We start from the raw sequence: 72,089 nt of genomic DNA on the forward strand, positions 1-72,089 counted from the left end.
TGAATGGATGGTCGATGATAAGGCACAAATTTTTCATGTATTTGCCTTTCATTCCCATTACCATTCTGTTTGCACTTACATCGGCTTTGTTCTCTTAATCCCCCTTCGTCATCACTATATTCCCTTTTCTTGGGATTCTTATCGGTATCTCTTCGCTCAGGAAACGATCTTTTCTGATCGTTTTCCCAGTTCAGCACATTTATCTCCTCCTGGTTATTTGTATTTCTATTTATTTTTGGCGCTGTATGACTAGATGTCATATCGAGTTGCCTCAATATATTCTCCATCTCCACTGCTGATTTTACATTTGCCGCCGCCAGCAATCTTTGAGTTTCCGGAGGGAATTGTTTTTGAATAGTTCTTATCGCTTCCAACTCACTGGGCGCTGAATCTAGGTCTTGGAACCTATGGAATTGGTACGAAAAATAATCGCTGTACCTAGTCTGCCCTATTGATGAATATTTTCTAGAATACAATTCCAGCCTAAGGTTTTGTTGGATTTCTGGGTTCCAAAATCTTTTTAAGAAAGCAATCTTAAATTCCTCATAATCGTGAAATGTATATTTAAATGCTTGATACCATACGTTCGGATTGGCATCCAGATGTTTCTCAATTACTCTGAGCTTCTTCTCGTCGGGAATTCTATTCTCCCGGAAGTAATCTTCCATTTCTCTTAAAAATCTCTTCGGAGACATTGCTGCAGAGTTATTGAAATGCTTAGGTCTGTCATCGTAAGTTTTGATGATATTGATTATCGCTGGGCTTCCATTCCCATTATTTCCAATCATCATGTCCTTGCTACTTCGTTCTGTTTCTCCACTTATCGTGGGTGTCCCTTCTCTTTCGTTGATCCGTATATCCACCATCCTTTGCTCGTTTAATTGTTTTGATACCTCTGCTTTCGTTATCTGTATTTCCACTCTGATATTCTGAATCTCTTTCTTCATTTCGTCTATTCCTTGCTCTGTTCTAAGCATTCTCTCTTCTGCTTCGTTTTTATTCTTTCTCATTTCATCATTTATCATCTCCATTTTGCTTCCAATCTGGTCACGTGCTAGAGTGAATTTATCCTCCACAGTTTTGTTTGTCGACATTACATTTTCATTTATCTTCTTTAACTCCTCATTATATTGACTCCATTTTTCCTGTGAATCTATACCTATCGATTCCATATTCTCGGTCAATTTCTTGATCTCGTCTTCTTTCAATCCTTGGATACAATTCTTACTTTCCGTTAGTTCGCTTCTAATTTTATTTATTTCACCGTAGATCTCTCTGTTCTTGTCTTCCATTTTCTCCATCATTTCTGTTTGCAGATCATCTAACCTGGCTTTCATCTTGGAAACTTCTTCAATTTTTCCAATTCCTGTCTTTATCATTTCCTCTTGTCTCTTCTCCATATTTCTCATCTCTTCCATCTGGTTTCGATGCCTTTCTTCTTGCTTTTGCTGATATTCTTCTTGCTTCTGCTGATATTCTTCTTGCTTCTGCTGATGTCTTCCTAATATCTCTTCTAACTGCTTCTTCTGTCTTTCTTCTTGTCTCTCCTCTTGTTTCATCATCATTTCTCGTAGCATTTCTATCATTCCTTTTTGTTCTTCTTTCGTCTTCTCTAGATCCTCGGTTATCTTATTTATCTTCTCCTCCTTTTCTTTCAATCTCTCCTTCTGTTCTTCTTTAGCCTTTTCAAACTCCTCGATTATTCTGTTTATCTCCTCATCCTTTTCCTTTTGGTATTCCTCAACTTGTGACCTCAATTGATTAATAGTCGCCATTTTATGTCTATTATTGCTCAACCTCGCTAAAGACACTATTATAGCTTACAACCAATAAAATATATCAGTATTTCAATTCAGTATGAGATCAACAATCCGGTCCTCCCCACATAACCAACCATTCCATCGCCCCAGTTATTTATGAAACTTGAGAAAACAAAGAAATCATTCTTGATATTTCGGAACTTATTAACTTATTTGCTCTCTCTACCTTAATAGAAAACAAAAATCATACAGCGATCTAACTTAACATTATTAACTATCTTAACTAACTATTCATCTGAAATATTCCTGCTACATATTCATTATCAATATCATCCACTTCTTCTTCAACTCCCATTCTCGATCATATGACTCTTTGCCTAGTTCTCCATTCCTTCTTCTCTAGGTTTCCTTCATAATTATCGACTCCCAATCATTTGCTTCCTATCAGTTCTGCTTCATATCTGGGTAAATCTTTCTCACCTCCAACATTTTCTATCTAACTCTTCATGTTACATCTCCTCAGTTTTACTTCGTTTCAGGGTGTCAATTATTGCAATTATTCTTTTCTAACGACGAGCGTTAATTAAAATCGCAGCTATTTTCCAGAAACTGCTCCGCATTGTCAAATAATGTGCTAACAGTTATCTAATAATTTGGTTTAGCATCCACAGCCTTGCTTTAACAATGAGAGCAAATTAATGCTCATTATTCATCTTATCATCGGACTGGGTGTCCTCACTTTACTTCCATGTTAATGTTAATGCTGTGCCCCTGGGTATCCTCAGTTTCTGCTCCACGAATGGGCGCCAATTTATGCACCGTGCGGGGTACATTATTCGTATTGTGCCTTTTCCCTCACTGCCTCAAATACTCCGGCTAATAATCTAATATAAAATGTTGGATGGACAAATAAATATAATCATCTCCTAAAAATTTAGGACGACACGCAGGTAAGAATAAAATAATTACATCAGCTTAGGTCTGCGACCAAATCATATTACCATCATCTGTATCTGCAAAAAAATATCATTTGTATCTTCCATCCCATCCAACATGTGCATTCATTTATCTACACCGATATTGGCTTATCTCGGTGAATAACACATGAGAACCATATTTTTTATCAAATCATATATTCGTTCGCTGCACAATACCTTTCAGGGATACACATTTCAATTAACCGTGGACTCAACTGAGAAATGCACAGCCTTTTCCCCAAATCCATCCGCAAAACCAATTCCAATTAACTGTAGTCAACAATAAAATAGATCTTTGACTTTATCTATTGATTATTTATAAGTACTCCATCTAATACCTCTTCCAATGATGAATTGAATAAATAATAAGAATTCCAGTTGAAATCCTTATCTCCTATTTTATTGAAAGTTCGTTGTACTTGGAGTGAAGTATAATTACAATTACATATTCTGTTACACACTTAGGAATTCCAATTCCAAATTGAAATTCAATTCAATATTTTCTTATCATATAAAAAAATCGTTGACATTAACATTACAATCTCGTTTCAATAATTTTGAAATATTAATAATTCATCGAAATATTATTGAAACCTTATAAAGTATCCCCTAAACATCGTCGAGATGTCGTTGGAATGGTTGAAATACCTTGGAATATCGGTGAAAATCATGTTTAGATATTCCTTAAAAATTATTGAAAAGTCACTGAACTGACTCAAGCACCATGAAATATCGGCGAAATAATGTTTCAATATTGCCAAAAAAATTATCGAAAAGTCACTGAAGTGACTGAAGCACCATGAAATATCGGCGAAATAATGATTAAATATTGCCAAAAAATTATTGAAAAGTCACTGAAGTGACTGAAGCACCATGAAATATCGGCGAAATAATGTTTAAATATTGCCTAAAAATTATTGAAAAGTCACTGACGTGACTGAAGCACCATTAAATATCGGCGAAATAATGTTTAAATATTGCCAAAAAAATTATTGAAAAGTCACTGAAGTGACTGAAGCACCATGAAATATCGGCGAAATAATGTTTAAATATTGCCAAAAATTATTGAAAAGTCACTGAAGTGACTGAAACACCATGAAATATCGGCGAAATAATGTTTAAATATTGCTTAAAATTATTGAAAAGTCACTGAAGTGACTGAAACACCATGAAATATCGGCGAAATAATGTTTAAATATTGCTTAAAATTATTGAAAAGTCACTGAAGTGACTGAAGCACCATGAAATATCGGCGAAATAATGTTTAAATTGTTACCGTATTTTTGTGGTAGTTAGGCGTGAAAGAAGGTGCGGGTGTGAACGTGTCCCAAGCTACAAAAGGAAAATTAATTTAAAATTGAACAAGGTTATATTTTCTTTTCAAGATAAGTAATAACACATAGAACAGGTACTTGGTAGCCGAAACACAATTTGAAATGTACAATTACAGAGATTACAGGATTTGGGCTCCGAGAGCCAAACACACTATTCTCGAGCTAGAAGCCCAACCTTACGATATACAAAATTCAACAAAGGGGCAGAAGGCCCCAATCAGGCCCTGGAGCACTAGCTCCTCTTTACACAGAAAAGCCTCCTCGAGCATACAAAAGGCAAATTCCAAAAGAGCAATCGGCTCTCAAAGTTTAGGCCAATTACGGGCCACACCAAACTCCACCTTCAAGTTGTCCTCACTGGACATAGACACAGGGGTAAAATACCCAACCTACAGAGGTCTATTAAATGAAAAGAAGGTTGATTACATGACCTCTAAAATAACAATTTGAGAGGAGGCGAACTTGCACTCCTGATGCACTTTGTTTAATACCTACTTGGCACTAGGCCGTTAATACAAGGGCTAATCCCATACTAAAGAGGTGACTTAACAAGAAACAATTTACATTACGTCAAGGAAGAACAGGTTGTGAAAACTAAGTTCACCTCAAAACAATATGAGTGGGAGCTCGAGAGGGTTAGCACTCTCTATCCCAATATGCAGCTTTAAAAGAGAATAGATGAAAAGATTGGTTACATTTTAGGAAAAGGTTACTTAGTGGACACGCTTCGAACCCGCCCCGAGAGTTAAACTGCCGACCTAGCAAGAAAAGAAGTTATTAAGAGGCCATTACCTGGTGTTGAACAGCTGGAGAAGAAAGAGGCGCTTCCCGCCCCCTGCTATGTACTTTACACACTGAAAGGTGGAACAGAAGTGGCACGGAGACCCAAAAATCAGCAGTTTATATCCTCTCGCGGAAGGTTCGAGGCGTTAGGGGAATGAAAACACCCTCCCACAAACTCTTTCTTGGGTAGGATACAGCAACATATTCAAGTTAGGGGAAAATACATCAGATTGGGCAGAAAATTAATTAAAGAAATTCGGGATTGGCTAAATACAAAACAAGGGGAAAGAGAGGGGTATACAGCCAACTTAAACGATAACCGAAAGAAATTTAACCAGAAACAAACTTTTGAAATAAAATTTTCTCCAAAAAAATAGTTCTTTCACTCCGCACTAGGGTGTACTATTGTTGATCTGCAGTAGTGTCCTCTAGAAGAGAAAGTTCACACTTCTTACTACAAGCAAAACAAAAATACGTCGAAAATGACACAGTTCAAAAACTCTAAAATTTCCAGGTAGTGACATCTTCTGAGAAACTTGAAAATTAATACCGCCAATAAAGTTCAGACTTCCTCCAGCAGAGGAGTTTCAACTGGCGCACATTTTAAATTAGCGGCGTGGAGGTGTACCGCCTGGTACATAAATATTGCCAAAAAATTATTGAAAAGTCACTGAAGTGACTGAAGCACCATGAAATATCGGCGAAATAATGTTTAAATATTGCCAAAAAATTATTGAAAAGTCACTGAAGTGACTGAAGCACCATGAAATATCGGCGAAATAATGTTTAAATATTGCCAAAAAATTATTGAAAAGTCACTGAAGTGAATGAAGCACCATGAAATATCGGCGAAATAATGTTTAAATATTGCCAAAAAATTATTGAAAAGTCACTGAAGTGACTGAAGCACCATGAAATATCGGCGAAATAATGTTTAAATATTGCCAAAAAAATTATTGAAAAGTCACTGAAGTGACTGAAGCACCATGAAATATCGGCGAAATAATGTTTAAATATTGCCAAAAATTATTGAAAAGTCACTGAAGTGACTGAAGCACCATGAAATATCGGCGAAATAATGTGGAAATATCAAGAATATTAACTGAGTACCACTCAAATAACAACTAGACATCATTAAAATAACATTAGAGTTTCATTGTATATCCTAAAAAAAATTCATATATTTATGATCTTTGCTTTCTTTGTTTTCTCAAGTCTTCATTGTGTAATAACGAAAACAACATAAGTAAGTTCCATAAATATGGTTCAAGAATCACCATACAGCTATATATCGACTCAAAATAAAACCGAAAATAAAATATTCTTTATACTAGGTAAGCAAATTTGGTCATAAAACCATCTGAAAAATAAATAAATAGGAGTAGCCTATCATAACATACGTGTGCAAACAAGCTAATCAAACATCTAGGAATGCAATACTTCCATTCGTAAATAAACATCTTTCTGCGATATTAAAACAGAAAATGGTATCGGAAATTTACCTGTCCTCAAGCAGTAGTCATTTTAGTCATGAAGACGTTTCCTCCCTCCAAACCTGCGTTCGACAGAACTTCAACTTAGGCTTAGCTTATTATGTGAGATTCAACTGAAAAAATAAATATATGTTGACTTCCAATCGCGAATGCCTTGTTTTAGGATATATTTTTGATGACCGTATACCATAAGTAGCCTGTAAGTTCATTAACCTCTTACAATCGTATGCATGTGCCACATAACCCGACTTCGTATACTGCTACGTAATTCACACGACGAAAACATCAACTATAACGTAACATTAGCATTATGTCGCTTAAATATTACCAACTGCTCCAATCTATTCGTATTTCACAAAATACGCATTCTGCCAATAACAATTCCTCATTACTTATACACTTCCCTATCTCCATTCTTTTAGCTTATAATCTCTAAAGATTATCGATCATAACAACGATTCCACCTAACAAAATCATTCGTTGCTCTAACTGTAGTGCAGTATACGTATAATCCATTCACATATTCTCATCATCTATCATGGGTTTACGGCATTCCGTAACACAAGCAATCACATATTCTCAGCAAAACAATGCGAGTGTTAATATTTCAGGTTCTACTTACTTACTTTTGGTGTCAAGTTATCGTCAAGTGAAATTCTATTAATCTAGAAGACGGTCTAATACCATTCTGCATTGGACTGGAGTTGAATTACCCAGTGAAAGGCATAAGTCTTCAGAATTACATCGATAACGTCGGTTTTCAAAGCTTCACATAAAATAAACAAGCACTCCTACTCGTTGATTATAGATTTGAAACGTCAAAGACTACCTAACTCCGTATCTTAAATAAGCTATAAGGATTCCTTTTTAATGACCCTACTCATAGAATTTTATCTTGAAGAATTAAACATTAACCATATTGCAATCATATATTAAATTAAATATTTACTATCGTTCATTCAAATATACGTAATTTTAACTACGAAAAATTTAAATATAAGGAACTCGACTTATCTTGCTTTCGTTATTCGACTGGGATGGTCTTCATTCTGGATCTCCCTTGGCTCCCGACTCGACTTGCGGTTCACGTCATCGTTGGTTACTGGTGACTGGCCTCGGGTGTGGGTGATGACGGCTGGCAAGGGCTCCCACCGGATTGTGATCCCATTCTTCTGGTTTAGCTAGCCATCGTATCTCCGTCGATTACGTGCGGTAAAAACATAATGAAAGATAGCATTAGGGAATAAATAATTTTGAATATATATTTTAGCTATCTAGTAAGTTATTCGTGAAGATGCAATATTTAGCCCAAATACTTTAGGTATTTCTTGTTTGTCGCTAGCTTAAAGAATAAGCTGCCGATCTCTAAATCTTCTTTAAGATTTCGGCTATGAGTTCGTGTTGGCAAATCTTATGGGCGATTCACTTCTTTCACGCCCGATGCTTTTACTTCGTACTTTATGGCTTATTTACCGCCGTAATTATACTATTAGCAGATTTCTTCTGTAAATTCAATCTCTTCTTTTCTTGAATATCAATTCTTGCTCACAATCTCGTTCCGATGATCAATACGATCTTTTTTAAAGTGTGTCGTCTTTTTTTACTCGGGACAAAAATCTGATTCTTTTAACACGGCCATTTGGATTGCTAAGGTCCGATCGTCGCAATATCAACTCACGGCCTACTTGATTAGTTATATCTGCATTTTCTCTTTCATTATGTAACCTCCGTCATTTTTATCGCGATGCATGGCAAGTATTAGGGATGCAACTCCCGATCATGACGCAAATCGGGCAATGAAATGGTACATTTTACTTCCCCGTCAAAAGGTAAATAAATGTACTGCTCGCAGTATATTTATTTCGTTTCTACTTCTGTATAAAAATGGAGCTTTCGTTGACCCCTTTGTTTCAGATCGTCCCACATAAACTTAATAACGCGTTTTCCTTAAAATATACATTCTATTCCTGATCTTCTTCATAATACAATTTTAGACTAGATGCGTTATATACATTTCTGTAGGTTCCATTTAAGTTCTCGACTACATATGCGTTGTTGCCTAACGCTTTCCTTATTACGTATGGACCATCATACAAATGAACAAATCTAGCGAATATTCGTTCTGACACATTGAAATTAGGTGCTTTTCGAATCAATACTTTATCATTAGTCTTAAAGGGTAGATGTAACTTTTTATTCTGGACTCTTTTTAACCGTTTATTTGCTTGCTCTACGAGTTTGGCTGTAACCATCTGGTTAATCTCGACGCTACTGGGGTTGGGTTCATCATTTTCCCCTATAACTTTATCCCAAGGTCTTTGTGGTTGTTCATTCAAGTGTATCATACGGGGTATGTGATTAGTTGATTCATGGATAGTATTATTCATGCATTCCTCGATTATATTTATAACGTTGATCCATTTCCAATGGCTTTCTGAACAATATATTCTACAATATTTTGCTATCTCCCGCATATATCGCTCTACGGGGTTCGCTGACGGGTGTCTAACCGAACAGAGTACATGTTTAATTTCCAGGTTCTGCATCATCTCTTCAAACTCTACTGACGTAAATTGGGTTCCCCTGTCAGTTAATATTTTTTTCGGCTTTCCCATTCGAGGTATTATGTTTCTACTTATTGCTTTAAGCACCTGCTTAGATGTTGCTCTTTGGATTGGTTGTAATACTATGAATTTTGAGAATACGTCCATGGTAACGATTATATATTTATGTCCTCTAACAGCTGTTGGCAACTTTCCAAATATGTCCATTGCAAAAATTTCTCTCGGTGCTGTTGGTATTATAGCTATCGGTTGATGCTTGGTTAGGAACGAATTGTATTTTGTTCTTTGACACATATCACATGTTTTAATCACGTCCTTGATGGTTTTCGTGATTCCTTTCCATGTGAACCTCTCCAGTATTGTTTTCGTTACCTTTTCTATTCCCCCATGTCCGATTATTCAGTGAGTATGCCAAATTAGTCCTTTTTGTAATGATGCTGGTACTACTATTCTCAATTTATTGAAATCCTTGTTAATACGTTTCATTAGCATTCCGTTTTTTAATACAAATGGATTGCTTTCATCTTGTAAATTCCCGTTTTCTGAGTTATCGTGCTCAATTCTCCTGATTTCCAATATTAAGTTTTCGTCTGCTCTTTGCAATAGTGCGATATCCCCTAGTTTTCCCAGAAATTCTTCATCCTGTTGTACCAATTCAATATGCTGAACAAGTTGTTCTTTCTCTACCGGGTTTCTACTAAGTGCATCCGCAAGAATGTTGTCTTTTCCACTACAATGTTCGATTTTAATGTTAAACTGTTGCGTAAACAACATCCATCGTGTGATTCTTTCACTCGACATGGCTGCTTTTAACCCAAACTGCAAGGCTTTGTGATCTGTTCGGATCTTTACTGGGAAACCGTATACTATCTTCTTCCACTGCTGTAGGGCATATATAATAGCTAGTAATTCCTGTTCAGTCGTCGTGTAATTGATTTCATGGTTACGTAATTTTCTACTGGCAAATGCTAAATAGGTTCGACTCTTTGGGTCCTCTGTCATTTCCTGATATAAGTGTACCGGGCAGTACACCCCTACTCTGTTTATTTAAAAGTTGCGCCAGTTGAAACTCCTCTTCTGGAGGAAGTCTGAACTTCATCTACACTATTAATCTACTAATTTCTCAGAAGATGTCACTACCTGGAAATTTTTGAGTTTGTGAACTGTGTCATTTTTGATGTGTTTTTGTTTCGCTTGAAGTAAGAAGTGTGAACTTTCTCTTATAGAGGACACTACTGAAGATCAACAATAGTGCGACCTAGTGCGGAGTCAAAGAACTATTTTGTTGGAGAAATTTTTATTTCAAGAATTTGTTCTTTGTTATATTTCCTTCTGTCATTGTTTAAGTTGGCTGTATACCCCTCTTTTTCCCCTTATTTTGGATCTAGCCAATCCCGAATTTCTTTAATTAATTTTCCACCAATAATGTGTTTCTTCTTCCTCTATGTAGGGGTTTCTTTTCCCTAGCCAATAAAAATTTTGTGGGAGGGTGTTTTCTTTCCCCTAACGCCTAGAATCTTCCGCGAGAGGATATAAACTGCTGATTTTGGGGTCTCCGGGCCACTTCTGTTCCATCTTTCAGTGTATTAAGTACATAGCAGGAGGCGGGGAGCGTCTCTTTCCTCGGCGGCGGTCAACAATAAGGTAATGGCCGATTAATAAATTCTTTCTTTTCTTGCTCAGCAGTTTAACTTTCGGGGCGGGTTCTAAGCGTTCAACCATGTAACCTTTTCCTAAAATGTAAAAACACTGGTATCTATTCTATTTTAAAACGACATATCGGGATAGAGAGTGCTTAACCCTCTCGAGCTCCCACTCACATCGTCTTAAGGTGAACTTATTTTCTCAACCAATTCTTCCGTAATGTAATGTAAATTGCTATTAAGTCACCTCTGTAGTATGGGATTAGCCCTTGTAATAACGGCCTAGTGCCAAAGTAGGTTTTAAAAAATCAAAGTGTATCAGGAGTGCGGTTAGCCTCCTCTCAAATTGTTATTTTAGAGGTCATGTAATCAACCTTCTTTTCATGTAATAGACCTCAGTAGGTTGGGTATTTTACCCCTGTGAATACGTCCTGAGAGGACAGCTTGAAGGTAGAGTTTGGTGTGGCCTTTGAGAGGCTTAAATTTTAAGAGCGGATCGCTCTCTTTTGAAAATGGAGTGTCATATGCCTCGTGGAGGCTTTTCTGTGTAATTCGGAGCCAGGGGCTCCTAGGGATGAATGGGGTTTTCTGCCCCTCTGTTAAAACTTGTGTTTGTGGTAAAACTGAGCTGATCGCTGAAGTCAGGGCGTGAAGCCCAAAACCTGTAAATATTGTAACTCCCCTTGTTTTGCTACATTGTACCTGCCATGTCTGTTATTGCTTTGTTTTTGAAAAGAAAATATAACCTTGTTAAATTTTAAATTAATTTTACATGCACTATAATTTCGTAGCTTGAAACCCATTCACACCCGCACCTTCTTTTACGCATAACTACCGCTAAAACACGGTAACAAGTGGTAGCAGAGCGTGGTTGAATGGGTCTCAATTTAGCCCCTTTTGACGGCTAAACATTGCTTTGATTCGAACTCTAACAATTTTCCCAGTTGCTGGAATTTTTGAGTTTTTCAAAATTGTTCTGTCATCATGCCCGGCCCTCGCGATGTTCTCCTCCTTAACTATTTGCGCAAAGAGGAGTTGATATACGAGTTAACTATCAGAAATGTGCAATCTGGAGGCACGGTTGCAATCGACACCAACAAGCTTAGAGAGTCCCTTGATTTGCCCATTTCCATCCCCAATTTGGGAGAGAAAGAAATTGATGATTCTCTTTCCACGATCGTCGAGAATATTACTGGGCTAGCATCTGTAGTCAGCTTTTTTGATGAAAACGATCCGTCTCCTAATCAAATTAAGCGTGTGCAAGGCAGGCTGTATCACTTTGCAAATAGAGTTAATGATCTGTTGTCTCTAAAGGTGAATGATGTTCAGAGGAAGGACGCTAATACGCTCCTTGAAACTATTTCTGAATTGTCTAATAAGGTCACTCAATTGCTAACCGGCGAAGTTCCTCCCAAAACTGATCAACCCGCCACAGTGAATGTAGGTAGTGATGAAGGGCCTCCTCAGGGAGAAGTCCATAGGATAACCGTTGCTGCTCAAACTATCTCTGCCCCATCGAACAACGAATCTGAACGCCGTGCGTCATTGGGTAACATCCGCTCTGAATTAACTTCCTTGCCATTGAAACCTTTAACGACTATGTCACCTGGGTTCAGTAGCTTGCCTCATCCATTGGCAATGTTGCTTAGAGGTATCTCTAAGTTTTCCGTCAACACCACCAGTGATGTAATTTCATTTTTAAGATTTCTAGTGGAATTTCAGGATCATGCTCTTGTTTTTTCTCTTTCGCCATGTCAAATTTTGCAAATTATCTATCCGTATGCTATTGGTATTCTCTCTGATAAAATCGTAAGAGCCATTGCCGAGCAATCATCTATTGAGGATTTCCATGCCCATTTGCTAGCTAACTTCATCCCGGCTAGGGCCAGGTCCTCCCTGATTCAGAAGTACTATTACCGTGTACAGCGCTTGGATGAAAACTTGGCTGACTTCATACAAGATATCAAATTCTACACTAGGGTGTTTGCTCTGCACTTTCCTGAAGATCAGATTGTGCAGGCTATTGTAGAAGGTATTTCGCCATCCTACAGGTCATATTTGTGTTTCGCGGCGTGTCCGCAAACCTTCTCTGAACTTGAAGCATTGGCCGTCTCAGCGGAAGGAGTTAGATACGCCGATTCTTTGCGTGTCGCGAAAGAACCCCCGCCTTCCTTTAGTAACACTCGGCCTCCACCTCGCCGATCAGTCAATCCCCGTAAATGTTATGCTTGCGGGTCGCCTGACCATCTGCGGAATAAGTGTCCTCTGATCAAGTCAAGTGGGACAAGGAATGGAGCAGGGTCATCACAAGGCTGTTTTAAGTGTGGGGCTTTCTCACATATCGCCAAGAATTGCCCAAACTCAAATAGCACCCCCTCCTGCTCTGGTGCAAATTCCACCTATGCCAATAATAAAAAGTGACTAGCGGCTTCGGCTGAGTCGACTAATTCTGCTTTCCAAGGCTCAGCCCCGGGCAAAAGGGTCGAGAATTCAGGGAATGAGCAATCTTCAAATTCTTTTTTTGAATGCCCCAGAGAGTGTCTTAGGATTGCGGCGGATACCCCCGCACCTGTTCCTTTTCTTAGGATTGAGTTGAATAACGAGCCTATAACAGCTCTCTTAGATTCAGGCAGTGTTTGTTCCATTATTTCGGCTGATTGGTGTTCTAAATTGAAATCTGTTTGTAAACTCCCTGACTATGACTCATCTCCTGTTAAATATGTTTCGGCTAATTCATCTCCATTAGAAATTCTAGGTTCCTTACATGTCAAAATTCGTGTTTTTAAATTTACATGGAAAATCAAATTGTTTGTGGCCAAGCATTTGTCTTGCCCCATCATACTGGGAGCGGACTTCATGTCTCACACTGGTCTTGTGCTCGATCTTCTGAGTAAGTCGTGCACATTCAAATTTGCCTCTAATTGTAAATTCCCTCTATTAAAGTGTAATTCTGCATCATGTTCATCTATTTCGCCTACCCAGGATGAGATGTTGTTAGACCTTAGACATCTACCTGAGGAGCAGGCTTGTAGTATTCGCAAATTGTGTCAGTCGTTTCCCGAGGTGTTCTCTGATACTCTTGGTGTTACTGACCTTATTGAATACAAAATTGAGGTCACGGATTCGATTCCTGTTCGCTTTCCACCGTATAGGCTATCTCCACCTAAAATGAAGGCTCTGAAAGAAATCATCGATCAGATGTTGAAGGACGGTATTATTAGGCCCTCTAAGTCAGCGTATTCTTCGCCTATTTTTCTAGTACCGAAACCCCAAGGAGGCTTCAGGCCTGTCATTGATTACAGGGCTCTCAATCGGAAGGTGGTGTTGCAATCTGTGCCCCTTCCCGACCTTCATTCTTGTTTTTCATGGTTTCGTAAGGCCAAGTTCTTCACCATCTTGGACTTAAATCAGGCCTATAATCAAATTCCCCTTGCCGAAGAGTCTAAACATCTTACAGCGTTTGCTACGGACTGGAATTTATATGAATACAACCGCGTGCCTTTCGGGCTCCCCACGGGGGCAGCTGTGCTCACTAGGCTACTAGACAGGGTCTTTTCCGACATCAAATTTGAGTACTTATATCACTACTTAGATGATGTCGTATTTTCAGAGACCTTTGAGGAACATCTAGATCATCTGCGAGAAGTTCTCGATCGCCTTCGTAAGGCTGGGTTAACTGTTAAGTTGTCCAAGGTTGCCTTTGCTAAGCCCTCTATGTCATTCCTAGGGCATATTGTGTCACCCGATGGAGTAGCAGTCGATCATTCTAGAACACAGGCCATCCGTGATTTTAAACCTCCCAAGGACATCAAAGGTATCGCCAGGTTCATTGGTATGGTGAATTTCTTCAGGAAGTTCATTCCTAACTTTGCTAATAGAGCGGCGCCCTTAAACCTTCTTCGTAGGAAAGGCATCAAATTCGAGTGGGGACCTTCTCAACAAGCCGCTTTTGAAGATCTGAAATTAGCTCTCTGTAATGCCCCTGTACTTGCTATGCCTGATTTCTCGAAGAAATTCATCGTCCAAACGGACGCGTCGTCGTCGGCGGTAGCTGCAGTTCTTCTTCAAGAGACTGAACTAGGGAGGCGACCCATCGCCTATGCGTCTAGGACATTGTCAGCTCAAGAAGCAAAGTACTCCATATATGAGCTTGAAGGTTTGGCAGTCTTATTCGCCTTAGAAAAGTTCCGTCTCTATCTGGAACACGTCAAATTCGATCTAGAGACAGATAATCAAGCCTTAAGCTGGGTCTTAGGTAGGCCGCGTCGTACAGGTCGTATAGCCCGTTGGGCCATCCGTATTTCTGCCTTCCAATTCGATGTACGGCATATCAGAGGTACTGAAAATGTTGTTGCCGATGGACTCAGCCGTATGTTTCATAACGACGTAGAGACCCACGAACCGGTCGACAGTTCATCACCTTCCGAGTCCATACTATCTGGTGTTAATGCCATCTTAACAGATGCTCCCATGCTTTTTAGGGATATTGAGAAATACCAACGTGGAGATCCGACGCTGGCTCCGATAATGGAAACCCTTTCTTCTGGGGAACATGCTGTCCCTTATGTTCTGAGGAATGGTGTTCTATGTTGCCCTTCGAGGCATGATAAGTTGATGAAAGTTGTTGTTCCAGCGGTTCTTGTACCTATGATCTTCAAATACTATCATGAGACCCCATTGGGGGGGCACCTGGGTATCTTTAAAACTCGTGAAAAGATTCGTGAAATGTTCATCTGGAAAGGTATGGACGGTGAAATTCGGGAACTTGTAAAAGCTTGTAAATCTTGTTTGATCAGTAAACCCACCATGTCCACTAAAGTAGGCCTTTTGTTTTCTCATCAAGCGTCGCGCCCCATGGAACGCCTGTATATTGATTATGTAGGACCCTTCCCCCTGTCGAAGGGAAATGCCAACAAATTCATCTTTGTATGTGTAGATGGTTTTACCAGATTTTCTTGGTTATTTCCGACTAAGCTGGCTACCGCTCAGTCCACCATTACTTGCCTAAATTCTATTTTCGCTTCTTTTGGTCCGTGCCAATACATTGTATCTGATAATGCTAAGGCTTTTACATCTAATTTATTTCGTAAATTCTGTTTTGACTTGTCCATCTCTCATGTAACTACTTCCGCTTATTACCCTCAAACATCTCTGGCTGAACGGGTTAACCGTAATCTCAGGTCCGCATTTATTGCCTATCATCATGAAGATCATTCTAGGTGGGACACGTCCCTGCATTGGTTAGCTTTTGCTTTGAATTCGGCGGTCCATGAATCACACAAATTTACTCCAGCTTCTTTAATGTTCAAGTTTGTTCCCAACTCGCCGCTCTCTAACCTCTGGTCTCTGAATGACATTCTACCCGAGATAATAGATCCGGACAACATTAAAGATCTTTGGAAGAAGGCTAAAGCCAATCTTAAAGTGTCTCATGAAAAGGTTAGGGAAAGGTATGATCGTGGACGGAGACCCACCCCTTTGAAGGTAGGCGACCAGGTTATAGTCAAAAATTTTGTTCACGCGGGCAAGCTTGCCCCCAGATTTCATGGGTCTTGTATCATTCTCGATTTTCTTACGCCGGTTACCTTATTGCTAAGTAATCCAGCCACCGAGAGGATATTCAGAGTTCACCTGTCCCAGGTGAAACCGGTGTAATTTCTGTGTTAACTTGCTTCATATTATTTTGAAAGGATATGAAGGTTATATTTTTTTTTGAGTTTCACTTTTAAGGCATTCTGCCCCTTCTATAGGATTTTGTTTCTTATGTAAGCATGTTTGTGAAACCTGCCCCGACCCATTAAACTGCCATCCTGTCTTTGCCACGGCCATTACCACGCTCCCGTCTCCTGCTCCACTCTACACAGTGGCTTAATGAATGCCATGGATATCTACACGCCGCTGGCCCCTCAACCTCTCCACAAGCCTGTACCCTCAAAGAATATGATAGTCCAACACAATTCTGCCGCCTAGCTTTAATGTTTCAGCGCCCCCGCAGCCGCGCAGCGCCGTGCAGCGACTGGGGAGGGGGATGGGCCCCCTCCTCTCCAGCGAGGACGACATGGGCACGGCGAGCCGGAGCTCTCCTCCCGGCCAAGGCTGATGTGCGGCGCACGACCTGCTACTTGCCCTCAGCCCGTATATGTTCACCGCGGGCGCGGCGTGCTTCAACACCTCTGCTCCCCTCATAGTGCGGGCGAGCGGTATCTCAGGGTACTTGAGGGGTCCGAGCGGCCTCCTTTGGACGCAAGCTGCAACGGCCGGTCTGGCCACCTCACTTCATCAACATCAACTACATGAACAGTTACTATAAGTAATGATTACACTGGGGAATTCAACACCATATTTGATGGACATTGCCAAATTTTTCATCACCTTCAAGTATTAAAAGTTTATCTTCAGAAATTCAACTTCTACAAACAGAAAGACTTTACTTCTCCTGCAACAACAAATTGTGAAACTGAATCGCACAACATTCTGAAAATCTTGTAATCTATTTTCATATTCACTTTATAACTTGGAACTTGTTTCAAACTGATTTCATGTGTCACCCCTGGAGGAACTTTTGGGGGGGGAGGTCTGTACCGGGCGGTACACCCCTACTCTGTTTATTTAAAAGTTGCGCCAGTTGAAACTCCTCTTCTGGAGGAAGTCTGAACTTCATCTACACCATTAATCTACTAATTTCTCAGAAGATGTCACTACCTGGAAATTTTTGAGTTTGTGAACTGTGTCATTTTTGATGTGTTTTTGTTTCGCTTGAAGTAAGAAGTGTGAACTTTCTCTTATAGAGGACACTACTGAAGATCAACAATAGTGCGACCTAGTGCGGAGTCAAAGAACTATTTTGTTGGAGAAATTTTTATTTCAAGAATTTGTTCTTTGTTATATTTCCTTCTGTCATTGTTTAAGTTGGCTGTATACCCCTCTTTTTCCCCTTATTTTGGATCTAGCCAATCCCGAATTTCTTTAATTAATTTTCCACCAATAATGTGTTTCTTCTTCCTCTATGTAGGGGTTTCTTTTCCCTAGCCAATAAAAATTTTGTGGGAGGGTGTTTTCTTTCCCCTAACGCCTAGAATCTTCCGCGAGAGGATATAAACTGCTGATTTTGGGGTCTCCGGGCCACTTCTGTTCCATCTTTCAGTGTATTAAGTACATAGCAGGAGGCGGGGAGCGCCTCTTTCCTCGGCGGCGGTCAACAATAAGGTAATGGCCGATTAATAAATTCTTTCTTTTCTTGCTCAGCAGTTTAACTTTCGGGGCGGGTTCTAAGCGTTCAACCATGTAACCTTTTCCTAAAATGTAAAAACACTGGTATCTATTCTATTTTAAAACGACATATCGGGATAGAGAGTGCTTAACCCTCTCGAGCTCCCACTCACATCGTCTTAAGGTGAACTTATTTTCTCAACCAATTCTTCCGTAATGTAATGTAAATTGCTATTAAGTCACCTCTGTAGTATGGGATTAGCCCTTGTAATAACGGCCTAGTGCCAAAGTAGGTTTTAAAAAATCAAAGTGTATCAGGAGTGCGGTTAGCCTCCTCTCAAATTGTTATTTTAGAGGTCATGTAATCAACCTTCTTTTCATGTAATAGACCTCAGTAGGTTGGGTATTTTACCCCTGTGAATACGTCCTGAGAGGACAGCTTGAAGGTAGAGTTTGGTGTGGCCTTTGAGAGGCTTAAATTTTAAGAGCGGATCGCTCTCTTTTGAAAATGGAGTGTCATATGCCTCGTGGAGGCTTTTCTGTGTAATTCGGAGCCAGGGGCTCCTAGGGATGAATGGGGTTTTCTGCCCCTCTGTTAAAACTTGTGTTTGTGGTAAAACTGAGCTGATCGCTGAAGTCAGGGCGTGAAGCCCAAAACCTGTAAATATTGTAACTCCCCTTGTTTTGCTACATTGTACCTGCCATGTCTGTTATTGCTTTGTTTTTGAAAAGAAAATATAACCTTGTTAAATTTTAAATTAATTTTACATGCACTATAATTTCGTAGCTTGAAACCCATTCACACCCGCACCTTCTTTTACGCATAACTACCGCTAAAACACGGTAACAATAAGTAAGCACCAATTCCTATACTGGAAGCATCCGTCTGTATTATAAATTCCTTAGTGTAATCAGGATATCCCAGCTTTATGCTATTAGCTAATAATTTCTTCATTGCGAGGAACGCTTCTTCGGTCTTTTCGTTCCACTTCCATTTGTTGTTTGCCTTTAACAACTCTTGCAAAGGTGCTGCCGTTTCCGTATACCCTTTGCAATGGTTAGCAAAAAAATTGTGTCATTCCCAAGAATTGCCTGACTTGTTTGGTCCGCATTGGGCGTGGGAATTCGCATATCGCTTGAATTTTTATTGGGTTCGGTTTTACCCCATCTCCATCAATGACATGTCCAACGAATAAAATTTGTTCCTGACAAAATTTTGATTTTTCCAAATTGATTTTAAACCCTGTGTTTTCTAAATTCTCTAATAACCGATCGAGTTTATTACAATGATCATCAAATGTTTCACTTGCCAATACCAGGTCATCTACGTAACACGTCACGTATTCTTTTACCTCAGGTAACAAATTTCTATCCAGGGCTCTTATCAACACGGCGCAGCTGTTTTTTAGTCCAAAGGGCAATCTTCAGAATGCGTAAGTTTGATTGTTGAACATAAAACCGGTTAGTAGTCTGGACTTCTCTTCTAGCAATATATGATGAAATGACGAAGTAAAATCTAGGCTTGTGAAATATTTCATATTTCTAAATCTCCTTATTATTTCCTTGATCTTTGGGACTTGATCATATTCTGGGATTAGTTTTTCATTTAATCTCCTAGTATCTGGGCACATTCTTAGCTTTCCATTACTTTTTTAACAATAACGATCGGGTTCAGGTATGGTGATGTTGTTCTAATGATTATTCCGTCATCCATCATTACTTGAATAATTTTCTTTAGTTCTTGAAAATACTTTTCGGGAACATCGTATAATTTTCCTTTGAACGGTGTCCAATCGTTGACAATTATTTTATATTTGAAATTCGGTATCTGACCAGGTTTGTCTTTAAATATCTCTGAGTGCTTCTCTATGATTGCATATAACTTCAGCTTTTCTTTGGCCTCTAGGTTGGTTTCAGCAATTTTTTTCCATAAACTTGGTTCTTCTTTTTCTTCATCGACCGCTAAAATCTTTTCCAAACTTTGTATTATTTCTTCTCCGTTCTCGGCTTCAGTCAGTCTCCCGCTTGATTTATATTCATCCATTAGCCCCTGTACTTCCAATCCTTCGAATTTCATATGTTCTATGTCTTGAATCTCTTTATTCAATTTAATTCTCTCTTTAGTTATCTTTCCATCATCCTCAGTGATAGGAAACCTTATTTCTCGCTTTCTTAGGTCTATAGTCATTTCTGTAGTTGTCATAAAGTCAATCCCAAGGATCACATTGTATCTTATTTTACTCATCACTATGAATGGTTGTTCGAATATCAGTTCGCCGATCTTGATTTTCAAATATGTTTGTATTTTGCATTCAATTGATTTATCGGGTATTATTCCCCGTATCTTTGTCTGGGCAATTGGTATTATGGGTACCTTCTCCTTTCGACTGATTTCGTCGAATAATACTTTCGATATGACGCTAATACTTGCCCCAGAGTCGATTAAACAGTGTGTCCTCAATCCATTTACTCGTATCACAATAATAGGCAAACGTGCTTTATTTTCTTTACTTCTTTCCACCGGTTCATCCAATAACTCGTCTGGGTCTACATGCCACGATTCGATTTGTAATATGTACCAACTTCCAATTTTGTTATTTGTTTCATTCCAAGTACAACTTATTTCATTTGCTAATTCAACATCGGCGTTTTTTTTACTCCCGACGTCCAATTCGTATGTTTGGGCATCTGGGTTTAGTTTATGTTCGTCTCTCTTTTTCCTTTTAAATTCTTGGAGCTCCAAACTTTCGGCTCCTTCTAAATCCCCATTATTGTTCTGGTTATTAATTGCTTCTTCCCATTTCTTCTTTTCCTGGGTTTCTCTCCTTGAATTTTGATTATATTGCCTGTTTCTGTTTTCTCTATTATAGTGATTATTTATTTGTGTTCCTCGATATGTTGTATTTCGTCTAAAACTGCCTCGATTTCTGCCGTCTCTGTACTGAATGGATGGTCGATGATAAGGCACAAATTTTTCATGTATTTGCCTTTCATTCCCATTACCATTCTGTTTGCACTTACATCGGCTTTGTTCTCTTAATCCCCCTTCGTCATCACTATATTCCCTTTTCTTGGGATTCTTATCGGTATCTCTTCGCTCAGGAAACGATCTTTTCTGATCGTTTTCCCAGTTCAGCACATTTATCTCCTCCTGGTTATTTGTATTTCTATTTATTTTTGGCGCTGTATGACTAGATGTCATATCGAGTTGCCTCAATATATTCTCCATCTCCACTGCTGATTTTACATTTGCCGCCGCCAGCAATCTTTGAGTTTCCGGAGGGAATTGTTTTTGAATAGTTCTTATCGCTTCCAACTCACTGGGCGCTGAATCTAGGTCTTGGAACCTATGGAATTGGTACGAAAAATAATCGCTGTACCTAGTCTGCCCTATTGATGAATATTTTCTAGAATACAATTCCAGCCTAAGGTTTTGTTGGATTTCTGGGTTCCAAAATCTTTTTAAGAAAGCAATCTTAAATTCCTCATAATCGTGAAATGTATATTTAAATGCTTGATACCATACGTTCGGATTGGCATCCAGATGTTTCTCAATTACTCTGAGCTTCTTCTCGTCGGGAATTCTATTCTCCCGGAAGTAATCTTCCATTTCTCTTAAAAATCTCTTCGGAGACATTGCTGCAGAGTTATTGAAATGCTTAGGTCTGTCATCGTAAGTTTTGATGATATTGATTATCGCTGGGCTTCCATTCCCATTATTTCCAATCATCATGTCCTTGCTACTTCGTTCTGTTTCTCCACTTATCGTGGGTGTCCCTTCTCTTTCGTTGATCCGTATATCCACCATCCTTTGCTCGTTAAATTGTTTTGATACCTCTGCTTTCGTTATCTGTATTTCCACTCTGATATTCTGAATCTCTTTCTTCATTTCGTCTATTCCTTGCTCTGTTCTAAGCATTCTCTCTTCTGCTTCGTTTTTATTCTTTCTCATTTCATCATTTATCATCTCCATTTTGCTTCCAATCTGGTCACGTGCTAGAGTGAATTTATCCTCCACAGTTTTGTTTGTCGACATTACATTTTCATTTATCTTCTTTAACTCCTCATTATATTGACTCCATTTTTCCTGTGAATCTATACCTATCGATTCCATATTCTCGGTCAATTTCTTGATCTCGTCTTCTTTCAATCCTTGGATACAATTCTTACTTTCCGTTAGTTCGCTTCTAATTTTATTTATTTCACCGTAGATCTCTCTGTTCCTCTTGTCTCTTCTCCATTTTTCTCATCTCTTCCATCTGGTTTCGATGCCTTTCTTCTAGCTTTTGCTGATATTCTTCTTGCTTCTGCTGATATTCTTCTTGCTTCTGCTGATGTCTTCCTAATATCTCTTCTAACTGCTTCTTCTGTCTTTCTTCTTGTCTCTCCTCTTGTTTCATCATCATTTCTCGTAGCATTTCTATCATTCCTTTTTGTTCTTCTTTCGTCTTCTCTAGATCCTCGGTTATCTTATTTATCTTCTCCTCCTTTTCTTTCAATCTCTCCTTCTGTTCTTCTTTAGCCTTTTCAAATTCCTCGATTATTCTGTTTATCTCCTCATCCTTTTCCTTTTGGTATTCCTCAACTTGTGACCTCAATTGATTAATAGTCGCCATTTTATGTCTATTATTGCTCAACCTCGCTAAAGACACTATTTTGCTAATTGTTTATAGCTTACAACCAATAAAATATATCAGTATTTCAATTCAGTATGAGATCAACAATCCGGTCCTCCCCACATAACCAACCATTCCATCGCCCCAGTTATTTATGAAACTTGAGAAAACAAAGAAATCATTCTTGATATTTCGGAACTTATTAACTTATTTACTCTCTCTACCTTAATAGAAAACAAAAATCATACAGCGATCTAACTTAACATTATTAACTATCTTAACTAACTATTCATCTGAAATATTCCTGCTACATATTCATTATCAATATCATCCACTTCTTCTTCAACTCCCATTCTCGATCATATGACTCTTTGCCTAGTTCTCCATTCCTTCTTCTCTAGGTTTCCTTCATAATTATCGACTCCCAATCATTTGCTTCCTATCAGTTCTGCTTCATATCTGGGTAAATCTTTCTCACCTCCAACATTTTCTATCTAACTCTTCATGTTACATCTCCTCAGTTTTACTTCGTTTCAGGGTGTCAATTATTGCAACACATGAGAACCATATTTTTTTATCAAATCATCATCAATTTATCAATCGCTGCACAATACCTTTCAGGGATACACATTTCAATTAACCGTGGACTCAACTGAGAAATGCACAGCCTTTTCCCCAAATCCATCCGCAAAACCAATTCCAATTAACTGTAGTCAACAATAAAATAGATCTTTGACTTTATCTATTGATTATTTATAAGTACTCCATCTAATACCTCTTTCAATGATGAATTGAATAAATAATAAGAATTCCAGTTGAAATCCTTATCTCCTATTTTATTGAAAGTTCGTTGTACTTGGAGTGAAGTATAATTACAATTACATATTCTGTTACACACTTAGGAATTCCAATTCCAAATTGAAATTCAATTCAATATTTTCTTATCATATAAAAAAATCGTTGACATTAACATTACAATCTCGTTTCAATAATTTTGAAATATTAATAATTCATCGAAATATTATTGAAACCTTATAAAGTATCCACTAAACATCGTCGAGATGTCGTTGGAATGGTTGAAATACCTTGGAATATCGGTGAAAATCATGTTTAGATATTCCTTAAAAATTATTGAAAAGTCACTGAACTGACTGAAGCACCATGAAATATCGGCGAAATAATGTTTAAATATTGCCAAAAAATTATTGAAAAGTCACTGAAGTGACTGAAGCACCATGAAATATCGGCGAAATAATGTTTAAATATTGCCAAAAAATTATTGAAAAGTCACTGAAGTGACTGAAGCACCATGAAATATCGGCGAAATAATGTTTAAATATTACCAAAAAATTATTGAAAAGTCACTGAAGTGACTGAAGCACCATGATATATCGGCGAAATAATGTTTAAATATTACCAAAAAATTATTGAAAAGTCACTGAAGTGACTGAAGCACCATGAAATATCGGCGAAATAATGTTTAAATATTGCCAAAAAAATTATTGAAAAGTCACTGAAGTGACTGAAGCACCATGAAATATCGGCGAAATAATGTTTAAATATTGCCAAAAATTATTGAAAAGTCACTGAAGTGACTGAAGCACCATGAAATATCGGCGAAATAATGTGGAAATATCAAGAATATTAACTGAGTACCACTCAAATAACAACTAGACATCATTAAAATAACGTTAGAGTTTCATTGCATATCCTAAAAAAATTCATATATTTATGATCTTTGCTTTCTTTGTTTTCTCAAGTCTTCATTGTGTAATAACGAAAACAACATAAGTAAGTTCCATAAATATGGTTCAAGAATCACCATACAGCTATATATCGACTCAAAATAAAACCGAAAGTAAAATATTCTTTATACTAGGTAAGCTAATTTGGTCATAAAACCATCTGAAAAATAAATAAATAGGAGTAGCCTATCATAACATACGTGTGCAAACAAGCTAATCAAACATCTAGGAATGCAATACTTCCATTCGTAAATAAACATCTTTCTGCGATATTAAAACAGAAAATGGTATCGGAAATTTACCTGTCCTCAAGCAGTAGTCATTTTAGTCATGAAGACGTTTCCTCCCTCCAAACCTGCGTTCGACAGAACTTCAACTTAGGCTTAGCTTATTATGTGAGATTCAACTGAAAAAATAAATATATGTTGACTTCCAATCGCGAATGCCTTGTTTTAGGATATATTTTTGATGACCGTATACCATAAGTAGCCTGTAAGTTCATTAACCTCTTACAATCGTATGCATGTGCCACATAACCCGACTTCGTATACTGCTACGTAATTCACACGACGAAAACATCAACTATAACGTAACATTAGCATTATGTCGCTTAAATATTACCAACTGCTCCAATCTATTCGTATTTCACAAAATACGCATTCTGCCAATAACAATTCCTCATTACTTATACACTTCCCTATCTCCATTCTTTTAGCTTATAATCTCTAAAGATTATCGATCATAACAACGATTCCACCTAACAAAATCATTCGTTGCTCTAACTGTAGTGCAGTATACGTATAATCCATTCACATATTCTCATCATCTATCATGGGTTTACGGCATTCCGTAACACAAGCAATCACATATTCTCAGCAAAACAATGCGAGTGTTAATATTTCAGGTTCTACTTACTTACTTTTGGTGTCAAGTTATCGTCAAGTGAAATTCTATTAATCTAGAAGACGGTCTAATACCATTCTGCATTGGACTGGAGTTGAATTACCCAGTGAAAGGCATAAGTCTTCAGAATTACATCGATAACGTCGGTTTTCAAAGCTTCACATAAAATAAACAAGCACTCCTACTCGTTGATTATAGATTTGAAACGTCAAATACTACCTAGCTCCGTATCTTAAATAAGCTATAAGGATTCCTTTTTAATGACCCTACTCATAGAATTTTATCTTGAAGAATTAAACATTAACCATATTGCAATCATATATTAAATTAAATATTTACTATCGTTCATTCAAATATACGTAATTTTAACTACGAAAAATTTAAATATAAGGAACTCGACTTATCTTGCTTTCGTTATTCGACTGGGATGGTCTTCATTCTGGATCTCCCTTGGCTCCCGACTCGACTTGCGGTTCACGTCATCGTTGGTTACTGGTGACTGGCCTCGGGTGTGGGTGATGACGGCTGGCAAGGGCTCCCACCGGATTGTGATCCCATTCTTCTGGTTTAGCTAGCCATAGTATCTCCGTCGATTACGTGCGGTAAAAACATAATGAAAGATAGCATTAGGGAATAAATAATTTTGAATATATATTTTAGCTATCTAGTAAGTTATTCGTGAAGATGCAATATTTAGCCCAAATACTTTAGGTATTTCTTGTTTGCCGCTAGCTTAAAGAATAAGCTGCCGATCTCTAAATCTTCTTTAAGATTTCGGCTATGAGTTCGTGTTGGCAAATCTTATGGGCGATTCACTTCTTTCACGCCCGATGCTTTTACTTCGTACTTTATGGCTTATTTACCGCCGTAATTATACTATTAGCAGATTTCTTCTGTAAATTCAATCTCTTCTTTTCTTGAATATCAATTCTTGCTCACAATCTCGTTCCGATGATCAATACGCTTTTTTTTAAAGTGTGTCGTCTTTTTTTTTACTCGGGACAACAATCTGATTCTTTTAACACGGCCATTTGGATTGCTAAGGTCCGATCGTCGCAATATCAACTCACGGCCTACTTGATTAGTTATATCTGCATTTTCTCTTTCATTATGTAACCTCCGTCATTTTTATCGCGATGCATGGCAAGTATTAGGGATGCAACTCCCGATCATGACGCAAATCGGGCAATGAAATGGTACATTTTACTTCCCCGTCAAAAGGTAAATAAATGTACTGCTCGCAGTATATTTATTTCGTTTCTACTTCTGTATAAAAACGGAGCTTTCGTTGACCCCTTTGTTTCAGATCGTCCCACATAAACTTAATAACGCGTTTTCCTTAAAATATACATTCTATTCCTGATCTTCTTCATAATACAATTTTAGACTAGATGCGTTATATACATTTCTGTAGGTTCCATTTAAGTTCTCGACTACATATGCGTTGTTGCCTAACGCTTTCCTTATTACGTATGGACCATCATACAAATGAACAAATTTAGCGAATAATCGTTCTGACACATTGAAATTAGGTGCTTTTCGAATCAATACTTTATCATTAGTCTTAAAGGGTAGATGTAACTTTTTATTCTGGACTCTTTTTAACCGTTTATTTGCTTGCTCTACGAGTTTGGCTGTAACCATCTGGTTAATCTCGACGCTACTGGGGTTGGGTTCATCATTTTCCCCTATAACTTTATCCCAAGGTCTTTGTGGTTGTTCATTCAAGTGTATCATACGGGGTATGTGATTAGTTGATTCATGGATAGTATTATTCATGCATTCCTCGATTATATTTATAACGTTGATCCATTTCCAATGGCTTTCTGAACAATATATTCTACAATATTTTGCTATCTCCCGCATATATCGCTCTACGGGGTTCGCTGACGGGTGTCTAACCGAACAGAGTACATGTTTAATTTCCAGGTTCTGCATCATCTCTTCAAACTCTACTGACGTAAATTGGGTTCCCCTGTCAGTTAATATTTTTTTCGGCTTTCCCATTCGAGGTATTATGTTTCTACTTATTGCTTTAAGCACCTGCTTAGATGTTGCTCTTTGGATTGGTTGTAATACTATGAATTTTGAGAATACGTCCATGGTAACGATTATATATTTATGTCCTCTAACAGCTGTTGGCAACTTTCCAAATATGTCCATTGCAAAAATTTCTCTCGGTGCTGTTGGTATTATAGCTATCGGTTGATGCTTGGTTAGGAACGAATTGTATTTTGTTCTTTGACACATATCACATGCTTTAATCACGTCCTTGATGGTTTTCGTGATTCCTTTCCATGTGAACCTCTCCAGTATTGTTTTCGTTACCTTTTCTATTCCCCCATGTCCGATTATTCAGTGAGTATGCCAAATTAGTCCTTTTTGTAATGATGCTGGTACTACTATTCTCAATTTATTGAAATCCTTGTTAATACGTTTCATTAGCATTCCGTTTTTTAATACAAATGGATTGCTTTCATCTTGTAAATTCCCGTTTTCTGAGTTATCGTGCTCAATTCTCCTGATTTCCAATATTACGTTTTCGTCTGCTCTTTGCAATAGTGCGATATCCCCTAGTTTTCCCAGAAATTCTTCATCCTGTTGTACCAATTCAATATGCTGAACAAGTTGTTCTTTCTCTACCGGGTTTCTACTAAGTGCATCCGCAAGAATGTTATCTTTTCCACTACAATGTTCGATTTTAATGTTAAACTGTTGCGTAAACAACATCCATCGTGTGATTCTTTCACTCGACATGGCTGCTTTTAACCCAAACTGCAAGGCTTTGTGATCTGTTCGGATCTTTACTGGGAAACCGTATACTATCTTCTTCCACTGCTGTAGGGCATATATAATAGCTAGTAATTCCTGTTCAGTCGTCGTGTACTTGATTTCATGGTTACGTAATTTTCTACTGGCAAATGCTAAATAGGTTCGACTCTTTGGGTCCTCTGTCATTTCCTGATATAAGTAAGCACCAATTCCTATACTGGAAGCATCCGTCTGTATTATAAATTCCTTAGTGTAATCAGGATATCCCAGCTTTATGCTATTAGCTAATAATTTCTTCATTGCGAGGAACGCTTCTTCGGTCTTTTCGTTCCACTTCCATTTGTTGTTTGCCTTTAACAACTCTTGCAAATGTGCTGCCGTTTCCGTATACCCTTTGCAATGGTTAGCAAAAAAATTGTGTCATTCCCAAGAATTGCCTGACTTGTTTGATCCGCATTGGGCGTGGGAATTCGCATATCGCTTGAATTTTTATTGGGTTCGGTTTTACCCCATCTCCATCAATGACATGTCCAACGAATAAAATTTGTTCCTGACAAAATTTTGATTTTTCCAAATTGATTTTAAACCCTGTGTTTTCTAAATTCTCTAATAACCGATCGAGTTTATTACAATGATCATCAAATGTTTCACTTGCCAATACCAGGTCATCTACGTAACACGTCACGTATTCTTTTACCTCAGGTAACAAATTTCTATCCAGGGCTCTTATCAACACGGCGCAGCTGTTTTTTAGTCCAAAGGGCAATCTTCAGAATGCGTAAGTTTGATTGTTGAACATGTTACCGTGTTTTAGCGGTAGGTAGAGGTGTAAGAAGGTGCGGACGTGAATGGGTTTCAAACTACGGAATCAAAGTTAATGTAAAATTTAACGAGGTTATATTTTCTTTTCAATATTAAGTAATAACAAAGAACAGGTACTTAGTAGCCGAAACACAATTTGAAATGTACAATTACAGGGATTACAGAGTTTGGGCTTCGAGCCCTGAGTTCACAATTTTTGAGCAACTAGCCCAACTTTCCGATATACAAATTTTAACAAAGGGGCAGAAGACCCCAATCAAACCGTGGAGCTCTTGCTCCAAATTACACAGTAAAGCCTCCTCGAGGCATACAACACTCCGTCTTCAAAAGAGCCACACGCTCTTTAATTTAAGCCTCTCCTAGGCCACACCAAACTCCACCTTCAAGTTGTCCTCAACGGACACAAACACAGGGGTAAAATACCCAATCTACTGAGGTCTATTAAATGAAAAGCAGGTTAATTAAATGACCTCTAAAACAATTTGAGAGGAGGCGAACTTGCACTCCTAATACACTTTGATTTTAAGACCTACTTTGGCTCTTAGGCCACTGATGCAAGGGCTAATCCCATACTACAGAGGTGACTTAGAAAAGAACAATTTGTTTTACGTTATCGAAGAATAGGTTGAGAAACAATAAGTTCACCTCAAAACATTATGAGTGGGAGCTCGAGAGGGTTAGCACTCTCTATCCCAGTATGTAGCTTTTCAAGAGAATAGAAGAAAAGACTAGTTACATTTTAGGAAAAGGTTACATGGTGGAACGCTTAGAACCCGCCCCGTAAGTTAAACTGCTGAGCAAGAAAAGAAAGAATTTATTAATCGGCCATTACCTTATTGTTGACCGCTGCCGAAGAAAGAGGCGCTTCCCGCCTCCTGCGATGTACTTAACACACTGAAAGATGGAACAGAAGTGGCCCGGAGACCCTAAAATCAGCAGTTTATATACTCTCGCGGAAGTTTCTAGGCGTTAGGGGAATGAAAACACCCGCCCACAATGTTTTTATTGGATAGGACCCCGCAACAGATACAAGTTGGGGGAAGATACACTAGATTGGTCAGAAATTACTAAAAGAAATTCGGGATTGGATAAATCTAAAACAAGGGGAAAAAGAGGGGTATACAGCCAACTTAAACAATAACAGAAAGAAATTTAACAAAACACAAACTTTTGAAATAAAAATTTCTCCAACAAAATAGTTCTTTGACTCCGCACTAGGGTGCACTATTGTTGATCTTCAGTAGTGTCCTCTAGAAGAGAAAGTTCACACTTCTTACTTCAAGCGAAACAAAAACACATCAAAAGTGACACAGTTCAAAAACTCAAAATTTTCCACGTGGTGACATCTTCTGAGAAAGTAGAGAATTAATAGAGTAGATAAAGTTCAACCTTCCTCCAGAAGAGGAGTTTCAACTGGCGCAACTTTTAAATAAACGGTGTAGAGGTGTACCGCCCGGTACAGACCTCCCCCCCAAAAGTTCCTCCAGGGGTGACACATGAAATCAGTTTGAAACAAAGTCCAAGTAATTATGTTGATAGATAGCAGAAGCATTTACAAGATTTCTTAATTCAGTTTCAAAATGTTATTGTTGCAGGTGAATGAAAGTCTTTAAGTTTGCAGAATTTGAATTTCTGAAGATAAACTTTTAATACTTAGAAGTGAAGAAAAATTTTTGCACGGTCCACCAAATATTGCTGTTGAATTCCCAAGTGACGGTATTAAGGTTGAACAGGAATGTCTATGTAGTTGATGTAGGCTAAGTTGGATGGCCAGACCGGCCGTTACAGCTTGCGTCCAAAGGAGGCCGCTCGGACCCCTCAAGTACCCTGAGATACCGCTCGCCCGCACTATGAGGGGAGCAGAGGTGTTGAAGCACGCCGCGCCCGCGGTGAACATATACAGGCTGCGGGCAAGTAGCAGGTCGTGCGCCGCACATCAGCCTTAGCCGGGAGGAGAGCTCCGGCTCGCCGTGCACATGTCGTCCTCGCTGGGGCCGAGGGGGCCCGACCTTGGCTCCAGTTGCTGCACGGCGCCGCGCGGCTGCGGGGGCACTGAAACATTAAGCTAGGCGGCAGAATTGTGTTGGACCATCATGTTTCTTGAGGGTACAGGCATTATGGAGAGGTTGAGGGGCCAGCGGCGTGTAGATATCCATGGCATTAAATATTATGAAGCCACAGTGTAAGGTGGAGCAGGAGACGGGAGCGTGGTAATGGCCGTGGAAAGGACAGAATGGCAGTTTAACGGGTCGGGACAGGTTTTACAAAAATGCTTACATCTGAAACAAAATATTATAGGTAGTGCAGAATGCCTTAAAAGTGAAACTCAAAAAAATATAACCTTCATATCCTTTCAAAATATATGAAGCAAGTTGAAACTAAATTTACACCGGTTTCACCTGGGACAGGTGAACCCTAAATATCCTCTCGGTAGCTGGATTGCTTAGTAACAATGTAACCGGTGTGAGAAAATCGAGAATGATGCATGGCCCATGGAATCTGGGGGCAAGCTTGCCCGCGGGAACAAAATTCTTGACCATCACCTGGTCACCTACCTTCAAAGGGGTGGGTCTCCGTCCACGATCATACCTTTCCCTAACCTTTTCATGAGACACTTTAAGATTGGCTTTAGCCTTCTTCCAAAGATCTTTAATGTTATCCGGATCTATTGTCTCGGGTAGAATGTCATTCAGAGACCAGAGGTTAGAGAGCGGCGAGTTGGGAACAAACTTGAACATCAAAGAAGCTGGAGTAAACTTGTGAGATTCATGAACCGCCGAATTCAAAGCAAAAGCTAACCAATGCAGGGACGTGTCCCACCTGGAATGATCTTCATGATGATAGGCAATAAGTGCTGACCTGAGATTACGATTAACCCGTTCAGCCAGAGATGGTTGAGGGTAATAAGCAGAAGTGGTTACATGAGAGATGGACAAGTCAAAACAGAATTTACGAAAAAGATTTGATGTGAACGCCTTAGCATTATCAGATACAATATATTGGCACGGACCAAAAGAAGCAAAAATAGAATTTAGACAGGTAATGGTGGACTGAGCGGTAGCCAGCTTAGTCGGAAATAACCAAGAAAATCTGGTAAAACCATCTACACATACAAAGATGAATTTGTTGGCATTTCCCTTCGACTGGGGGAAGGGTCCTACATAATCAATATACAGGCGTTCCATGGGGCGCGACGCTTGATGAGAAGACAAAAGGCCTACTTTAGTGGACATGGTGGGTTTACTGATCAAACAAGATTTACAAGCTTTTACAAGTTCCCGAATTTCACCGTCCATACCTTTCCAGATGAACATGTCACGAATCTTTTCACGAGTTTTAAAAATACCCAGATGCCCCCCCAATGGGGTCTCATGATAATACTTGAAAATCATAGGTACAAGAACTGCTGGAACAACAACTTTCATCTTCTTATCATGCCTCGAAGGGCAACATAGAACACCATTCCTCAGAACATAAGGGACAACATGTTCCCCAGAAGAAAGGGTTTCCATTATCGGAGCCAGCGCCGGATCTTCACGTTGGTATTTCTCAATATCCCTAAAAAGCATGGGAGCATCTGTTAAGATGGCATTAACACCAGATAGTATGGACTCGGAAGGTGATGAACTGTCGACCGGTTCGTGGGTCTCTACGTCGTTATGAAACATACGGCTGAGTCCATCAGCAACAACATTTTCGGTACCTCTGATATGTCTAACATCAAACTGGAAGGCGGAAATACGAATAGCCCAGCGGGCTATACGACCAGTACGGCGCGGCCTACCTAAGACCCAGCTTAAGGCTTGATTATCTGTCTCCAGGTCGAATTTAACGTGTTCCAGATAGAGACGGAACTTTTCTAAGGCAAATAAGACTGCCAAACCTTCGAGCTCATAGATGGAATACTTGGCTTCTTGAGCCTACAATGTCCTAGACGCATAGGCGATGGGTCGCCTCCCTAGTTCAGTCTCTTGAAGAAGGACTGCAGCTACTGCTGACGACGACGCGTCGGTTTGGACGATGAATTTCTTCGAGAAATCAGGCATAGCAAGTACAGGGGCATTACAAAGAGCTAATTTAAGGTCTTCAAAAGTGGCTTGTTGAGAAGGTCCCCACTCGAATTTGATGCCTTTCCTACGAAGAAGGTTTAAGGGCGCCGCTCTATTAGCAAAGTTAGGAATGAACTTTCTGAAGAAATTCACCATACCAATGAACCCGGCGATACCTTTAATGTCCTTGGGAGGTTTAAAATCACGGATGGCCTGTGTTCTAGAATGATCAACTGCTACACCATCGGGTGACACAATATGCCCTAGGAAAGACATAGAGGGCTTAGCGAAGGCAACCTTGGACAACTTAACAGTTAACCCAGCCTTACGAAGGCGATCGAGAACTTCTCGCAGATGATCTAGGTGTTCTTCAAAAGTCTCTGAAAATACTACGACATCATCTAAGTAGTGATATAAGTACTCGAATTTGATGTCGGAGAAGACCCTATCTAGTAGCCTAGTGAGCACAGCTGCTCCCGTAGGGAGCCCGAAAGGCACGCGGTTGTATTCGTATAAATTCCAGTCCGTGGCAAACGCTGTAAGGTGTTTAGACTCTTCGGCAAGGGGAATTTGATTATAGGCCTGATTTAAGTCCAAGATGGTGAAGAACTTGGCCTTACGAAACCATGAAAAACAAGAATGAAGGTCGGGAAGGGGCACAGATTGTAACACCACCTTCCGATTGAGAGCCCTGTAATCAATGACAGGCCTGAAGCCTCCTTGGGGTTTCGGTACTAGAAAAATAGGCGAAGAATACGCTGACTTAGAGGGCCTAATAATACCGTCCTTCAACATCTGATCGATGATTTCCTTCAGAGCCTTCATTTTAGGTGGAGATAGCCTATACGGTGGAAAACGGACAGGAATCGAATCCGTAACCTCAATTTTGTATTCAATAAGGTCAGTAACACCAAGAGTATCAGAGAACACCTCGGGAAACGACTGACACAGTTTGCGAATACTATCAGCCTGCTCCTCAGGTAGATGTCTAAGGTCTAACAACATCTCATCCTGGGTAGGCGAAATAGAAGAACATGACACAGAATTACACTTTAATAGTGGGATTTTACAACTAGAAGCAAATTTGAATGTGCACGACCTAGACTGCAGATCGAGCACAAGACCAGTGTGAGAAATAAAGTCAGCTCCCAATATAATGGGGCAAGACAATTGCTTGGCCACAAACAATTTAACTTTCCATGTAAACTTAAAAACACGAATTTTGACCAGTAAGGAACCTAGAATTTCTAATGGAGATGAATTAGCCGAAACGTATTGAACAGGAGAAGAGACATAGTCAGGAAGTTTACAAACCGATTTCAATTTAGAATACCATTCAGCCGCAATAATCGAACAAACACTACGTGAATCTAAGCGAGCTGTTATAGGCTCGTTATTTACCTCAATCTTAAGAAAAGGAACAGGTGCGGGGGTATCCGCCGCAATCCTAAGACATTCTTTAGGGCATTCAAAAGATGAACTTGAAGGCTGATCATTCTCTGCATTTACAATCTGTTTACTAGGGGCTGAGTCTCGGGAAGATGGATTAGTCGACTCAGCCGAAGCCACTAGTCACTTTTTATTATTGGCATAGGTGGAATTTGCACCAGAAGTTGAGCAGGAGGGGGTGCTATTTGAGTTTGGGCAATTCTTGGCGATATGTGAGAAAGCCCCACATTTAAAACAGCCTTGAGATGACCCGGCTGCATTCCTCGTCCCACTTGACTTGATCAGCGGACACTTGTTGCGCAGATGGTCAGGCGACCCGCAAGCATAACATTTACGGGGCGTGACTGGTCGGCGAGGTGGAGGCCGAGTGTTACTAAAGGAAGGCGGGTGTTCTTTCGCTACACGCAAAGAATCGGCGTATCTAACTCCTTCCGCTGAGACGGCCAACGCTTCAAGTTCAGAGAAAGTTTGCGGGCACGCCGCAAAACACAAGTATGACCTATAAGATGGTGAAATGCCTTCCACAATAGCTTGTACAATATGATCCTCAGGGAAGTGAAGAGCAAACACCCTGGTATAAAACTTAATGTCTTGTATGAAATCCGCCAAGTTTTCATCCAACCTCTGTACTCGATAATAGTATTTCTGAATCAGAGATGACCTTGCGCGGGCAGGAATAAAATTAGCAAGTAGATGTGCATGAAAATCTTCGATGGATGACTGTTCAGCTATGGCTCTTACTATTTTGTCGGAGAGAATACCAATAGCATACGGATAGATAATTTGCAAGATTTGACATGGAGACAGAGAAAAAACAAGGGCATGATCCTGAAATTCCACTAGAAATCTTAAAAATGAAGTTACGTCACTGGTGGTATTAACAGAAAACTTGGATATACCTCTGAGCAACATTGCCAATGGATGAGGCAAGCTACTAAATCCGGGTGACATAGTAGGTAAAAGTTTCAATGGCAAGGAAGTCAATTCAGAACGGATGTTACTCAATGATGCACGACGTTCAGATTCGTTGTCTTATGGGGCAGGGATAGTTTGAGCAGCAACGGTTATCCTATTAACTTCTCCCTTGGGAGGCGCTTCCTCACTACCTGCATTCACTATGGTGGGTTGATCAGATTTGGGAGGAACTTCCCCAGTTAACAATTGAGTGACCTTACTAGATAATTCAGAAATATTTTCCAGGAGCGTACTAGCTTCTTTCCTCTGAACGTCATTCAATTTTAGAGACAACAGATCGTTAACCCTATTCGAAAAATGATATAGCCTGCCTTGCACACGCTTAATTTGATTAGGAGACGGATCATTTTCATCAAAAAACTAACTACAGAAGCTAGCCCAGTAATATTCTCCGTGATCGTGGAAAGAGAGTCGTCAATTTCTTTCTCTCCCAAATTGGGGATGGAAATGGGCAAATCAAGGGACTCTCTAAGCTTGTTAGTGTCTATTGCAACCGTGCCTCCAGATTGCACATTTCTGATAGTTAATTCATAGATCAACTCCTCCTTGCGCAAATAGTTAAGAAGGAGAACATCGCGAGGGCCGGGCATGGTGACAGAACAATTTTGAAAAACTCAAAAAATTCCAGCAACTGGGAAAATAGTTAGAGTTCGGAACAAACAATGTTTAGCTGTCAAAAGGGGCTAAATTGAGACCCATTCAACCACGCTCGGCTACCACTTGTTACCGTGTTTTAGCGGTAGGTAGAGGTGTAAGAAGGTGCGGGCGTGAATGGGTTTCAAACTACGGAATCAAAGTTAATGTAAAATTTAACGAGGTTATATTTTCTTTTCAATATTAAGTAATAACAAAGAACAGGTACTTAGTAGCCGAAACACAATTTGAAATGTACAATTACAGGGATTACAGAGTTTGGGCTTCGAGCCCTGAGTTCACAATTTTTGAGCAACTAGCCCAACTTTCCGATATACAAATTTTAACAAAGGGGCAGAAGACCCCAATCAAACCGTGGAGCTCTTGCTCCAAATTACACAGTAAAGCCTCCTCGAGGCATACAACACTCCGTCTTCAAAAGAGCCACACGCTCTTTAATTTAAGCCTCTCCTAGGCCACACCAAACTCCACCTTCAAGTTGTCCTCAACGGACACAAACACAGGGGTAAAATACCCAATCTACTGAGGTCTATTAAATGAAAAGCAGGTTAATTAAATGACCTCTAAAACAATTTGAGAGGAGGCGAACTTGCACTCCTAATACACTTTGATTTTAAGACCTACTTTGGCTCTTAGGCCACTGATGCAAGGGCTAATCCCATACTACAGAGGTGACTTAGAAAAGAACAATTTGTTTTACGTTATCGAAGAATAGGTTGAGAAACAATAAGTTCACCTCAAAACATTATGAGTGGGAGCTCGAGAGGGTTAGCACTCTCTATCCCAGTATGTAGCTTTTCAAGAGAATAGAAGAAAAGACTAGTTACATTTTAGGAAAAGGTTACATGGTGGAACGCTTAGAACACGCCCCGAAAGTTAAACTGCTGAGCAAGAAAAGAAAGAATTTATTAATCGGCCATTACCTTATTGTTGACCGCTGCCGAAGAAAGAGGCGCTTCCCGCCTCCTGCGATGTACTTAACACACTGAAAGATGGAACAGAAGTGGCCCGGAGACATTAAAATCAGCAGTTTATATACTCTCGCGGAAGTTTCTAGGCGTTAGGGGAATGAAAACACCCGCCCACAATGTTTTTATTGGATAGGACCCCGCAACAGATACAAGTTGGGGGAAGATACACTAGATTGGTCAGAAATTACTAAAAGAAATTCGGGATTGGATAAATCTAAAACAAGGGGAAAAAGAGGGGTATACAGCCAACTTAAACAATAACAGGAAGAAATTTAACAAAACACAAACTTTTGAAATAAAAATTTCTCCAACAAAATAGTTCTTTGACTCCGCACTAGGGTGCACTATTGTTGATCTTCAGTAGTGTCCTCTAGAAGAGAAAGTTCACACTTCTTACTTCAAGCGAAACAAAAACACATCAAAAGTGACACAGTTCAAAAACTCAAAATTTTCCACGTGGTGACATCTTCTGAGAAAGTAGAGAATTAATAGAGTAGATAAAGTTCAACCTTCCTCCAGAAGAGGAGTTTCAACTGGCGCAACTTTTAAATAAACGGTGTAGAGGTGTACCGCCCGGTACAGAACATAAAACCGGTTAGTAGTCTGGACTTCTCTTCTAGCAATATATGATGAAATGACGAAGTAAAATCTAGGCTTGTGAAATATTTCATATTTCTAAATCTCCTTATTATTTCCTTGATCTTTGGGACTTGATCATATTCTGGGATTAGTTTTTCATTTAATCTCCTAGTATCTAGGCACATTCTTAGCTTTCCATTACTTTTTTAACAATAACGATCGGGTTCAGGTATGGTGTTGTTGTTCTAATGATTATTCCGTCATCCATCATTACTTGAATAATTTCCTTTACTTCTTGAAAATACTTTTCGGGAACATCGTATAATTTTCCTTTGAACGGTGTCCAATCGTTGACAATTATTTTATATTTGAAATTCGGTATCTGACCAGGTTTGTCTTTGAATATCTCTGAGTGCTTCTCTATGATTGCATATAACTTCAGCTTTTCTTTGGCCTCTAGGTTGGTTTCAGCAATTTTTTTCCATAAACTTGGTTCTTCTTTTTCTTCATCGACCGCTAAAATCTTTTCCAAACTTTGTATTATTTCTTCTCCGTTCTCGGCTTCAGTCAGTCTCCCGCTTGATTTATATTCATCCATTAGCCCCTGTACTTCCAATCCTTCGAATTTCATATGTTCTATGTCTTGAATCTCTTTATTCAATTTAATTCTCTCTTTAGTTATCTTTCCATCATCCTCAGTGATAGGAAACCTTATTTCTCGCTTTCTTAGGTCTATAGTCATTTCTGTAGTTGTCATAAAGTCAATCCCAAGGATCACATTGTATCTTATTTTACTCATCACTATGAATGGTTGTTCGAATATCAGTTCGCCGATCCTGATTTTCAAATATGTTTGTATTTTGCATTCAATTGATTTATCGGGTATTATTCCCCGTATCTTTGTCTGGGCAATTGGTATTATGGGTACCTTCTCCTTTCGACTGATTTCGTCGAATAATACTTTCGATATGACGCTAATACTTGCCCCAGAGTCGATTAAACAGTGTGTCCTCAATCCATTTACTCGTATCACAATAATAGGCAAACGAGCTTTATTTTCTTTACTTCTTTCCACCGGTTCATCCAATAACTCGTCTGGGTCTACATGCCACGATTCGATTTGTAATATGTACCAACTTCCAATTTTGTTATTTGTTTCATTCCAAGTACAACTTATTTCATTTGCTAATTCAACATCGGCGTTTTTTTTACTCCCGACGTCCAATTCGTATGTTTGGGCATCTGGGTTTAGTTTATGTTCGTCTCTCTTTTTCCTTTTAAATTCTTGGAGCTCCAAACTTTCGGCTCCTTCTAAATCCCCATTAATGTTCTGGTTATTAATTGCTTCTTCCCATTTCTTCTTTTCCTGGGTTTCTCTCCTTGAATTTTGATTATATTGCCTGTTTCTGTTTTCTCTATTATAGTGATTATTTATTTGTGTTCCTCGATATGTTGTATTTCGTCTAAAACTGCCTCGATTTCTGCCGTCTCTGTACTGAATGGATGGTCGATGATAAGGCACAAATTTTTCATGTATTTGCCTTTCATTCCCATTACCATTCTGTTTGCACTTACATCGGCTTTGTTCTCTTAATCCCCCTTCGTCATCACTATATTCCCTTTTCTTGGGATTCTTATCGGTATCTCTTCGCTCAGGAAACGATCTTTTCTGATCGTTTTCCCAGTTCAGCACATTTATCTCCTCCTGGTTATTTGTATTTCTATTTATTTTTGGCGCTGTATGACTAGATGTCATATCGAGTTGCCTCAATATATTCTCCATCTCCACTGCTGATTTTACATTTGCCGCCGCCAGCAATCTTTGAGTTTCCGGAGGGAATTGTTTTTGAATAGTTCTTATCGCTTCCAACTCACTGGGCGCTGAATCTAGGTCTTGGAACCTATGGAATTGGTACGAAAAATAATCGCTGTACCTAGTCTGCCCTATTGATGAATATTTTCTAGAATACAATTCCAGCCTAAGGTTTTGTTGGATTTCTGGGTTCCAAAATCTTTTTAAGAAAGCAATCTTAAATTCCTCATAATCGTGAAATGTACATTTAAATGCTTGATACCATACGTTCGGATTGGCATCCAGATGTTTCTCAATTACTCTGAGCTTCTTCTCGTCGGGAATTCTATTCTCCCGGAAGTAATCTTCCATTTCTCTTAAAAAATCTCTTCGGAGACATTGCTGCAGAGTTATTGAAATGCTTAGGTCTGTCATCGTAAGTTTTGATGATATTGATTATCGCTGGGCTTCCATTCCCATTATTTCCAATCATCATGTCCTTGCTGCTGATATTCTTCTTGCTTCTGCTGATATTCTTCTTGCTTCTGCTGATGTCTTCCTAATATCTCTTCTAACTGCTTCTTCTGTCTTTCTTCTTGTCTCTCCTCTTGTTTCATCATCATTTCTCGTAGCATTTCTATCATTCCTTTTTGTTCTTCTTTCGTCTTCTCTAGATCCTCGGTTATCTTATTTATCTTCTCCTCCTTTTCTTTCAATCTCTCCTTCTGTTCTTCTTTAGCCTTTTCAAACTCCTCGATTATTCTGTTTATCTCCTCATCCTTTTCCTTTTGGTATTCCTCAACTTGTGACCTCAATTGATTAATAGTCGCCATTTTATGTCTATTATTGCTCAACCTCGCTAAAGACACTATTTTGCTAATTGTTTATAGCTTACAACCAATAAAATATATCAGTATTTCAATTCAGTATGAGATCAACAATCCGGTCCTCCCCACATAACCAACCATTCCATCGCCCCAGTTATTTATGAAACTTGAGAAAACAAAGAAATCATTCTTGATATTTCGGAACTTATTAACTTATTTGCTCTCTCTACCTTAATAGAAAACAAAAATCATACAGCGATCTAACTTAACATTATTAACTATCTTAACTAACTATTCATCTGAAATATTCCTGCTACATATTCATTATCAATATCATCCACTTCTTCAACTCCCATTCTCGATCATATGACTCTTTGCCTAGTTCTCCATTCCTTCTTCTCTAGGTTTCCTTCATAATTATCGACTCCCAATCATTTGCTTCCTATCAGTTCTGCTTCATATCTGGGTAAATCTTTCTCACCTCCAACATTTTCTATCTAACTCTTCATGTTACATCTCCTCAGTTTTACTTCGTTTCAGGGTGTCAATTATTGCAATTATTCTTTTCTAACGACGAGCGTTAATTAAAATCGCAGCTATTTTCCAGAAACTGCTCCGCATTGTCAAATAATGTGCTAACAGTTATCTAATAATTTGGTTTAGCATCCACAGCCTTGCTTTAACAATGAGAGCAAATTAATGCTCATTATTCATCTTATCATCGGACTGGGTGTCCTCACTTTACTTCCATGTTAATGTTAATGCTGTGCCCCTGGGTATCCTCAGTTTCTGCTCCACGAATGGGCGCCAATTTATGCACCGTGCGGGGTACATTATTCGTATTGTGCCTTTTCCCTCACTGCCTCAAATACTCCGGCTAATAATCTAATATAAAATGTTGGATGGACAAATAAATATAATCATCTCCTAAAAATTTAGGACGACACGCAGGTAAGAATAAAATAATTACATCAGCTTAGGTCTGCGACCAAATCATATTACCATCATCTGTATCTGCAAAAAAATATAATTTGTATCTTCCATCCCATCCAACATGTGCATTCATTTATCTACACCGATATTGGCTTATCTCGGTGAATAACACATGAGAACCATATTTTTTATCAAATCATATATTCGTTCGCTGCACAATACCTTTCAGGGATACACATTTCAATTAACCGTGGACTCAACTGAGAAATGCACAGCCTTTTCCCCAAATCCATCCGCAAAACCAATTCCAATTAACTGTAGTCAACAATAAAATAGATCTTTGACTTTATCTATTGATTATTTATAAGTACTCCATCTAATACCTCTTCCAATGATGAATTGAATAAATAATAAGAATTCCAGTTGAAATCCTTATCTCCTATTTTATTGAAAGTTCGTTGTACTTGGAGTGAAGTATAATTACAATTACATATTCTGTTACACACTTAGGAATTCCAATTCCAAATTGAAATTCAATTCAATATTTTCTTATCATATAAAAAAATCGTTGACATTAACATTACAATCTCGTTTCAATAATTTTGAAATATTAATAATTCATCGAAATATTATTGAAACCTTATAAAGTATCCCCTAAACGTCGTCGAGATGTCTTTGGAATGGTTGAAATACCTTGGAATATCGGTGAAAATCATGTTTAGGTATTCCTTAAAAATTATTGGAAAGTCACTGAACTGACTGAAGCACCATGAAATATCGGCGAAATAATGTTTAAATATTGCCACAAAATTATTGAAAGGTCACTGAAGTGACTGAAGCACCATGAAATATCGGCGAAATAATGTTTAAATATTGCCAAAAAATTATTGAAAAGTCACTGAAGTGACCGAAGCACCATGAAATATCGGCGAAATAATGTTTAAATATTGCTTAAAAATTATTGAAAAGTCACTGAAGTGACTGAAGCACCATGAAATATCGGCGAAATAATGTTTAAATATTGCCAAAAATTATTGAAAAGTCACTGAAGTGACTGAAGCACCATGAAATATCGGCGAAATAATGTTTAAATATTGCCAAAAAAATTATCGAAAAGTCATTGAAGTGACTGAAGCACCATATAATATCGGCGAAATAATGTTTAAATATTGCCAAAAAAATATTGAAAAGTCACTGAAGTGACTGAAGCACCATGAATTATCGGCGAAATAATGTTTAAATATTGCCAAAAAATTATTGAAAAGTCACTGAAGTGACTGAAGCACCATGAAATATCGGCGAAATAATGTTTAAATATTGCTTAAAAATTATTGAAAAGTCATTGAAGTGACTGAAGCACCATGAAATATCGGCGGAATAATGTTTAAATATTGCCAAAAAATTATTGAAAAGTCACTGAAGTGACTGAAGCACCATGAAATATCGGCGAAATAATGTTTAAATATTGCTTAAAAATTATTGAAAAGTCACTGAAGTGACTGAAGCACCATGCAATATCGGCGAAATAATGTTTAAATATTGCCAAAAATTATTGAAAAGTCACTGACGTGACTGAAGCACCATGAAATATCGGCGAAATAATGTTTAAATATTGCCAAAAAAATTATTGAAAAGTCACTGAAGTGACTGAAGCACCATGAAATATCGGCGAAATAATGTTTAAATATTGCCAAAAATTATTGAAAAGTCACTGAAGTGACTGAAACACCATGAAATATCGGCGAAATAATGTTTAAATATTGCTTAAAATTATTGAAAAGTCACTGAAGTGACTGAAGCACCATGAAATATCGGCGAAATAATGTTTAAATTGTTACCGTATTTTTGTGGTAGTTAGGCGTGAAAGAAGGTGCGGGTGTGAACGTGTCCCAAGCTACAAAAGGAAAATTAATTTAAAATTGAACAAGGTTATATTTTCTTTTCAAGATAAGTAATAACACATAGAACAGGTACTTGGTAGCCGAAACACAATTTGAAATGTACAATTACAGAGATTACAGGATTTGGGCTCCGAGAGCCAAACACACTATTCTCGAGCTAGAAGCCCAACCTTACGATATACAAAATTCAACAAAGGGGCAGAAGGCCCCAATCAGGCCCTGGAGCACTAGCTCCTCTTTACACAGAAAAGCCTCCTCGAGCATACAAAAGGCAAATTCCAAAAGAGCAATCGGCTCTCAAAGTTTAGGCCAATTACGGGCCACACCAAACTCCACCTTCAAGTTGTCCTCACTGGACATAGACACAGGGGTAAAATACCCAACCTACAGAGGTCTATTAAATGAAAAGAAGGTTGATTACATGACCTCTAAAATAACAATTTGAGAGGAGGCGAACTTGCACTCCTGATGCACTTTGTTTAATACCTACTTGGCACTAGGCCGTTAATACAAGGGCTAATCCCATACTAAAGAGGTGACTTAACAAGAAACAATTTACATTACGTCAAGGAAGAACAGGTTGTGAAAACTAAGTTCACCTCAAAACAATATGAGTGGGAGCTCGAGAGGGTTAGCACTCTCTATCCCAATATGCAGCTTTAAAAGAGAATAGATGAAAAGATTGGTTACATTTTAGGAAAAGGTTACTTAGTGGAAACGCTTCGAACCCGCCCCGAGAGTTAAACTGCCGACCTAGCAAGAAAAGAAGTTATTAAGAGGCCATTACCTGGTGTTGAACAGCTGGAGAAGAAAGAGGCGCTTCCCGCCCCCTGCTATGTACTTTACACACTGAAAGATGGAACAGAAGTGGCACGGAGACCCAAAAATCAGCAGTTTATATCCTCTCGCGGAAGGTTCGAGGCGTTAGGGGAATGAAAACACCCTCCCACAAACTCTTTCTTGGGTAGGATACAGCAACATATTCAAGTTAGGGGAAAATACATCAGATTGGGCAGAAAATTAATTAAAGAAATTCGGGATTGGCTAAATACAAAACAAGGGGAAAGAGAGGGGTATACAGCCAACTTAAACGATAACCGAAAGAAATTTAACCAGAAACAAACTTTTGAAATAAAATTTTCTCCAAAAAAATAGTTCTTTCACTCCGCACTAGGGTGTACTATTGTTGATCTGCAGTAGTGTCCTCTAGAAGAGAAAGTTCACACTTCTTACTACAAGCAAAACAAAAATACGTCGAAAATGACACAGTTCAAAAACTCTAAAATTTCCAGGTAGTGACATCTTCTGAGAAACTTGAAAATTAATACCGCCAATAAAGTTCAGACTTCCTCCAGCAGAGGAGTTTCAACTGGCGCACATTTTAAATTAGCGGCGTGGAGGTGTACCGCCTGGTACATAAATATTGCCAAAAAATTATTGAAAAGTCACTGAAGTGACTGAAGCACCATGAAATATCGGCGAAATAATGTTTAAATATTGCCAAAAAATTATTGAAAAGTCACTGAAGTGACTGAAGCACCATGAAATATCGGCGAAATAATGTTTAAATATTGCCAAAAAATTATTGAAAAGTCACTGAAGTGACTGAAGCACCATGAAATATCGGCGAAATAATGTTTAAATATTGCCAAAAAATTATTGAAAAGTCACTGAAGTGACTGAAGCACCATGAAATATCGGCGAAATAATGTTTAAATATTGCCAAAAAAATTATTGAAAAGTCACTGAAGTGACTGAAGCACCATGAAATATCGGCGAAATAATGTTTAAATATTGCCAAAAATTATTGAAAAGTCACTGAAGTGACTGAAGCACCATGAAATATCGGCGAAATAATGTGGAAATATCAAGAATATTAACTGAGTACCACTCAAATAACAACTAGACATCATTAAAATAACATTAGAGTTTCATTGTATATCCTAAAAAAATTCATATATTTATGATCTTTGCTTTCTTTGTTTTCTCAAGTCTTCATTGTGTAATAACGAAAACAACATAAGTAAGTTCCATAAATATGGTTCAAGAATCACCATACAGCTGTATATCGACTCAAAATAAAACCGAAAATAAAATATTCTTTATACTAGGTAAGCTAATTTGGTCATAAAACCATCTAAAAAATAAATAAATAGGAGTAGCCTATCATAACATACGTGTGCAAACAAGCTAATCAAACATCTAGGAATGCAATACTTCCATTCGTAAATAAACATCTTTCTGCGATATTAAAACAGAAAATGGTATCGGAAATTTACCTGTCCTCAAGCAGTAGTCATTTTAGTCATGAAGACGTTTCCTCCCTCTAAACCTGCGTTCGACAGAACTTCAACTTAGGCTTAGCTTATTATGTGAGATTCAACTGAAAAAATAAATATATGTTGACTTCCAATCGCGAATGCCTTGTTTTAGGATATATTTTTGATGACCGTATACCATAAGTAGCCTGTAAGTTCATTAACCTCTTACAATCGTATGCATGTGCCACATAACCCGACTTCGTATACTGCTACGTAATTCACACGACGAAAACATCAACTATAACGTAACATTAGCATTATGTCGCTTAAATATTACCAACTGCTCCAATCTATTCGTATTTCACAAAATACGCATTCTGCCAATAACAATTCCTCATTACTTATACACTTCCCTATCTCCATTCTTTTAGCTTATAATCTCTAAAGATTATCGATCATAACAACGATTCCACCTAACAAAATCATTCGTTGCTCTAACTGTAGTGCAGTATACGTATAATCCATTCACATATTCTCATCATCTATCATGGGTTTACGGCATTCCGTAACACAAGCAATCACATATTCTCAGCAAAACAATGCGAGTGTTAATATTTCAGGTTCTACTTACTTACTTTTGGTGTCAAGTTATCGTCAAGTGAAATTCTATTAATCTAGAAGACGGTCTAATACCATTCTGCATTGGACTGGAGTTGAATTACCCAGTGAAAGGCATAAGTCTTCAGAATTACATCGATAACGTCGGTTTTCAAAGCTTCACATAAAATAAACAAGCACTCCTACTCGTTGATTATAGATTTGAAACGTCAAAGACTACCTAACTCCGTATCTTAAATAAGCTATAAGGATTCCTTTTTAATGACCCTACTCATAGAATTTTATCTTGAAGAATTAAATATTAACCATATTGCAATCATATATTAAATTAAATATTTACTATCGTTCATTCAAATATACGTAATTTTAACTACGAAAAATTTAAATATAAGGAACTCGACTTATCTTGCTTTCGTTATTCGACTGGGATGGTCTTCATTCTGGATCTCCCTTGGCTCCCGACTCGACTTGCGGTTCACGTCATCGTTGGTTACTGGTGACTGGCCTCGGGTGTGGGTGATGACGGCTGGCAAGGGCTCCCACCGGATTGTGATCCCATTCTTCTGGTTTAGCTAGCCATCGTATCTCCGTCGATTACGTGCGGTAAAAACATAATGAAAGATAGCATTAGGGAATAAATAATTTTGAATATATATTTTAGCTATCTAGTAAGTTATTCGTGAAGATGCAATATTTAGCCCAAATACTTTAGGTATTTCTTGTTTGTCGCTAGCTTAAAGAATAAGCTGCCGATCTCTAAATCTTCTTTAAGATTTCGGCTATGAGTTCGTGTTGGCAAATCTTATGGGCGATTCACTTCTTTCACGCCCGATGCTTTTACTTCGTACTTTATGGCTTATTTACCGCCGTAATTATACTATTAGCAGATTTCTTCTGTAAATTCAATCTCTTCTTTTCTTGAATATCAATTCTTGCTCACAATCTCGTTCCGATGATCAATACGATTTTTTTAAAGTGTGTCGTCTTTTTTTTACTCGGGACAACAATCTGATTCTTTTAACACGGCCATTTGGATTGCTAAGGTCCGATCGTCGCAATATCAACTCACGGCCTACTTGATTAGTTATATCTGCATTTTCTCTTTCATTATGTAACCTCCGTCATTTTTATCGCGATGCATGGCAAGTATTAGGGATGCAACTCCCGATCATGACGCAAATCGGGCAATGAAATGGTACATTTTACTTCCCCGTCAAAAGGTAAATAAATGTACTGCTCGCAGTATATTTATTTCGTTTCTACTTCTGTATAAAAACGGAGCTTTCGTTGACCCCTTTGTTTCAGATCGTCCCACATAAACTTAATAACGCGTTTTCCTTAAAATATACATTCTATTCCTGATCTTCTTCATAATACAATTTTAGACTAGATGCGTTATATACATTTCTGTAGGTTCCATTTAAGTTCTCGACTACATATGCGTTGTTGCCTAACGCTTTCCTTATTACGTATGGACCATCATACAAATGAACAAATCTAGCGAATATTCGTTCTGACACATTGAAATTAGGTGCTTTTCGAATCAATACTTTATCATTAGTCTTAAAGGGTAGATGTAACTTTTTATTCTGGACTCTTTTTAACCGTTTATTTGCTTGCTCTACGAGTTTGGCTGTAACCATCTGGTTAATCTCGACGCTACTGGGGTTGGGTTCATCATTTTCCCCTATAACTTTATCCCAAGGTCTTTGTGGTTGTTCATTCAAGTGTATCATACGGGGTATGTGATTAGTTGATTCATGGATAGTATTATTCATGCATTCCTCGATTATATTTATAACGTTGATCCATTTCCAATGGCTTTCTGAACAATATATTCTACAATATTTTGCTATCTCCCGCATATATCGCTCTACGGGGTTCGCTGACGGGTGTCTAACCGAACAGAGTACATGTTTAATTTCCAGGTTCTGCATCATCTCTTCAAACTCTACTGACGTAAATTGGGTTCCCCTGTCAGTTAATATTTTTTTCGGCTTTCCCATTCGAGGTATTATGTTTCTACTTATTGCTTTAAGCACCTGCTTAGATGTTGCTCTTTGGATTGGTTGTAATACTATGAATTTTGAGAATACGTCCATGGTAACGATTATATATTTATGTCCTCTAACAGCTGTTGGCAACTTTCCAAATATGTCCATTGCAAAAATTTCTCTCGGTGCTGTTGGTATTATAGCTATCGGTTGATGCTTGGTTAGGAACGAATTGTATTTTGTTCTTTGACACATATCACATGTTTTAATCACGTCCTTGATGGTTTTCGTGATTCCTTTCCATGTGAACCTCTCCAGTATTGTTTTCGTTACCTTTTCTATTCCCCCATGTGCGATTATTCAGTGAGTATGCCAAATTAGTCCTTTTTGTAATGATGCTGGTACTACTATTCTCAATTTATTGAAATCCTTGTTAATACGTTTCATTAGCATTCCGTTTTTTAATACAAATGGATTGCTTTCATCTTGTAAATTCCCGTTTTCTGAGTTATCGTGCTCAATTCTCCTGATTTCCAATATTAAGTTTTAGTCTGCTCTTTGCAATAGTGCGATATCCCCTAGTTTACCCAGAAATTCTTCATCCTGTTGTACCAATTCAATATGCTGAACAAGTTGTTCTTTCTCTACCGGGTTTCTACTAAGTGCATCCGCAAGAATGTTGTCTTTTCCACTACAATGTTCGATTTTAATGTTAAACTGTTGCGTAAACAACATCCATCGTGTGATTCTTTCACTCGACATGGCTGCTTTTAACCCAAACTGCAAGGCTTTGTGATCTGTTCGGATCTTTACTGGGAAACCGTATACTATCTTCTTCCACTGCTGTAGGGCATATATAATAGCTAGTAATTCCTGTTCAGTCGTCGTGTAATTGATTTCATGGTTACGTAATTTTCTACTGGCAAATGCTAAATAGGTTCGACTCTTTGGGTCCTCTGTCATTTCCTGATATAAGTAAGCACCAATTCCTATACTGGAAGCATCCGTCTGTATTATAAATTCCTTAGTGTAATCAGGATATCCCAGCTTTATGCTATTAGCTAATAATTTCTTCATTGCGAGGAACGCTTCTTCGGTCTTTTCGTTCCACTTCCATTTGTTGTTTGCCTTTAACAACTCTTGCAAAGGTGCTGCCGTTTCCGTATACCCTTTGCAATGGTTAGCAAAAAAATTGTGTCATTCCCAAGAATTGCCTGACTTGTTTGATCCGCATTGGGCGTGGGAATTCGCATATCGCTTGAATTTTTATTGGGTTCGGTTTTACCCCATCTCCATCAATGACATGTCCAACGAATAAAATTTGTTCCTGACAAAATTTTGATTTTTCCAAATTGATTTTAAACCCTGTGTTTTCTAAATTCTCTAATAACCGATCGAGTTTATTACAATGATCATCAAATGTTTCACTTGCCAATACCAGGTCATCTACGTAACACGTCACGTATTCTTTTACCTCAGGTAACAAATTTCTATCCAGGGCTCTTATCAACACGGCGCAGCTGCTTTTTAGTCCAAAGGGCAATCTTCAGAATGCGTAAGTTTGATTGTTGAACATAAAACCGGTTAGTAGTCTGGACTTCTCTTCTAGCAATATATGATGAAATGACGACGTAAAATCTAGGCTTGTGAAATATTTCATATTTCTAAATCTCATTATTTCCTTGATCTTTGGGACTTGATCATATTCTGGGATTAGTTTTTCATTTAATCTCCTAGTATCTAGGCACATTCTTAGCTTTCCATTACTTTTTTAACAATAACGATCGGGTTCAAATATGGTGTTGTTGTTCTAATGATTATTCCGTCATCCATCATTACTTGAATAATTTTCTTTACTTCTTGAAAATACTTTTCGGGAACATCGTATAATTTTCCTTTGAACGGTGTCCAATCGTTGACAATTATTTTATATTTGAAATTCGGTATCTGACCAGGTTTGTCTTTAAATATCTCTGAGTGCTTCTCTATGATTGCATATAACTTCAGCTTTTCTTTGGCCTCTAGGTTGGTTTCAGCAATTTTTTTCCATAAACTTGGTTCTTCTTTTTCTTCATCGACCGCTAAAATCTTTTCCAAACTTTGTATTATTTCTTCTCCGTTCTCGGCTTCAGTCAGTCTCCCGCTTGATTTATATTCATCCATTAGCCCCTGTACTTCCAATCCTTCGAATTTCATATGTTCTATGTCTTGAATCTCTTTATTCAATTTAATTCTCTCTTTAGTTATCTTTCCATCATCCTCAGTGATAGGAAACCTTATTTCTCGCTTTCTTAGGTCTATAGTCATTTCTGTAGTTGTCATAAAGTCAATCCCAAGGATCACATTGTATCTTATTTTACTCATCACTATGAATGGTTGTTCGAATATCAGTTCGCCGATCCTGATTTTCAAATATGTTTGTATTTTGCATTCAATTGATTTATCGGGTATTATTCCCCGTATCTTTGTCTGGGCAATTGGTATTATGGGTACCTTCTCCTTTCGACTGATTTCGTCGAATAATACTTTCGATATGACGCTAATACTTGCCCCAGAGTCGATTAAACAGTGTGTCCTCAATCCATTTACTCGTATCACAATAATAGGCAAACGTGCTTTATTTTCTTTACTTCTTTCCACCGGTTCATCCAATAACTCGTCTGGGTCTACATGCCACGATTCGATTTGTAATATGTACCAACTTCCAATTTTGTTATTTGTTTCATTCCAAGTACAACTTATTTCATTTGCTAATTCAACATCGGCGTTTTTTTTACTCCCGACGTCCAATTCGTATGTTTGGGCATCTGGGTTTAGTTTATGTTCGTCTCTCTTTTTCCTTTTAAATTCTTGGAGCTCCAAACTTTCGGCTCCTTCTAAATCCCCATTAATGTTCTGGTTATTAATTGCTTCTTCCCATGTCTTCTTTTCCTGGGTTTCTCTCCTTGAATTTTGATTATATTGCCTGTTTCTGTTTTCTCTATTATAGTGATTATTTATTTGTGTTCCTCGATATGTTGTATTTCGTCTAAAACTGCCTCGATTTCTGCCGTCTCTGTACTGAATGGATGGTCGATGATAAGGCACAAATTTTTCATGTATTTGCCTTTCATTCCCATTACCATTCTGTTTGCACTTACATCGGCTTTGTTCTCTTAATCCCCCTTCGTCATCACTATATTCCCTTTTCTTGGGATTCTTATCGGTATCTCTTCGCTCAGGAAACGATCTTTTCTGATCGTTTTCCCAGTTCAGCACATTTATCTCCTCCTGGTTATTTGTATTTCTATTTATTTTTGGCGCTGTATGACTAGATGTCATATCGAGTTGCCTCAATATATTCTCCATCTCCACTGCTGATTTTACATTTGCCGCCGCCAGCAATCTTTGAGTTTCCGGAGGGAATTGTTTTTGAATAGTTCTTATCGCTTCCAACTCACTGGGCGCTGAATCTAGGTCTTGGAACCTATGGAATTGGTACGAAAAATAATCGCTGTACCTAGTCTGCCCTATTGATGAATATTTTCTAGAATACAATTCCAGCCTAAGGTTTTGTTGGATTTCTGGGTTCCAAAATCTTTTTAAGAAAGCAATCTTAAATTCCTCATAATCGTGAAATGTATATTTAAATGCTTGATACCATACGTTCGGATTGGCATCCAGATGTTTCTCAATTACTCTGAGCTTCTTCTCGTCGGGAATTCTATTCTCCCGGAAGTAATCTTCCATTTCTCTTAAAAATCTCTTCGGAGACATTGCTGCAGAGTTATTGAAATGCTTAGGTCTGTCATCGTAAGTTTTGATGATATTGATTATCGCTGGGCTTCCATTCCCATTATTTCCAATCATCATGTCCTTGCTACTTCGTTCTGTTTCTCCACTTATTGTGGGTGTCCCTTCTCTTTCGTTTATCCGTATATCCACCATCCTTTGCTCGTTTAATTGTTTTGATACCTCTGCTTTCGTTATCTGTATTTCCACTCTGATATTCAGAATCTCTTTCTTCATTTCGTCTATTCCTTGCTCTGTTCTAAGCATTCTCTCTTCTGCTTCGTTTTTATTCTTTCTCATTTCATCATTTATCATCTCCATTTTGCTTCCAATCTGGTCACGTGCTAGAGTGAATTTATCCTCCACAGTTTTGTTTGTCGACATTACATTTTCATTTATCTTCTTTAACTCCTCATTATATTGACTCCATTTTTCCTGTGAATCTATACCTATCGATTCCATATTCTCGGTCAATTTCTTGATCTCGTCTTCTTTCAATCCTTGGATACAATTCTTACTTTCCGTTAGTTCGTTTCTAATTTTATTTATTTCACCGTAGATCTCTCTGTTCTTGTCTTCCATTTTCTCCATCATTTCTGTTTGCAGATCATCTAACCTGGCTTTCATCTTGGAAACTTCTTCAATTTTTCCAATTCCTGTCTTTATCATTTCCTCTTGTCTCTTCTCCATTTTTCTCATCTCTTCCATCTGGTTTCGATGCCTTTCTTCTTGCTTTTGCTGATATTCTTCTTGCTTCTGCTGATATTCTTCTTGTTTCTGCTGATGTCTTCCTAATATCTCTTCTAACTGCTTCTTCTGTCTTTCTTCTTGTCTCTCCTCTTGTTTCATCATCATTTCTCGTAGCATTTCTATCATTCCTTTTTGTTCTTCTTTCGTCTTCTCTAGATCCTCGGTTATCTTATTTATCTTCTCCTCCTTTTCTTTCAATCTCTCCTTCTGTTCTTCTTTAGCCTTTTCAAACTCCTCGATTATTCTGTTTATCTCCTCATCCTTTTCCTTTTGGTATTCCTCAACTTGTGACCTCAATTGATTAATAGTCGCCATTTTATGTCTATTATTGCTCAACCTCGCTAAAGACACTATTTTGCTAATTGTTTATAGCTTACAACCAATAAAATATATCAGTATTTCAATTCAGTATGAGATCAACAATCCGGTCCTCCCCACATAACCAACCATTCCATCGCCCCAGTTATTTATGAAACTTGAGAAAACAAAGAAATCATTCTTGATATTTCGGAACTTATTAACTTATTTGCTCTCTCTACCTTAATAGAAAACAAAAATCATACAGCGATCTAACTTAACATTATTAACTATCTTAACTAACTATTCATCTGAAATATTCCTGCTACATATTCATTATCAATATCATCCACTTCTTCTTCAACTCCCATTCTCGATCATATGACTCTTTGCCTAGTTCTCCATTCCTTCTTCTCTAGGTTTCCTTCATAATTATCGACTCCCAATCATTTGCTTCCTATCAGTTCTGCTTCATATCTGGGTAAATCTTTCTCACCTCCAACATTTTCTATCTAACTCTTCATGTTACATCTCCTCAGTTTTACTTCGTTTCAGGGTGTCAATTATTGCAATTATTCTTTTCTAACGACGAGCGTTAATTAAAATCGCAGCTATTTTCCAGAAACTGCTCCGCATTGTCAAATAATGTGCTAACAGTTATCTAATAATTTGGTTTAGCATCCACAGCCTTGCTTTAACAATGAGAGCAAATTAATGCTCATTATTCATCTTATCATCGGACTGGGTGTCCTCACTTTACTTCCATGTTAATGTTAATGCTGTGCCCCTGGGTATCCTCAGTTTCTGCTCCACGAATGGGCGCCAATTTATGCACCGTGCGGGGTACATTATTCGTATTGTGCCTTTTCCCTCACTGCCTCAAATACTCCGGCTAATAATCTAATATAAAATGTTGGATGGACAAATAAATATAATCATCTCCTAAAAATTTAGGACGACACGCAGGTAAGAATAAAATAATTACATCAGCTTAGGTCTGCGACCAAATCATATTACCATCATCTGTATCTGCAAAAAAATATCATTTGTATCTTCCATCCCATCCAACATGTGCATTCATTTATCTACACCGATATTGGCTTATCTCGGTGAATAACACATGAGAACCATATTTTTTATCAAATCATATATTCGTTCGCTGCACAATACCTTTCAGGGATACACATTTCAATTAACCGTGGACTCAACTGAGAAATGCACAGCCTTTTCCCCAAATCCATCCGCAAAACCAATTCCAATTAACTGTAGTCAACAATAAAATAGATCTTTGACTTTATCTATTGATTATTTATAAGTACTCCATCTAATACCTCTTCCAATGATGAATTGAATAAATAATAAGAATTCCAGTTGAAATCCTTATCTCCTATTTTATTGAAAGTTCGTTGTACTTGGAGTGAAGTATAATTACAATTACATATTCGGTTACACACTTAGGAATTCCAATTCCAAATTGAAATTCAATTCAATATTTTCTTATCATATAAAAAAATCGTTGACATTAACATTACAATCTCGTTTCAATAATTTTGAAATATTAATAATTCATCGAAATATTATTGAAACCTTATAAAGTATCCCCTAAACATCGTCGAGATGTCGTTGGAATGGTTGAAATACCTTGGAATATCGGTGAAAATCATGTTTAGATATTCCTTAAAAATTATTGAAAAGTCACTGAACTGACTGAAGCACCATGAAATATCGGCGAAATAATGTTTAAATATTGCCAAAAAATTATTGAAAAGTCACTGAAGTGACTGAAGCACCATGAAATATCGGCGAAATAATGTTTAAATATTGCCAAAAAATTATTGAAAAGTCACTGAAGTGACCGAAGCACCATGAAATATCGGCGAAATAATGTTTAAATATTGCTTAAAAATTATTGAAAAGTCACTGAAGTGACTGAAGCACCATGAAATATCGGCGAAATAATGTTTAAATATTGCCAAAAATTATTGAAAAGTCACTGAAGTGACTGAAGCACCATGAAATATCGGCGAAATAATGTTTAAATATTGCCAAAAAAATTATCGAAAAGTCATTGAAGTGACTGAAGCACCATGAAATATCGGCGAAATAATGTTTAAATATTGCCAAAAAATATTGAAAAGTCACTGAAGTGACTGAAGCACCATGAAATATCGGCGAAATAATGTTTAAATATTGCCAAAAAATTATTGAAAAGTCACTGAAGTGACTGAAGCACCATGAAATATCGGCGAAATAATGTTTAAATATTGCTTAAAAATTATTGAAAAGTCATTGAAGTGACTGAAGCACCATGAAATATCGGCGGAATAATGTTTAAATATTGCCAAAAAATTATTGAAAAGTCACTGAAGTGACTGAAGCACCATGAAATATCGGCGAAATAATGTTTAAATATTGCTTAAAAATTATAGAAAAGTCACTGAAGTGACTGAAGCACCATGAAATATCGGCGAAATAATGTTTAAATATTGCCTAAAAATTATTGAAAAGTCACTGAACTGACTGAAGCAATCGGCGAAATAATGTTTAAATATTGCCAAAAAATTATTGAAAAGTCACTGAAGTGACTGAAGCACCATGAAATATCAGCGAAATAATGTTTAAATATTGCCAAAAAATTATTGAAAAGCCACTGAAGTGACCGAAGCACCATGAAATATCGGCGAAATAATGTTTAAATATTGCTTAAAATTTATTGAAAAGTCACTGAAGTGACTGAAGCACCATGAAATATCGGCGAAATAATGTTTAAATATTGCCAAAAAAATTATCGAAAAGTCATTGAAGTGACTGAAGCACCATGAAATATCGGCGAAATAATGTTTAAATATTGCCAAAAAAATATTGAAAAGTCACTGAAGTGACTGAAGCACCATGAAATATCGGCGAAATAATGTTTAAATATTGCCAAAAAATTATTGAAAAGTCACTGAAGTGACTGAAGCACCATGAAATATCGGCGAAATAATGTTTAAATATTGCTTAAAAATTATTGAAAAGTCATTGAAGTGACTGAAGCACCATGAAATATCTGCGGAATAATGTTTAAATATTGCCAAAAAATTATTGAAAAGTCACTGAAGTGACTGAAGCACCATGAAATATCGGCGAAATTATGTTTAAATATTGCTTAAAAATTATTGAAAAGTCACTGAAGTGACTGAAGCACCATGAAATATCGGCGAAATAATGTGGAAATATCAAGAATATTAACTGAATACCACTCAAATAACAACTAGACATCATTAAAATAACATTAGAGTTTCATTGTATATCCTAAAAAAATTCATATATTTATGATCTTTGCTTTCTTTGTTTTCTCAAGTCTTCATTGTGTGATAACGAAAACAACATAAGTAAGTTCCATAAATATGGTTCAAGAATCACCATACAGCTATATATCGACTCAAAATAAAACCGAAAATAAAATATTCTTTATACTAGGTAAGCTAATTTGGTCATAAAACCATCTGAAAAATAAATAAATAGGAGTAGCCTATCATAACATACGTGTGCAAACAAGCTAATCAAACATCTAGGAATGCAATACTTCCATTCGTAAATAAACATCTTTCTGCGATATTAAAACAGAAAATGGTATCGGAAATTTACCTGTCCTCAAGCAGTAGTCATTTTAGTCATGAAGACGTTTCCTCCCTCCAAACCTGCGTTCGACAGAACTTCAACTTAGGCTTAGCTTATTATGTGAGATTCAACTGAAAAAGTAAATATATGTTGACTTCCAATCGCGAATGCCTTGTTTTAGGATATATTTTTGATGACCGTATACCATAAGTAGCCTGTAAGTTCATTAACCTCTTACAATCGTATGCATGTGCCACATAACCCGACTTCGTATACTGCTACGTAATTCACACGACGAAAACATCAACTATAACGTAACATTAGCATTATGTCGCTTAAATATTACCAACTGCTCCAATCTATTCGTATTTCACAAAATACGCATTCTGCCAATAACAATTCCTCATTACTTATACACTTCCCTATCTCCATTCTTTTAGCTTATAATCTCTAAAGATTATCGATCATAACAACGATTCCACCTAACAAAATCATTCGTTGCTCTAACTGTAGTGCAGTATACGTATAATCCATTCACATATTCTCACCATCTATCATGGGTTTACGGCATTCCGTAACACAAGCAATCACATATTCTCAGCAAAACAATGCGAGTGTTAATATTTCAGGTTCTACTTACTTACTTTTGGTGTCAAGTTATCGTCAAGTGAAATTCTATTAATCTAGAAGTCGGTCTAATACCATTCTGCATTGGACTGGAGTTGAATTACCCAGTGAAAGGCATAAGTCTTCAGAATTACATCGATAACGTCGGTTTTCAAAGCTTCACATAAAATAAACAAGCACTCCTACTCGTTGATTATAGATTTGAAACGTCAAAGACTACCTAACTCCGTATCTTAAATAAGCTATAAGGATTCCTTTTTAATGACCCTACTCATAGAATTTTATCTTGAAGAATTAAACATTAACCATATTGCAATCATATATTAAATTAAATATTTACTATCGTTCATTCAAATATACGTAATTTTAACTACGAAAAATTTAAATATAAGGAACTCGACTTATCTTTCTTTCGTTATTCGACTGGGATGGTCTTCATACTGGATCTCCCTTGGCTCCCGACTCGACTTGCGGTTCACGTCATCGTTGGTTACTGGTGACTGGCCTCGGGTGTGGGTGATGACGGCTGGCAAGGGCTCCCACCGGATTGTGATCCCATTCTTCTGGTTTAGCTAGCCATCGTATCTCCGTCGATTACGTCCGGTAAAAACATAATGAAAGATAGCATTAGGGAATAAATAATTTTGAATATATATTTTAGCTATCTAGTAAGTTATTCGTGAAGATGCAATATTTAGCCCAAATACTTTAGGTATTTCTTGTTTGTCGCTAGCTTAAAGAATAAGCTGCCGATCTCTAAATCTTCTTTAAGATTTCGGCTATGAGTTCGTGTTGGCAAATCTTATGGGCGATTCACTTCTTTCACGCCCGATGCTTTTACTTCGTACTTTATGGCTTATTTACCGCCGTAATTATACTATTAGCAGATTTCTTCTGTAAATTCAATCTCTTCTTTTCTTGAATATCAATTCTTGCTCACAATCTCGTTCCGATGATCAATACGATTTTTTTTAAAGTGTGTCGTCTTTTTTTACTCGGGACAACAATCTGATTCTTTTAACACGGCCATTTGGATTGCTAAGGTCCGATCGTCGCAATATCAACTCACGGCCTACTTGATTAGTTATATCTGCATTTTCTCTTTCATTATGTAACCTCCGTCATTTTTATCGCGATGCATGGCAAGTATTAGGGATGCAACTCCCGATCATGACGCAAATCGGGCAATGAAATGGTACATTTTACTTCCCCGTCAAAAGGTAAATAAATGTACTGCTCGCAGTATATTTATTTCGTTTCTACTTCTGTATAAAAATGGAGCTTTCGTTGACCCCTTTGTTTCAGATCGTCCCACATAAACTTAATAACGCGTTTTCCTTAAAATATACATTCTATTCCTGATCTTCTTCATAATACAATTTTAGACTTGATGCGTTATATACATTTCTGTAGGTTCCATTTAAGTTCTCGACTACATATGCGTTGTTGCCTAACGCTTTCCTTATTACGTATGGACCATCATACAAATGAACAAATTTAGCGAATATTCATTCTGACACATTGAAATTAGGTGCTTTTCGAATCAATACTTTATCATTAGTCTTAAAGGGTAGATGTAACTTTTTATTCTGGACTCTTTTTAACCGTTTATTTGCTTGCTCTACGAGTTTGGCTGTAACCATCTGGTTAATCTCGACGCTACTGGGGTTGGGTTCATCATTTTCCCCTATAACTTTATCCCAAGGTCTTTGTGGTTGTTCATTCAAGTGTATCATACGGGGTATGTGATTAGTTGATTCATGGATAGTATTATTCATGCATTCCTCGATTATATTTATAATGTTGATCCATTTCCAATGGCTTTCTGAACAATATATTCTACAATATTTTGCTATCTCCCGCATATATCGCTCTACGGGGTTCGCTGACGGGTGTCTAACCGAACAGAGTACATGTTTAATTTCCAGGTTCTGCATCATCTCTTCAAACTCTACTGACGTAAATTGGGTTCCCCTGTCAGTTAATATTTTTTTCGGCTTTCCCATTCGAGGTATTATGTTTCTACTTATTGCTTTAAGCACCTGCTTAGATGTTGCTCTTTGGATTGGTTGTAATACTATGAATTTTGAGAATACGTCCATGGTAACGATTATATATTTATGTCCTCTAACAGCTGTTGGCAACTTTCCAAATATGTCCATTGCAAAAATTTCTCTCGGTGCTGTTGGTATTATAGCTATCGGTTGATGCTTGGTTAGGAACGAATTGTATTTTGTTCTTTGACACATATCACATGTTTTAATCACGTCCTTGATGGTTTTCGTGATTCCTTTCCATGTGAACCTCTCCAGTATTGTTTTCGTTACCTTTTTTATTCCCCCATGTCCGATTATTCAGTGAGTATGCCAAATTAGTCCTTTTTGTAATGATGCTGGTACTACTATTCTCAATTTATTGAAATCCTTGTTAATACGTTTCATTAGCATTCCGTTTTTTAATACAAATGGATTGCTTTCATCTTGTAAATTCCCGTTTTCTGAGTTATCGTGCTCAATTCTCCTGATTTCCAATATTAAGTTTTCGTCTGCTCTTTGCAATAGTGCGATATCCCCTAGTTTTCCCAGAAATTCTTCATCCTGTTGTACCAATTCAATATGCTGAACAAGTTGTTCTTTCTCTACCGGGTTTCTACTAAGTGCATCCGCAAGAATGTTGTCTTTTCCACTACAATGTTCGATTTTAATGTTAAACTGTTGCGTAAACAACATCCATCGTGTGATTCTTTCACTCGACATGGCTGCTTTTAACCCAAACTGCAAGGCTTTGTGATCTGTTCGGATCTTTACTGGGAAACCGTATACTATCTTCTTCCACTGCTGTAGGGCATATATAATAGCTAGTAATTCCTGTTCAGTCGTCGTGTAATTGATTTCATGGTTACGTAATTTTCTACTGGCAAATGCTAAATAGGTTCGACTCTTTGGGTCCTCTGTCATTTCCTGATATAAGTAAGCACCAATTCCTATACTGGAAGCATCCGTCATATTTATAAATTCCTTAGTGTAATCAGGATATCCCAGCTTTATGCTATTAGCTAATAATTTCTTCATTGCGAGGAACGCTTCTTCGGTCTTTTCGTTCCACTTCCATTTGTTGTTTGCCTTTAACAACTCTTGCAAAGGTGCTGCCGTTTCCGTATACCCTTTGCAATGGTTAGCAAAAAAATTGTGTCATTCCCAAGAATTGCCTGACTTGTTTGGTCCGCATTGGGCGTGGGAATTCGCATATCGCTTGAATTTTTATTGGGTTCGGTTTTACCCCATCTCCATCAATGACATGTCCAACGAATAAAATTTGTTCCTGACAAAATTTTGATTTTTCCAAATTGATTTTAAACCCTGTGTTTTCTAAATTCTCTAATAACCGATCGAGTTTATTACAATGATCATCAAATGTTTCACTTGCCAATACCAGGTCATCTACGTAACACGTCACGTATTCTTTTACCTCAGGTAACAAATTTCTATCCAGGGCTCTTATCAACACGGCGCAGCTGTTTTTTAGTCCAAAGGGCAATCTTCAGAATGCGTAAGTTTGATTGTTGAACATAAAACCGGTTAGTAGTCTGGACTTCTCTTCTAGCAATATATGATGAAATGACGAAGTAAAATCTAGGCTTGTGAAATATTTCATATTTCTAAATCTCCTTATTATTTCCTTGATCTTTGGGACTTGATCATATTCTGGGATTAGTTTTTCATTTAATCTCCTAGTATCTAGGCACATTCTTAGCTTTCCATTACTTTTTTAACAATAACGATCGGGTTCAAATATGGTGTTGTTGTTCTAATGATTATTCCGGCATCCATCATTACTTGAATAATTTTCTTTACTTCTTGAAAATACTTTTCGGGAACATCGTATAATTTTCCTTTGAACGGTGTCCAATCGTTGACAATTATTTTATATTTGAAATTCGGTATCTGACCAGGTTTGTCTTTAAATATCTCTGAGTGCTTCTCTATGATTGCATATAACTTCAGCTTTTCTTTGGCCTCTAGGTTGGTTTCAGCAATTTTTTTCCATAAACTTGGTTCTTCTTTTTCTTCATCGACCGCTAAAATCTTTTCCAAACTTTGTATTATTTCTTCTCCGTTCTCGGCTTCAGTCAGTCTCCCGCTTGATTTATATTCATCCATTAGCCCCTGTACTTCCAATCCTTCGAATTTCATATGTTCTATGTCTTGAATCTCTTTATTCAATTTAATTCTCTCTTTAGTTATCTTTCCATCATCCTCAGTGATAGGAAACCTTATTTCTCGCTTTCTTAGGTCTATAGTCATTTCTGTAGTTGTCATAAAGTCAATCCCAAGGATCACATTGTATCTTATTTTACTCATCACTATGAATGGTTGTTCGAATATCAGTTCGCCGATCCTGATTTTCAAATATGTTTGTATTTTGCATTCAATTGATTTATCGGGTATTATTCCCCGTATCTTTGTCTGGGCAATTGGTATTATGGGTACCTTCTCCTTTCGACTGATTTCGTCGAATAATACTTTCGATATGACGCTAATACTTGCCCCAGAGTCGATTAAACAGTGTGTCCTCAATCCATTTACTCGTATCACAATAATAGGCAAACGTGCTTTATTTTCTTTACTTCTTTCCACCGGTTCATCCAATAACTCGTCTGGGTCTACATGCCACGATTCGATTTGTAATATGTACCAACTTCCAATTTTGTTATTTGTTTCATTCCAAGTACAACTTATTTCATTTGCTAATTCAACATCGGCGTTTTTTTTACTCCCGACGTCCAATTCGTATGTTTGGGCATCTGGGTTTAGTTTATGTTCGTCTCTCTTTTTCCTTTTAAATTCTTGGAGCTCCAAACTTTCGGCTCCTTCTAAATCCCCATTAATGTTCTGGTTATTAATTGCTTCTTCCCATTTCTTCTTTTCCTGGGTTTCTCTCCTTGAATTTTGATTATATTGCCTGTTTCTGTTTTCTCTATTATAGTGATTATTTATTTGTGTTCCTCGATATGTTGTATTTCGTCTAAAACTGCCTCGATTTCTGCCGTCTCTGTACTGAATGGATGGTCGATGATAAGGCACAAATTTTTCATGTATTTGCCTTTCATTCCCATTACCATTCTGTTTGCACTTACATCGGCTTTGTTCTCTTAATCCCCCTTCGTCATCACTATATTCCCTTTTCTTGGGATTCTTATCGGTATCTCTTCGCTCAGGAAACGATCTTTTCTGATCGTTTTCCCAGTTCAGCACATTTATCTCCTCCTGGTTATTTGTATTTCTATTTATTTTTGGCGCTGTATGACTAGATGTCATATCGAGTTGCCTCAATATATTCTCCATCTCCACTGCTGATTTTACATTTGCCGCCGCCAGCAATCTTTGAGTTTCCGGAGGGAATTGTTTTTGAATAGTTCTTATCGCTTCCAACTCACTGGGCGCTGAATCTAGGTCTTGGAACCTATGGAATTGGTACGAAAAATAATCGCTGTACCTAGTCTGCCCTATTGATGAATATTTTCTAGAATACAATTCCAGCCTAAGGTTTTGTTGGATTTCTGGGTTCCAAAATCTTTTTAAGAAAGCAATCTTAAATTCCTCATAATCGTGAAATGTACATTTAAATGCTTGATACCATACGTTCGGATTGGCATCCAGATGTTTCTCAATTACTCTGAGCTTCTTCTCGTCGGGAATTCTATTCTCCCGGAAGTAATCTTCCATTTCTCTTAAAAAATCTCTTCGGAGACATTGCTGCAGAGTTATTGAAATGCTTAGGTCTGTCATCGTAAGTTTTGATGATATTGATTATCGCTGAGCTTCCATTCCCATTATTTTCAATCATCATGTCCTTGCTGCTGATATTCTTCTTGCTTCTGCTGATATTCTTCTTGCTTCTGCTGATGTCTTCCTAATATCTCTTCTAACTGCTTCTTCTGTCTTTCTTCTTGTCTCTCCTCTTGTTTCATCATCATTTCTCGTAGCATTTCTATCATTCCTTTTTGTTCTTCTTTCGTCTTCTCTAGATCCTCGGTTATCTTATTTATCTTCTCCTCCTTTTCTTTCAATCTCTCCTTCTGTTCTTCTTTAGCCTTTTCAAACTCCTCGATTATTCTGTTTATCTTCTCATCCTTTTCCTTTTGGTATTCCTCAACTTGTGACCTCAATTGATTAATAGTCGCCATTTTATGTCTATTATTGCTCAACCTCGCTAAAGACACTATTTTGCTAATTGTTTATAGCTTACAACCAATAAAATATATCAGTATTTCAATTCAGTATGAGATCAACAATCCGGTCCTCCCCACATAACCAACCATTCCATCGCCCCAGTTATTTATGAAACTTGAGAAAACAAAGAAATCTTCTTGATATTTCGGAACTTATTAACTTATTTGCTCTCTCTACCTTAATAGAAAACAAAAATCATACAGCGATCTAACTTAACATTATTAACTATCTTAACTAACTATTCATCTGAAATATTCCTGCTACATATTCATTATCAATATCATCCACTTCTTCTTCAACTCCCATTCTCGATCATATGACTCTGCCTAGTTCTCCATTCCTTCTTCTCTAGGTTTCCTTCATAATTATCGACTCCCAATCATTTGCTTCCTATCAGTTCTGCTTCATATCTGGGTAAATCTTTCTCACCTCCAACATTTTCTATCTAACTCTTCATGTTACATCTCCTCAGTTTTACTTCGTTTCAGGGTGTCAATTATTGCAATTATTCTTTTCTAACGACGAGCGTTAATTAAAATCGCAGCTATTTTCCAGAAACTGCTCCGCATTGTCAACTAATGTGCTAACAGTTATCTAATAATTTGGTTTAGCATCCACAGCCTTGCTTTAACAATGAGAGCAAATTAATGCTCATTATTCATCTTATCATCGGACTGGGTGTCCTCACTTTACTTCCATGTTAATGTTAATGCTGTGCCCCTGGGTATCCTCAGTTTCTGCTCCACGAATGGGCGCCAATTTATGCACCGTGCGGGGTACATTATTCGTATTGTGCCTTTTCCCTCACTGCCTCAAATACTCCGGCTAATAATCTAATATAAAATGTTGGATGGACAAATAAATATAATCATCTCCTAAAAATTTAGGACGACACGCAGGTAAGAATAAAATAATTACATCAGCTTAGGTCTGCGACCAAATCATATTACCATCATCTGTATCTGCAAAAAAATATCATTTGTATCTTCCATCCCATCCAACATGTGCATTCATTTATCTACACCGATATTGGCTTATCTCGGTGAATAACACATGAGAACCATATTTTTTATCAAATCATATATTCGTTCGCTGCACAATACCTTCCAGGGATACACATTTCAATTAACCGTGGACTCAACTGAGAAATGCACAGCCTTTTCCCCAAATCCATCCGCAAAACCAATTCCAATTAACTGTAGTCAACAATAAAATAGATCTTTGACTTTATCTATTGATTATTTATAAGTACTCCATCTAATACCTCTTTCAATGATGAATTGAATAAATAATAAGAATTCCAGTTGAAATCCTTATCTCCTATTTTATTGAAAGTTCGTTGTACTTGGAGTGAAGTATAATTACAATTACATATTCTGTTACACACTTAGGAATTCCAATTCCAAATTGAAATTCAATTCAATATTTTCTTATCATATAAAAAAATCGTTGACATTAACATTACAATCTCGTTTCAATAATTTTGAAATATTAATAATTCATCGAAATATTATTGAAACCTTATAAAGTATCCCCTAAACATCGTCGAGATGTCTTTGGAATGGTTGAAATACCTTGGAATATCGGTGAAAATCATGTTTAGATATTCCTTAAAAATTATTGAAAAGTCACTGAACTGACTGAAGCACCATGAAATATCGGCGAAATAATGTTTAAATATTGCCAAAAAATTATTGAAAAGTCACTGAAGTGACTGAAGCACCATGAAATATCGGCGAAATAATGTTTAAATATTGCCAAAAAATTATTGAAAAGTCACTGAAGTGACCGAAGCACCATGAAATATCGGCGAAATAATGTTTAAATATTGCTTAAAAATTATTGAAAAGTCACTGAAGTGACTGAAGCACCATGAAATATCGGCGAAATAATGTTTAAATATTGCCAAAAATTATTGAAAAGTCACTGAAGTGACTGAAGCACCATGAAATATCGGCGAAATAATGTTTAAATATTGCCAAAAAAATTATCGAAAAGTCATTGAAGTGACTGAAGCACCATGAAATATCGGCGAAATAATGTTTAAATATTGCCAAAAAATATTGAAAAGTCACTGAAGTGACTGAAGCACCATGAATTATCGGCGAAATAATGTTTAAATATTGCCAAAAAATTATTGAAAAGTCACTGAAGTGACTGAAGCACCATGAAATATCGGCGAAATAATGTTTAAATATTGCTTAAAAATTATTGAAAAGTCATTGAAGTGACTGAAGCACCATGAAATATCGGCGGAATAATGTTTAAATATTGCCAAAAAATTATTGAAAAGTCACTGAAGTGACTGAAGCACCATGAAATATCGGCGAAATAATGTTTAAATATTGCTTAAAAATTATTGAAAAGTCACTGAAGTGACTGAAGCACCATGAAATATCGGCGAAATAATGTTTAAATATTGCCTAAAAATTATTGAAAAGTCACTGACGTGACTGAAGCACCATGAAATATCGGCGAAATAATGTTTAAATATTGCCAAAAAAATTATTGAAAAGTCACTGAAGTGACTGAAGCACCATGAAATATCGGCGAAATAATGTTTAAATATTGCCAAAAATTATTGAAAAGTCACTGAAGTGACTGAAACACCATGAAATATCGGCGAAATAATGTTTAAATATTGCTTAAAATTATTGAAAAGTCACTGAAGTGACTGAAGCACCATGAAATATCGGCGAAATAATGTTTAAATTGTTACCGTATTTTTGTGGTAGTTAGGCGTGAAAGAAGGTGCGGGTGTGAACGTGTCCCAAGCTACAAAAGGAAAATTAATTTAAAATTGAACAAGGTTATATTTTCTTTTCAAGATAAGTAATAACACATAGAACAGGTACTTGGTAGCCGAAACACAATTTGAAATGTACAATTACAGAGATTACAGGATTTGGGCTCCGAGAGCCAAACACACTATTCTCGAGCTAGAAGCCCAACCTTACGATATACAAAATTCAACAAAGGGGCAGAAGGCCCCAATCAGGCCCTGGAGCACTAGCTCCTCTTTACACAGAAAAGCCTCCTCGAGCATACAAAAGGCAAATTCCAAAAGAGCAATCGGCTCTCAAAGTTTAGGCCAATTACGGGCCACACCAAACTCCACCTTCAAGTTGTCCTCACTGGACATAGACACAGGGGTAAAATACCCAACCTACAGAGGTCTATTAAATGAAAAGAAGGTTGATTACATGACCTCTAAAATAACAATTTGAGAGGAGGCGAACTTGCACTCCTGATGCACTTTGTTTAATACCTACTTGGCACTAGGCCGTTAATACAAGGGCTAATCCCATACTAAAGAGGTGACTTAACAAGAAACAATTTACATTACGTCAAGGAAGAACAGGTTGTGAAAACTAAGTTCACCTCAAAACAATATGAGTGGGAGCTCGAGAGGGTTAGCACTCTCTATCCCAATATGCAGCTTTAAAAGAGAATAGATGAAAAGATTGGTTACATTTTAGGAAAAGGTTACTTAGTGGAAACGCTTCGAACCCGCCCCGAGAGTTAAACTGCCGACCTAGCAAGAAAAGAAGTTATTAAGAGGCCATTACCTGGTGTTGAACAGCTGGAGAAGAAAGAGGCGCTTCCCGCCCCCTGCTATGTACTTTACACACTGAAAGATGGAACAGAAGTGGCACGGAGACCCAAAAATCAGCAGTTTATATCCTCTCGCGGAAGGTTCGAGGCGTTAGGGGAATGAAAACACCCTCCCACAAACTCTTTCTTGGGTAGGATACAGCAACATATTCAAGTTAGGGGAAAATACATCAGATTGGGCAGAAAATTAATTAAAGAAATTCGGGATTGGCTAAATACAAAACAAGGGGAAAGAGAGGGGTATACAGCCAACTTAAACGATAACCGAAAGAAATTTAACCAGAAACAAACTTTTGAAATAAAATTTTCTCCAAAAAAATAGTTCTTTCACTCCGCACTAGGGTGTACTATTGTTGATCTGCAGTAGTGTCCTCTAGAAGAGAAAGTTCACACTTCTTACTACAAGCAAAACAAAAATACGTCGAAAATGACACAGTTCAAAAAATCTAAAATTTCCGGGTAGTGACATCTTCTGAGAAACTTGAAAATTAATACCGCCAATAAAGTTCAGACTTCCTCCAGCAGAGGAGTTTCAACTGGCGCACATTTTAAATTAGCGGCGTGGAGGTGTACCGCCTGGTACATAAATATTGTCAAAAAATTATTGAAAAGTCACTGAAGTGACTGAAGCACCATGAAATATCGGCGAAATAATGTTTAAATATTGCCAAAAAATTATTGAAAAGTCACTGAAGTGACTGAAGCACCATGAAATATCGGCGAAATAATGTTTAAATATTGCCAAAAAATTATTGAAAAGTCACTGAAGTGACTGAAGCACCATGAAATATCGGCGAAATAATGTTTAAATATTGCCAAAAAATTATTGAAAAGTCACTGAAGTGACTGAAGCACCATGAAATATCGGCGAAATAATGTTTAAATATTGCCAAAAAAATTATTGAAAAGTCACTGAAGTGACTGAAGCACCATGAAATATCGGCGAAATAATGTTTAAATATTGCCAAAAATTATTGAAAAGTCACTGAAGTGACTGAAGCACCATGAAATATCGGCGAAATAATGTGGAAATATCAAGAATATTAACTGAGTACCACTCAAATAACAACTAGACATCATTAAAATAACATTAGAGTTTCATTGTATATCCTAAAAAAATTCATATATTTATGATCTTTGCTTTCTTTGTTTTCTCAAGTCTTCATTGTGTAATAACGAAAACAACATAAGTAAGTTCCATAAATATGGTTCAAGAATCACCATACAGCTATATATCGACTCAAAATAAAACCGAAAATAAAATATTCTTTATACTAGGTAAGCTAATTTGGTCATAAAACCATCTGAAAAATAAATAAATAGGAGTAGCCTATCATAACATACGTGTGCAAACAAGCTAATCAAACATCTAGGAATGCAATACTTCCATTCGTAAATAAACATCTTTCTGCGATATTAAAACAGAAAATGGTATCGGAAATTTACCTGTCCTCAAGCAGTAGTCATTTTAGTCATGAAGACGTTTCCTCCCTCTAAACCTGCGTTCGACAGAACTTCAACTTAGGCTTAGCTTATTATGTGAGATTCAACTGAAAAAATAAATATATGTTGACTTCCAATCGCGAATGCCTTGTTTTAGGATATATTTTTGATGACCGTATACCATAAGTAGCCTGTAAGTTCATTAACCTCTTACAATCGTATGCATGTGCCACATAACCTGACTTCGTATACTGCTACGTAATTCACACGACGAAAACATCAACTATAACGTAACATTAGCATTATGTCGCTTAAATATTACCAACTGCTCCAATCTATTCGTATTTCACAAAATACGCATTCTGCCAATAACAATTCCTCATTACTTATACACTTCCCTATCTCCATTCTTTTAGCTTATAATCTCTAAAGATTATCGATCATAACAACGATTCCACCTAACAAAATCATTCGTTGCTCTAACTGTAGTGCAGTATACGTATAATCCATTCACATATTCTCATCATCTATCATGGGTTTACGGCATTCCGTAACACAAGCAATCACATATTCTCAGCAAAACAATGCGAGTGTTAATATTTCAGGTTCTACTTACTTACTTTTGGTGTCAAGTTATCGTCAAGTGAAATTCTATTAATCTAGAAGACGGTCTAATACCATTCTGCATTGGACTGGAGTTGAATTACCCAGTGAAAGGCATAAGTCTTCAGAATTACATCGATAACGTCGGTTTTCAAAGCTTCACATAAAATAAACAAGCACTCCTACTCGTTGATTATAGATTTGAAACGTCAAAGACTACCTAACTCCGTATCTTAAATAAGCTATAAGGATTCCTTTTTAATGACCCTACTCATAGAATTTTATCTTGAAGAATTAAACATTAACCATATTGCAATCATATATTAAATTAAATATTTACTATCGTTCATTCAAATATACGTAATTTTAACTACGAAAAATTTAAATATAAGGAACTCGACTTATCTTGCTTTCGTTATTCGACTGGGATGGTCTTCATTCTGGATCTCCCTTGGCTCCCGACTCGACTTGCGGTTCACGTCATCGTTGGTTACTGGTGACTGGCCTCGGGTGTGGGTGATGACGGCTGGCAAGGGCTCCCACCGGATTGTGATCCCATTCTTCTGGTTTAGCTAGCCATCGTATCTCCGTCGATTACGTGCGGTAAAAACATAATGAAGGATAGCATTAGGGAATAAATAATTTTGAATATATATTTTAGCTATCTAGTAAGTTATTCGTGAAGATGCAATATTTAGCCCAAATACTTTAGGTATTTCTTGTTTGTCGCTAGCTTAAAGAATAAGCTGCCGATCTCTAAATCTTCTTTAAGATTTCGGCTATGAGTTCGTGTTGGCAAATCTTATGGGCGATTCACTTCTTTCACGCCCGATGCTTTTACTTCGTACTTTATGGCTTATTTACCGCCGTAATTATACTATTAGCAGATTTCTTCTGTAAATTCAATCTCTTCTTTTCTTGAATATCAATTCTTGCTCACAATCTCGTTCCGATGATCAATACGATTTTTTTTAAAGTGTGTCGTCTTTTTTTTACTCGGGACAACAATCTGATTCTTTTAACACGGCCATTTGGATTGCTAAGGTCCGATCGTCGCAATATCAACTCACGGCCTACTTGATTAGTTATATCTGCATTTTCTCTTTCATTATGTAACCTCCGTCATTTTTATCGCGATGCATGGCAAGTATTAGGGATGCAACTCCCGATCATGACGCAAATCGGGCAATGAAATGGTACATTTTACTTCCCCGTCAAAAGGTAAATAAATGTACTGCTCGCAGTATATTTATTTCGTTTCTACTTCTGTATAAAAATGGAGCTTTCGTTGACCCCTTTGTTTCAGATCGTCCCACATAAACTTAATAACGCGTTTTCCTTAAAATATACATTCTATTCCTGATCTTCTTCATAATACAATTTTAGACTAGATGCGTTATATACATTTCTGTAGGTTCCATTTAAGTTCTCGACTACATATGCGTTGTTGCCTAACGCTTTCCTTATTACGTATGGACCATCATACAAATGAACAAATCTAGCGAATATTCGTTCTGACACATTGAAATTAGGTGCTTTTCGAATCAATACTTTATCATTAGTCTTAAAGGGTAGATGTAACTTTTTATTCTGGACTCTTTTTAACCGTTTATTTGCTTGCTCTACGAGTTTGGCTGTAACCATCTGGTTAATCTCGACGCTACTGGGGTTGGGTTCATCATTTTCCCCTATAACTTTATCCCAAGGTCTTTGTGGTTGTTCATTCAAGTGTATCATACTGTGACCGTTCGTGGACGCCGTGGTTTGTAGATAACCATGAACTATCAAATTATTTGCCGACTAGTATTCAGAAGGTTCGCATGATACTCCACTCAGGGCATGGCCCTTCGAAGAGTATTCGGTCACATTCAGATAACGACGACTGAGCCATAGATACTGCCAATCATAAAATGTAAATTCTACACTAAGGCAAAGTTTCAAATAAATCGCAACAGAAATTGGAAGGATCACATTTTAATAAAAAAAATCAATTAATTGAATATGAACAACTGAAATGAACAACGTAAAATAAATCATATGCATTCATTAATATTAAATAAGGACCGAGTCCATCTTGCATTGTCCATCATAAACCGGAAATAATTATTTAACACAAATTCACAGAAATGTAGAATCTTATGGATATACCAAAGTCTATCGGGTCACATTATATCATTCACTCGCCGTCGCAAATGTTAATTGTACCTGTCTACTCCGCCTTGCCTTTCATAGTTATCATTGTTCCTATCTGACTAACTAATTATCGGTTAACTTGAACCCCCCAACAGATTTCAGCATTTATAAATGATCACACATGGCAACACAATACACATAAATGAGTAAAATGCACGTCGTTTCCACCCATCGAGCTGCTGGGCTGCACCTGAAATGAATCTTTATCTACTGGCATGAAAATATAAGTTGGTGCCGTCTGGACTGCGTCGAGATCTGCCTTCACCGTCAGCTGAAATGCTACTACAGCATGAATCTACTATAAGCATCTACTACATGTACATCGATCGTAATAGGTGACTCTGATCTTAAACATAACTATCACTGAATTGCATTTTAAGACCCTAATCGTGCGCATATTCCAACATTTCATTACTTGCAACTACGAATCTTAATTTATTAATTCATGTACTTGATGACTCTCTTCAATACCAATGCCTAACGCTGGACTAGCTTGTCAATCATCTCACAAAATATGCGGCGGAAATTCTATTAACAACACCATTAACAACTTAACACGTCTCGAAACTCAATATAATTCGACACGCAAACCATAAAAATCAACCTAAATTATCTCGTGTCCGCCACGCTTTATGACGACCCTACGCTCGTCATCTCATTGTATACCGCACAAAATCATCACATCCTAACTGCACAAGCAATATTAAGGAAGAGTCTTATTAACATTATACATGAATATTACCTAATACACCTTAATGAACATCCATATCACATCATGGAATTATACCAAGATCACGCACCAATATTTCACACACACTGTCACACTGCAACTTACCTGTAGTAAATGATATTATTTTTGTTTCACAGCGATAAATAATACGGACACAACGCAGTAAAACGTCTCATCCACGGTAATTGACGGCATACAATATTTACCCACGTATGATCAATCGCAACCCGACAAATACAACCGAAAATCTGTTAGGTCGTTCAAGTTAACACCCCCTTGTCCCCTACGTGACATTGACAAAAAGACTAACGCTACTAAAGCATTCTAGGAAAGCAAAAGATAGACAAGTACAATAACTTATCTGGCTTCTTCATGGTAATTCCGCAGCGGTTTAATCATCATTTTTGTAATTCCGTCCATTCCGGCAGAGGCCCGAGTCCGCCAGGGCACTATATTGGTTTAGCACTTCATGTTGTTCATTAACATTCCCTGGTCAAATAGTGATTTAACATCTCCGGCCGCCACCTGAAACTTGTACAATATAATTAGGAATACAATTTCACACTAATTGTATCTTCACTATTCCAGTTTGATACTGGC

Source organism: Anabrus simplex, unplaced genomic scaffold, assembly GCF_040414725.1.
Source record: "Anabrus simplex isolate iqAnaSimp1 unplaced genomic scaffold, ASM4041472v1 ctg00000128.1, whole genome shotgun sequence".
NCBI lineage: Eukaryota > Metazoa > Arthropoda > Insecta > Orthoptera > Tettigoniidae > Anabrus > Anabrus simplex.